Source organism: Chiloscyllium punctatum, chromosome 48 (genome assembly GCF_047496795.1).
Source record: "Chiloscyllium punctatum isolate Juve2018m chromosome 48, sChiPun1.3, whole genome shotgun sequence".
In the NCBI taxonomy this organism is placed as follows: Eukaryota; Metazoa; Chordata; class Chondrichthyes; order Orectolobiformes; family Hemiscylliidae; genus Chiloscyllium; species Chiloscyllium punctatum.
Window position 1 is genome coordinate 30,643,708 of NC_092786.1, and position 71,260 is coordinate 30,714,967.

General features: G+C 46.1%; 3 protein-coding genes and 1 pseudogene across 3 annotated transcripts; 3 read left to right on the plus strand and 1 right to left on the minus strand.

Annotated features, from left to right (window-relative positions):
• The first annotated feature begins 6,306 nt into the window (after positions 1 to 6,306).
• On the plus strand, positions 6,307 to 9,146 carry LOC140468808 (zona pellucida sperm-binding protein 3-like; annotated as a pseudogene).
• Positions 9,147 to 19,391: 10,245 nt separating this feature from the next.
• Positions 19,392 to 21,996, plus strand: LOC140468809 (zona pellucida sperm-binding protein 3-like). The gene is made up of 6 exons (XM_072564829.1): positions 19,392 to 19,577; positions 20,981 to 21,096; positions 21,186 to 21,289; positions 21,395 to 21,557; positions 21,641 to 21,767; positions 21,849 to 21,996. The coding sequence occupies exons 1-6, from the start codon at positions 19,392 to 19,394 to the stop codon at positions 21,939 to 21,941; spliced, it is 789 nt and encodes a 262-aa protein (XP_072420930.1). The 3' UTR covers positions 21,942 to 21,996.
• Positions 21,997 to 32,514: 10,518 nt separating this feature from the next.
• On the minus strand, positions 32,515 to 41,178 carry LOC140468810 (zona pellucida sperm-binding protein 3-like). The gene is made up of 8 exons (XM_072564830.1): positions 40,954 to 41,178; positions 39,794 to 39,909; positions 39,601 to 39,704; positions 39,332 to 39,509; positions 39,122 to 39,248; positions 38,952 to 39,040; positions 38,533 to 38,867; positions 32,515 to 32,645 (listed from the first exon to the last, which is right to left on the minus strand). The coding sequence occupies exons 1-8, from the start codon at positions 41,176 to 41,178 to the stop codon at positions 32,515 to 32,517; spliced, it is 1,305 nt and encodes a 434-aa protein (XP_072420931.1).
• An 11,877-nt stretch (positions 41,179 to 53,055) lies between these two features.
• On the plus strand, positions 53,056 to 55,183 carry LOC140468811 (zona pellucida sperm-binding protein 3-like). The gene is made up of 4 exons (XM_072564831.1): positions 53,056 to 53,457; positions 54,503 to 54,618; positions 54,708 to 54,811; positions 54,903 to 55,183. Exons 1-4 carry the CDS (start codon positions 53,056 to 53,058, stop codon positions 55,082 to 55,084), a joined length of 804 nt encoding a protein of 267 aa, XP_072420932.1. The 3' UTR covers positions 55,085 to 55,183.
• Positions 55,184 to 71,260: the final 16,077 nt, after the last annotated feature.

The window sequence follows — 71,260 nt, forward strand, 5'->3', positions numbered from 1 at the left end:
TTTCCAGGTAGATGCTGCAGTTGTAGATGTACTGGAACAGAATGGATAGGGAAACGGCACGTTCAGGATCACAGCTCTTTCACCTTATTCCCACAATGTTAGTCAGGGTGCATTGGCTTCACAGTATCCAATGTCTGCAGCTGTTTCTGGATGTCACATGGAGTCAATAGTACTGACTGAAGACAGGCATCGGTGATGCTGGGGACTACAATCGATTGTCCCTTTGGATCTTTCTGGCTGCAGGTTGTTGCAAATGCTTCAGCCTTATCCTTTGTGCTGGGCTCCCCCCTCATTGAGGGTGGGGAAATTTTGGAACCTCCTCCCCTCGGCAACTTGGGTCTCTGCCTATGAAAATGTCCATCCACACTAACCCCATTTCCCTGTACATGGCCCACAGCCTTCTAATCCTTTCCTATCCACAAATTTGTCCAAATGCATTTTGAACGTTGTTTATGTACCTGCCTCAACCACCTCTGCTGGCTTCTTATTCCATATGCGGACCTCTCTCTGTGTGAAATCATTGCCCCTCAATTCCCATTCATTCTTTCCCCTCTAACCTTAAACTGGTGCCCTCTGGTCCTTGACTCCTCAACCCTGGGAAAAAGACTGAGCACATTCATCCTATCCATGCCTTTCTTGACCTTTTACACTTCCATAAGATTCCCATCCCCCGCTCCTTTGCTCTAAAGGAAAACGTCCGAGCTTGTGCAACCTCTCCCTCCAACTCAGATCCTGACTCCTGGCAACATCCTTGTAAATTCCTTCTGCACTCTATCCTGTTTAATAACATCTTTCCTATAGCAAGGTGACCAAAACTGAACACAATACTCCAAGTGCAGGCCTCGTCACCATTCTGTTTAACTGAAACATAACTTCCCAACATCTCTACTCAATGCCCTGACTGATGAAGGCCAGTCTGCCAAAAGCCACCTTCACTGCCCTGTCTACACGTGAATCCACTTTCAGAGAACCATTCACCTGAACTCCAAGGTCCCTCTGTTCCACTCCACCCGTTAGGGCCCGAACATTCATCATGAAACTCCTACCTTGATGTGAAGTCCCAATCTGTAACACCTCATACAGATCTACATTGAACTCCATTTGCAATTTCTCAGTGCTCGTGCCCAGGTGGGACAAAGTGAGGACTGCAGTTGCTGGAGATCAGAGTCGGAAAGTGTGATGCTGGAAAAGCACAGCCGGTCAGGCAGCATCTGAGGAACAAGAGAGATGATACTTCAAGCACAAGCTCTTCATCAGGAATGAGGGGGTGCCCTCAAGATGCCTCAGTGATAAGTGGGATGCGGTGGGGCTGGGAGGAGGGGAAATGAGGAAACTGGTGAAATCGACATGGTCCAATCATATGGAATCATGGTAACCTCCTTCACTGTCCACTTCATCTCCAAGTTAGGTTTCATCTGCAAACTTACTAACAATACCTTGTATGTTCACATCCAAATCATTTATACAAATGACAAAAAACACCGATCCTTATGGCACACCACTCCTCACAGCCCTCCACTCTCAAAAGCAATCCTCTGCTACTAGGGAGGGTGGTAAAAAAGGAGGGGGGGTGGCATTGCTAATTAGAAATGGTATAACGGCTGCAGAAAGGAAGTTTGAGGGGGATCTGCCTCTGGAGGTAGTATGGGCTGAAGTCAGAAATAGTAAAGGTGCAGTCACCTTGTTGGGTGTTTATTATAGGCCCCCCAATAGCAGCAGAGATGTGGAGAAACAGATTGGGAAACAGATTTTGGAAAGGTGCAGAAGCCACAGGGTCGTAGTCATGGGCGACTTCAACTTCCCAAATATTGATTGGAAGCTCTTTAGATCAAGTAGATTGGATGGGGCGGTGTTTGTGCAGTGTGTCCAGGAAGCTTTTCTAACGCAGTATGTAGATTGTCCAACCAGAGGGGAGGCCATATTGGATTTGGTACTCGGTAACGAACCGGGACAAGTGGTGGGCTTGTTAGTGGGTGAACATTTTGGTGATGGCGACCACAATTCTGTGACTTTCACCTTGGTTATGGAGAGAGATAGGTGCGCACAACAAGGAAGTTTCTACAATTGGGGGAAGGGAAATTACGATGCTGTAAGACAGGATTTGAGGAGCATACGTTGGGAGCATAGGCTGTCAGGGAAGGATGTGGTGGAAATGTGGGACTTTTTCAAGGAGCAGATACGACGTGTCCTTGATATGTATGTACCGATCAGGCAGGAAAGAAATGGTCGTGTGAGGGAGCCTTGGTTGACGAGGGAGGTTGAATGTCTAGTAAAGAGGAAGAAGGAGGCTTACATAAGGTTGAGGAAACAAGGTTCAGACAGAGCAGTGGAGGGATACAGGATAGCCAGAAGGGACCTGAAGAAAGGGATTAGGAGAGCTAAGAGAGGGCATGAAAAATCCCTGGCGGATAGGATCAAGGATAACCCCAAGGCATTCTATGCGTATGTGAGAAACCTGAGAATGACGAGAACGAGGGTAGGTCCGATCAAGGACAGTGGTGGGAGACTGTGTATTGAGTCGGAAGAGATAGGAGAGGTCTTGAACAAGTACTTCTCTTCAGTATTTACGAACGAGAGGGACTGTATTGTTGAAGAGGAGAGTGTGAAACGGACTGATAAGCTAGAAGAGATATCTGTTAGGAAGGAAGATGTGTTGGACATTTTGAACAACTTGAGGATAGACAAGTCCCCCGGGCCTGACGGGATATATCCTAGGATTATGTGGGAAGCAAGAGAGGAAATTGCAGTACCGTTGGCAATGATCTTCTCGTCTTCACTGGCAACGGGGGTGGTACCAGGGGACTGGAGAGTAGCGAATGTTGTGCCCCTGTTCAAAAAAGGGAATAGGGATAACCCCGGGAATTACAGGCCAGTTAGTCTTACTTCTGTGGTAGGCAAAGTAATGGAAAGGGTACTGAGGGATAGGATTTACGAGTATCTGGAACGGCACTGCTTGATTAGGGACAGCCAGCACGGATTTGTGAAGGGTAGGTCTTGCCTTACAAGTCTTATTGAATTCTTCGAGGAGGTGACCAAGCATGTGGATGAGGGTAGAGCAGTGGATGTAGTGTACATGGATTTTAGTAAGGCATTTGATAAGGTTCCCCATGGTAGGCTTATGCGGAAAGTCAGGAGGCATGGGATAGAGGGAAATTTGGCCAATTGGATAGAAAACTGGCTAACCGGTCGAAGTCAGAGAGTGGTAGTAGATGGTAAATATTCAGCATGGAGTCCAGTTACAAGTGGAGTTCCGCAGGGATCAGTTCTGGGTCCTCTGCTGTTTGTAATTTTTATTAACGACTTAGATGAGGGAGTCGAAGGGTGGGTCAGTAAATTTGCAGATGATACAAAGATAGGTGGAGTTGTGGACAGTGAGGAGGGCTGTTGTCGGCTGCAGAGGGACTTAGATATGATGCAGAGCTGGGCTGAGGAGTGGCAGATGGAGTTCAACCCTGCCAAGTGTGAAGTTGTCCATTTTGGAAGAACAAATAAGAATGCGGAATACAGGGTTAATGGTAGGGTTCTTGGTCAGGTGGAGGAACAGAGGGATCTTGGGGTCTATGTACATAGATCTTTGAAGGTTGCCACTCAGGTGGATAGAGTTTGTAAGAAGGCCTATGGAGTATTATCGTTCATTAGCAGAGGGATTGAATTCAAGAGTCGTGAGGTGATGTTGCAGCTGTACAGGACTTTGGTTAGGCCACATTTGGAGTACTGTGTGCAGTTCTGGTCGCCTCACTTTAGGAAAGATGTGGAAGCTTTGGAGAGGGTGCAGAGAAGATTTACCAGGATGTTGCCTGGAATGGAGAGTAGGTTGTACGAGGATAGGTTGAGAGTTCTCGGCCTTTTCTCGTTGGAACGGCGAAGGATGAGGGGTGACTTGATAGAGGTTTATAAGATGATCAGAGGAATAGATAGAGTAGACAGTCAGAAACTTTTTCCCCGGGTACAACAGAGTGTTACAAGGGGACATAAATTTAAGGTGAAGGGTGGAAGGTATAGGGGAGATGTCAGGGGTGGGTTCTTCACCCAGAGAGTGGTGGGGGCATGGAATGCGCTGCCCGTGGGAGTGGTAGAGTCAGATTCATTGGCGACATTTAAGCGGCATTTGGATAGGTACATGGATGGGTGCTTAATCTAGGATAGAAGTTCGGCACAACATCGTGGGCCGAAGGGCCTGTTCTGTGCTGTATTGTTCTATGTTCTATATACCCTATGTCTTCTACCTTCCAGCCAGTTCTGTACCCACATCCCTGTATTCCATGAGATCTAACCTTGCTAACCAGTCACCCATGAGGAACTTTGTTGAATGCCTTGCTGAAGTCCATACAGATCACGTCCCCCACGCTGCTCTCATCAATCCTCTGTGTTACTTCTTCAACAAATTTAATCAATTTTATGAGAAATTATCTCTCACACACAAAGCTATGCTGACTATCCCTAATCAGTCTTTGGCTTACCAAATACATGTAAATCCTGTCCCTCAGGAATCCCTCCAACAACTTGCCCACCACCGATGCCAAACTCACTAGTCTGGAGTTCCCTGGCTTTTCCTTACCACCTTTCCTAAATAGTGACAACACATTAGCCAAACTCCAGTCTTCTGGTACCTCACCTGCAAATGTTGATGATACAAATTTCTCAGCAAGAGGCCCAGCCATCACTCCCCAAGCTTCCCACAGAGTTCCAGGGTACACCTGATCAGGCTGTAGGGATTTATACACATTTATGTTGAATCATAGAATCCCTACAGTGTGGAAACAGGCCATTTGGCCCAACAAGTCCACATTGACGCTTTGAAGAGTAACCCAGCCAAACCCATTCCCATACCCTATTACTCTACATGATCCCTGACTAATGCACCTACCTACACATCCCTGAACACGAACGGTAATTTACCACGGCGCATCCACCTAACCTGCACATCTTTGGATAGTGGGAGGAAACCAGAGCTCCCAGAGTAATCCCACACAGACACAAGGAGAACGTGCAAACTCCACACAGAGAGTTGCCCAAGACTGGAATCAAACCCATGTCCCAGGTGCTGTGAGGCAGCAGTGCTAACCACTGTGCCACCATGCTGCCCCATCTTCCCTTTTAGAATGAATGTAAAATTCTCTCAACACCCCACACGTGCATCTACCTATCGCCATCCCACCTCCCTTGCCCCCATTCCTAATCTCCGATTTATCTCTCAGCCCCCTTTCCCAATCCACAATCCTGATGAAGGGCTTATACCCAAAACCAACTCTCCTGCTCCTCGGATGCTGTGCTTTTCCAGGGCCACACACTTTGACTGTGATCTCCAGAATCTGCACTCCTCACTTTCTCCCTCAACACCATCCCCCAACAAACTCCGCCAGAGCAAGGTCAGTGTGGGACGCGATACATGAGCTTCCTCTGTTCATTTTCACTGAACAGAAAGTTGTCTCTATACTTTTAAACTAAATGTACAGCTACACTGTGTATATCAAACACTTTTAATCCAGGGACCTCACTGAGTTAGAAACAGAGTAAAAGATTGTACTCTTTCCAACTGAAACTAGAGCTTCTATTCTTGAAAACTGGAAGGAAAGCTGTCCCCATCAAAGGTTCCCCAGAGACAGAGACAGAGACAGCACATGGTGAAATACAGAGTAAAACTGCTTCTACTCTATAAATTAAAAATAAACTGAAAATAAAGCTCTCTCTGCATTCCAGAGAGAGGGGCATGATAAGTTTACAAGAATAAAGCTTCTTGCACATTGCCTACATCAAACACTTCCATGGGTCTCACTGTCAGTCTCCTCAGGTTAGGGTGGACAGGATCCAGCAGACACCCTCCCAGATCAATGAGCTACGTTTGATGATTGTATTCATGGGGCCTTCACCATGAGATCTTGTGGAGCTGAATTCAGTCAGGTGACAGCGCAGCAGCTCACAGCCACTCCTATTGGTCCAAATGAAATAGGCCCTCCTGGTAAGAACTCGATGAGTTCAGTCATTGGTGGAAATTGTAGAGATTGGGGCTGGTTGATTGGTTCAATGTTGCTGCTTCTGGTCACATTGGTGTCAGGTGAGAGCAGGTTGTGTGTATAAAAGGAGCTGGTTGGGGGTGTGTGGGGATGGTTGAGTTGTTTGTGATCATGGGTGATTTTGTAGTGAGGGGTTTGTTCCCTTTGTTGGTGTTAGTTAGTTGGTGCTGTTTATTGCTCTGAAACATGGCAACGGTTTCTGAGCCAGAGGTTTCCATGGACAATAGTGAGAGCCAGCCCTGTTCCTGAGAGTGTGCCTCCTCATGGGGATCCCATTGGTTCCAGTTTCCGAATGTCTGATGTTGGGAGTGTGTCCCCACTACAGACTGTGATGGTGCAGTGTGGAGAGCACAACCTGCTGGTCAGTGCCCAGCTGGATTTATTTGGAACCAGGCACCTGATTAAAGCTGCTGACCTGACCCTGGGGACAGCAGGTTGTCAGCCAACCAGGGTCTTCCCTGAGAACCAGACTGTCCTCTTTGACTATGGGCTGCATGAGTGTGGCAGCAGATTGCAGGTAATGGGGGTTGTCTACACTTGCTGGAAGTTTGGGCTGTAGATGATTCCTGACTAGAACCCTAAATGTGATGTTAATATGTAGGAACTGTCTCTCCTACATTCTCAAATCATCAGACTAAGTTCCTCGCCTGGATTGGACTGTGTGCCTGAACTGTTCTCCATCTCTAGCCTCGTGCTCCCATTCTTATTGGTTTAGAAGCTTCTGATTACAGGGGTTGCTCTGTTAGAATGTTTTCAGTATGAATTAAGTATCATGTGTTGACTTGTGGGTGGTGTTTTGATGCTGAGTGTTCTCCTGACTTGGTTTAGTGATCCACTATAGTGTGGATTTCTATTATACCTACTTTCTCCATAGTGAGGTCACAGGAGCACAACTCTTAGCAGCATGACTTGTGTTTAGTTGGATGGAAAGTAGCTCCATCACCATCAGGCACATTGTCTTGACTCCCTCCCACTGGGGGTGTTGGTCTATGAATAAATTGACTGCTCATATACTTGTGCTCCACGTTTGGCCTGTTGGTAAAACTAGTTTGATTTTATTATGGCTAATTAGTTTGTTCTTTCCCATCTCCTAAATACTGTTTTATTGCCTAACCTTCTGATTAATCTCCCAATTCTGCTCATCATATGAAGGTTTCATCATTACACAAGGAGATGATGGCCAAAAGATCCCTGCAGACTCTTCCCTGTGATAACAATCACCACGTCCCTGTTCCTCCAATACTATCTCTAATTTAGTCTGGGAACCTTACACACAACCTCCTTTCGACCAAGTTTTGGTTCGGAATTCCGATCCTGATCTTTGGAATGATGCCTTACATTGTTGAATTGATCGTAAGTGACTAACCCCTGACCTGTGAACTATTGCCCTTGAATACTAATCTCTCCAGCTCAGGGTGTGGGAAAGCAGATTCCTGGCCCTGAGACTGTTGGTCTCCCTAAAGAATTGTCACAACGGGACGGTGTCATTGTAAACACTGTGTAGATCCTTATCATTTCAGATCAGCCTCTCCATTCCTTAATCTGGTGTCTTTCAGATGACTGAAGATTTCCTGGTCTACACCACCCACCTGACCCACGTCCCAAACTATCCTGGATCTGTCATTGTGAGAACCAATGTTGCTGTTGTTCCCATTGAATGTCGTTATTCGAGGTGAGAATCATTACTCAATTGTCAGTATGAACGCCTGCTGCTGTTGTCTAACACTGTCCTAAAATGGCTGCCCTGTCTCCTTTCCACAGGAAGGGCAATGTGAGCAGCGATCTCATCAGGCCCACCTGGATCCCATTCAGCTCCACCAGGTCTGGAGAAGGGCATCTGTCATTCTCCCTGCGTCTAATGAATGGTATGTGATGGGTGGTTGGGGAGGGATCTCCTGGTGTCTCTCTGTGGGGGTTGTACCCATTGGCTCCAACCCTTGTCTTGCTGTACTTCAGGTGACTGGCTGACAGAGCGCACTTCCACTGTCTACTCCCTGGGAGATCTCATTCACATTGAGGCATCGGTTTCACTGGCCAACCATGTGCCCCTGAAGCTGTACATTGATCGCTGTGTAGCTACACTGAGCCCAGACAAGGACTCCACCCCGAGATACAACATCATTGACTACAATGGGTAAGGAGCTCTCTGCTTTCTCCAGCTGCTCCCATCTCAGTTGCTTCACTCCATTCACTTCATGGCCCCTTGTCCATCTGCAGTTGCCTCCTGGACAGCAAAGCTGAGGACTCCTTTTCAACCTTTGTGTCGCCCAGAGACGGGCGGGAGCCAGACAAGCTCCGGTTTGACCTGGATGCCTTCCGTTTCTATGGAGATGAGCGATCCTTGGTAAGAGGAAGCTGCTGATGTACTCTTGCACAATGGGGAGGGAGTCACTAAACACTGACTTGTTCTGACTGAGTCCCTCAGATGTTCATCACCTGACACCTGAGAGTTGCTGCAGTGGATCAGGGAGATTCCAGGAATAAAGCTTGTACTTTCCAGAAGCTGCAGAATATGTAAGTTCCCTCTCCCTGTCCCTCAGGGATGTTGTTGGGAGAGGTGATGCATCATGTGGTTGATGGGCTGTTCCTCTTGTTTAGTTGGATCCCATTGGAGGAGTCAGACAGTGACATTTGTGCCTGTTGCCATGTGGGGAATTGTGGGAGCACAAGGGAGATCGTGATCCCTTTCAGAGGAAGGAGAGACCTTGGCCCTGAAGCTGGTAGGACATTGCCCTCTAGATGCTGGGATCTCCCCTCACCCCCATCTTGTTCCCCTCCCTTGACTGTGATGTTTGATCTTGTAGAGAGTGAAGCTGGATTGGAGGGGGAGGCCTCACTTGGCCCCCTGATCATTCTGGATACTGAGCTGAGCGACGTGGTAACTCAGCCCCTGATTGAGGGTGACGGAAGGATGCAGGAGAGGTCTCCAAGCGGTGAGTTGGGTGCCTGCTAGTTTCCCTTTCTGTCCCTGTTTTTCCTCAGTAACCATTGGTTTCTCCTTGTTTTGTAGGTGTGGAGTCAGAGCTGGTTGTGATGGTGGTCCTGTCTGTGACAGCTGTCTGTCTGATCTCTGCTTCATTGCTGGCCTTGTTCCTGTGCAGGAGATACAAGAAAAAACCCATCAACTGGTGATTGGAATAGTCAATAAAGCAGTGATCCATGGTGTCTTCTGTCTGGAGCTGGTTTTGTTTCTGCATTCTTCCGTAATTTAAACTATTCCTGGGTACAATCTCTAGGTTTAGCCTCTCCAATCCATGCACTGAGTTTCCTACATGATTAATTGGGTTTTGGCAGATATTTGCTGCTTCCAGTGTGCAGATTAGACCACCTTGGATGTATCAGAAACACCACCCCTCCAACTTCTGTATTCCCAGCTACTTTTCACCCTGGTCCAAGCCCTTGCCCTTGGATACCCCTACCACTTTCCTGATGCCAAGCTTATGCTTGGAATTTTGACTCTCCTGTTCCTCAGATGCTGCCTGACCAGCTGTGCTCTTCCGGCACCATATTTTGACTGAGCTCCACATCTGCAGTCCTCCCCCTCCGCCTGGTCCAACAGTCAGTTCACATAAATACCCCCTTAATGAAAGGCAAACTCTCAAGGCATTGTCTCCTCCAACTCCAACTGTTTTTAAAGAACAGATGTTTAGTCTCCAGGGTTGGCAGTTCCGCTTTCGTTCCCAGATAGGACAGGCCACGCAATATCCCATAAGGGGACAGCCCCATATCTTTCCTTGGGGCTGTCCGCACTCGCAAAAGGGCTATAGGTAAACACTTAGTCCAAGAGAGTCTGGTTTCTACTACTAATTTCAATAACTACTTCTTGAGTGTCTGGTTCATTCTCTCAACCTTACCTGATGAAGGTGGGTGCCAAGGGGTGTGGAACTCCCAGAAGATACATAACCCTTCATTACTCCCTGGAGTACCCTGGAAGTAAAATGAATTCCCTAATCTGAATCTATGCATTCCATTATCCTGTCTCTTGGAATTATGTGTTCAAGTATTATCTTGGACTCCCCACTTGCAGTGGCAGTGGCTAAAGGGTACGCCTCCACCCATCCAGATCGGTGATCAACCACTACCAGGATATACCTTAGTCTTCCTACTCGGGGTAATTCGGTATAATCTACTTGAATGCTCTGAAATGCTCAGAGCCCAGGTTCTCTCCCTCCTGGGACTTGTTTCCTCAATAACTTCTTGTTGACTTTCTTGCATGTTATACAGCCCTCACATATCTGTTTGGCTATCGTATAGATCCCTTTGCATCCATATTTCCTTAAGACCAAATCATACATTGCTTGCACTCCCTGGTGTAAGTCAGCCATAATTTCTTTCATCCTCATTGTATTTAGCATCCCCCGGCCATCGGGGAGCATCCAGCGCCCTTCTACTGTCTGTGTAGCTCCCAGCTCTTCTAACTCTCTCTTTTCCTTAGCGCTAAATATCGGTCTTTCCCCTCCAGGGTCCTGCACCATCGGTACCAAAGTCTATATTGTAGCGGGTTGAGGGTTCACAGCTGCCTCCTTAGCGACTTCATCCACCAATCTATTTCCCTTTGCTATGGGATCATTTCCCTGCTGCTGTCCATTTATGTGGACCATTGCTATTTCCTTTGGCAATTAAAGGGATTCCAATACTTGCTTTACCAATTCCTCGAGCTAGTTCTTTACCCTACTGTTTATCAGTCCCCTCTCCTGCCACATCTTCCCAAATATGTGTGCCACCCCGAAGGCATACTTAGAATTTGTGGAGACAGTTCCTTCTTTGCCTTCCAAGGTCTTAAGGACCCTTCCTATTGCATAAAGTTTGCAAGTCTGTGCCGGCCAATCATTGGGTCGTCAACTAGCCTCAATAACACTCCCCTCTATTCCATCCATTACTGCATATCCATTGTGTCTTTTACCTTCAATCACTCTGGAGGACCTATCAATGAACAGCCTGGCCCCTGCACGTAGAGGGATATCACTAAGGTTCATTCTTACTTTTATCTGATATTCTATAATGCCGAGGCAGTCATGGTCTGGGTCTGAGGGAGCGTCATTCTCCCCTTTCCAGAGAAAGGTAGCTGGATTCAGACAAGTGTCTGTGATCAATATAAGGTCATCCCTCTCTATTAAAATTGCTTCATATTTTAGAATTCTCGAGTCCGTAAGGCACCGCCCCGCTTTCTGATTTAATATGGTCTGTACCTGATGTGGGGTGCTGACTTTTAAGGCTCCCCCAAAAGTAAGTTTCCGACTCTCCTCTACCAATAAGGTTTTTGCTGCCACTGCCTGCACACGCTCTGGCCAGTAATGTAACTTTCCATTCTTTAATTAACAATGAATTAATGCTGTCATGTTTTAAATTAGCTTTGAATCAATATGACCGGTCACTGAGAGAGTGTGAAGGAATCCTGTCAATTAATATTGATTCAGGCTAATACAATTGATACATTATAAATATTAATTATTAATTATACATAATATAAATAAAATAATCATTATCTGTAATCAGGGTGGAAACGCAACAAGTGGCTAAAACATTTTAGAAACTGTAATTGCGCAGTTCTGTTTGTTTACCAGTCACTTGTGACTTCTCGTTCTGTTTCTGTAATTGTTTTGCTCGAGAGCATTCATTTTTAAAAACCTCAACAGATTCCATCGCACCATTTGCAGTTAATTCAATCCCCAATTTGGTGGCATTATCTTGTCATGAGCTCAAAACTGATTCTTCGTGCCTCTCAGCACAAAACTGTCGCCATCGTCCAATTTCGTTTCCACTCCCCATGGTACGTTGACAGATCAATTGCTGAGCCGATTTAACCAATTGAACAGCTTTCGGGCCACCTAATGACTAATCTTCATCACCCAATGTTTTGTTTCAACCTTTATTTTTGTTTTAAGAAATATTGCAATATTTCTGGCTCCCTATAGCTTCAAATACCAATTTATCAATTTATGCTTGTCTAACTTTAAAGCCTGTTCCTAACTATACATTTTGGAATCTTACTTGTATATATATATTTATATATTATAAATTCATTTATTCAGTATTTAATATTTAAAATGCAAAATGCATACAGTTCCGAACTTTGAAATCCACTATTATTACCCGGTTTTAGTCCCTTAATTTAAATACAAAATTAGGTTTCTTAAGTAGTCCTGACCAGTCATTGCTCAATTACAATGCCGAAGGTCATGAAATAACCAGAGCTGTCTGAAAAGGATTTGTGTATTCAAGTTTAAAACAAACTTATAATGCATGAGTAATGGCCGAATCCAAGGTCACAGATATTAACCAAAGGATTGATTTATTACAATCTAATGTTGGACTGAAACTACAACTGTCGATGAGGGACAGAACTTTCTGAATAAAGCTATGGCTTAAAATTAAGTGAAAACAAATGAGTCTGACACACAAAAAAAGGTGATCACGTTGTTTCCCTCCATATTAAGCTGATTTGAAATCCCTTTTATGTAAGGATAAAAGAGATTAGTTAGAAACTGATAGTAAGGCAATCATGACCTGTAAAAAGAACAGGAGTTAACATTTTATTTCATAATCACTGTAAAATCCTTAACCTTAAAAAAAATCATGTTAAATTTCCATAATAGAAATCAGATTCAAAACAGTCCCGGATCTCAAGCTCCAGGGAACAAAGCACAAACATTCAATCACCAACAAACAAATGTGCATTTAAACCGAATCACAAAGAGTTAAACTTTCTATTAGCTGTACAGCTCTTTTCTCTCTCTCTCTCACACACACACACAGACACAGACACCGTATCTCACAGTCACTTTCTGAGTTTCCCGCAACAATAACTCGAGAGGCTTCTCGCTCCACCCCTCTGTCTTTTGAATTTTTTTCTGGATGTAACACCCTGCTTGTTGTGGTCTCCACCTCTGACCTTGTCCCTGTTGACTGGACCCTACGGAAGGTCCTCCTCATCCTCTACTCCTTCCTCTATGTTCTACGTGCTGCCACCTCCACTCCGGTTGCTCGTCACTGATTTGATTCTTTTCTTGACTACTTCGTCAACTGTGGCTACAATCATTTTTGCCTTCTGCTTTTTCTTCTCATCCTCTCTCTTTACAAACACTTTCTGTGCATCTCTTAACAATTCAAGTGATTTCTCACTCCACCCATCTATTTTCAGAGTTTATTTTTTGATGTCTAGCCATGATTTAGTTACAAAGTGTACCCTCAGTGGCCCTTCAGCTACTAGCCCTTCCAACACTAAGCATAATCTGATCCCTCCTGACTGAAAGGCTGTTTTCTGTTGAGATATAAATTCAAATATTTACAAACATAGTCTTCATCCAACCCATACTTTGGCCAGTAGACGGCAGGACAAAGAATGGATTCCTTAGTTCATACAAAGCAACAATATTTAATCATCTTTTTGCTATCTCTTCCCCTTGTGCAAGTATTATTTTTCCAATTCCACAACAGCCTGCCCAACGGACTTTCTGGAGGTGTGTTGTCAGGGACCCCGCCTCCATTTCCATTTATTTTTCGGAGGCTTATACTTTACCCTCGGCACAGCCCATATTGAGTTCTTTCTTTAGACACTTATTAACTACTAGAACTCAATCCCAGCCACCAAGGCAGTACTTAGAAGTCAATTGCCCTACCTTGGTCCATGCACGGAGTTGCCTGGCTCCCTGTGCCTACTCACTTTCACCTGGTTCAGATTGAGATCCGATGAGAGTCTATCAGTCAACCAGAAGGGGCAACCCACCGCCGAGGAACACGGGACCGTTCTAAAAGGAACGGGACGTGTCTTCCCAGCCGTCGACGGTGCCCACCCTGCTGGTGATGATGGATATCCTGGACACGAGCCCCCACATTGTGAGAAACACAAAGCACAAATTAATAAATTTCAATCAGAGTCAAATTCTGAAGCAGCAAATTTTATTGATACGTACTTGCAAGAACGGGTGCCTAATGAGTAAGCACCCCGATCTGGGGGTTACATTCTGATTTATGCTGTTCAGCTGCGTCTCTCGGTCCTACCCTTTCAACCCGTTGGTTACTTTTACTGTAGCGCGTAGCCTATCACAAGCTCTAGCTTCACTCCACCTTTGTCTAGTTTCTCTCCGCCTCTGTTTACTTCTCCCATTACTCGAACCCTGTCCCCTCTTACTCTTATTTATCTCGTTCCTTATATGTGACTATCCTGACATAGTTTACTGTCTTTGTGCGTTCATCCTGCCAAACTAAATTCCATCCGTTGGCCACATCCCTCCTGAGACTGGCACACTATTCTCCTGTTACTGGCACATCCTGGTACACGGTCGCTCTGCCCTATTAGTCAGAGATGATTCTATCTGTTTTCGCTTCTCACTGTTTAGTATTTGCATGTGCAGCCTAATTTTATAATGTAAGCTTTTGCAGAAGCAACACCTGTTCCCTTATTCTGCACAATTTGAACCCTATACCTTACAGTATCTTTCCCACCCCCCACCCACCCCACCCTGGATTTTGTGACTGGGGGGGGGGTGGAGAAAATAGTTGCCACTTCAAGGCCTAAGCAGCAACTGCTGAAAGGTGTTTACTGGTTTTCCACAGGTAGCTCCCTGCCTTTGCCTCAAAGACTCTCTCCAACCAACCCGGACAAAATATAATTCTTAAAACCATAGCATTGGCACATGCTGAAGACTTTGGAAGGAACCTACACTCAAGACTAAAAGCAAAATACTGCCCAGGCTGGAAATCTAAAACCACACAATGCTGGGAAAACTCAGGTGGTCAAGCAGTACCTGTGGACAGACACTGCTAACGTTTCAAGAGTCACAATCAACATAAAATATGAACTGGGTTTCCACTGCCTCTAAGATTTCTTCCCACATTCTCTCTGGCAGCATGGTGGCACAATGGTTAGTGATGGTTTTGATTCCAGCCTTGGGTGACTTGGGCGGTTGTGTAGAGTTCTCCCTGTCTCTGTGGGTTTTCTCCCACAATCTAAGGATGTGCAGTTGAGGTGAACTGGCTGTGCAAAATTGCCGATTGTATAAGAGTGTGTAGGTTAGATACACTAGTCAGGGGTAAATGTAGAGTAAGGGGGGTGGGTCTGGACGGCTTAATTTTCAGAGGTGAATGTGGACTTGTGGGACTGGAATGGCCTGTTTCCGCACTGCAGGGATTCTATGTGAATTAACCTCCTGATTCCTTGACAATAATGCCTATCACTGAGCTATCTGTCTGACGTTCAGGCTTCTGTCTACAGGTGGGTGGAACAAGTGGCATAATGGTATGTTACTGAGACAGGAATTCAGTGAGTCAGGTAAACATCTGAGGCTGGGGGCTCAAATGCGATTGTTGTCACTGATGGATTTTTGTGTTCTGTCTTTTTTTGAAAATATCTACTCAGTAATTGTGACTGTGAAACTAATCTTTTATAAAATCCCATCTCATTCACAATTCCCATGAGTGAAGGAAATCTACCATCTTGACCTGGTCCGGCCTAAATGTGTCTCCAGACCCACAGCAATGTCACTGATTCCGAAATAGCTGAGCAAACTAATCAAATCAAGGGCAATTAGGGACCGGCAACAAATCCCAGCCGAGACACAGAAGCCACAGGATGTTAATAGTGAGGGATTGAGCAATGGGAATGTCATGGAGACTGTCATGGTGTGATAGTGAGATTTTCCCTTGTTGCAGACCGTCATTGCCTGACAGTTGTGTGTTCTGAATGTGAATGTTGTTCAGGTCTTGCTGCATTTGAACAGGGACTGTTTCCGTATCTGTGACATTGTTGATGGGGCTGAACATTGGACAATCATGAGCAAACATCCCCACTTCTGACATTCTGATGGAGGAAAGGTCTTTGATGGAGCAGTTGACATGGTTGTGTCTAAGAGTATCTTGAGGAACACTGGCAGAGATGTCCTGGGAATGTGGTGATTGAACATTGATAACTAGAACTATCTTTCTTTGTGCTCATCATGACACCAACCAGCAAAGAGGTTTTTCTAATCACACTGAGTCCAATTTTCCTCTGACCCCTTGGGAAATTGCTCAGTCAAATTCTGCCTTGGTCTTAAAGCAGTCACCCTCACTTCCCCTCTTTACGTTCAGCTCTTTTACTCATACTTGGACTAAGCTGTACTGAGATCAGGAGCTGGGTAGCCCTGGTGGAACACAGCCTGAGCATCAGTGACCAGGTTAGTGTGGAGGACATGTGCCTTGATAACACTGTTGACAAAACCTTCCATCACTTCACTTGTGATTGTGAGTGGATTGGTGGGGGACGAATTGGTAAGGTTGGATTTATCCCAGTTTTTAGCAACAGGATGGTACTGGAAAATTATCGCCATTTCCAGGTAGATGCTGCAGCTGGATTGGAACAGAATAGACAGGAACACGGCATGTTCAGGATCACAGCTCTTTCACTTTATTCCCACAGTATTCGTCAGAGTGCATTGGCTTCACATTATCCAATATCTGCAGCTGTTTCTCTATTTCACTTGTAGTCACTAGTACTGAATGAAGACAGGCATCGGTGATGCTAGGGACTACAATGGATTGTCCCTTTGGATCTTTCTGGCTGCAGGTTGTTGTAAATGCTTCAGCCTTATCCTTTGTGTTGGTTGCCCCATTATTGAGGGTGGGGAAATTTGTGAAACCGCCTCCTCTTGGCAATTTTAAAATTCAGACTCTTACAGCACACAGAGGCCCTTCAGTCCAAACTGGTCTGTGCCGACCACAATGTCCATCCACACTAACCCCATTTCCCTGTACTGGGCCCATAGCCTTCTAATCCTTTCCTATCCATGTATTTCGCTAACTGCATTTTTGAACGTTGTTTACGTACCTGCCTCAAACACTTCCGCTGGCTTCTTATTCCATATGCGTACCCCTCCCCCCCCACCACCACCACCTCACTCTATGAAATCATTGCCCCGCCGGTTCCCTTTCATTCTTTCCCCTCTAACCATAAACTGATGCCCTCTGGTCCTTGACTCCTCCTCACTGGGAAAAAGTCTGAGTACATTCACCCCATCCATGCCTGTCATGATCTTATACACTTCCATAAAAAGCCACCATTTCCCCGCCTGCCCACTCCCCACCCCACCCCACCCCACCCACACCCCGCCCCTCCCCCTAGTCTTCTTTGCGAGCATGTGCAACCTCTCCCTCCAACTCAGACCCTGAGTCCAGCCAATATCCTTGTAAATTCCTTCTGCACTCTATCCTGTTTAACGGCATCTTTCCTATAGCAAGGTGACCAAAACTGAACACAATACTCCAAGTGCATCCTCAACAACATTCTGTACACCTGCAACATAACTTCCCAACGTCTGTACTCAGTGCCCTGACTGATGAAGGCCAAAAGTCTCCTTTACTGCCCTGCCTACCTGTGAGTCCACTTTCAGAGAACCATGCATTTGAACTTCGAGATCCCTCTGTTCCACTACACTCCTTAAGGTCCAACCATTCATCATGAAACTCCTACCTTGATGTGACTTTCCAAACTGTAACAGCTCATACTTATCTACATTGAACTCCATTTGCAATTTCTCGGTGCACATGCCCAGTTGGGAGAAAGTGAGGACTGCAGATGCTGGAGATCAGAGTCGAAAAGTGTGGTGCTGGAAAAGCACAGTCGGTCAGGGAGCGTCTGTGGAACAAGAGACATCGTTTCAAGCACAAGCTCTTCATCAGGAATGAGGGGGTTCCCCCAAGCGGGCTGAGAGATAAATGGGACGTGGATGGGGCTGGGAGGAGAGGAAATAAAGAAACTGGTGAAATCAACATGGTCCAATCTCATGGGGTCATGGTAACCTCCTTCACTGTAAACGACACCTTCAAGTTTGGTGTCATCTGCAAACTTACTAACGATACCTTGTATGTCCACATCCAAATCATTTATACAAATGACAAAAAGCAGTGCACCCAACACCGATCCTTATGGCACACCACTGGTCACAGTCCTCCACTGTGAAAAGAAACCCTCCACCACAACCCTGTGTCTTCTACCTTTGAGCCAGTTCTATATCCAAATTCCTTTATTCCATGAGATCTAACCTTGCTAACCTGTCACCCATGAGGAACCTTAATGAAGTTCGTAGAGATCACGTCCACTGCTCTGCCCTCATTAATCCACTTTGTTACTTCTTCAAAAAATCTAATCAAGTGTATGAGACATGATTTCACATACACAAAGCCATGTTGACTATCCCTAATCAGTCTTTGGCTTACTAAATTCATGTAAATCCTCTCACTCAGGATTCTCTTCAACAACTTGCCCACCACCAATGCCAGGCTCACCAGTCTATAGTTCCCTGACTTTTCCTTACCACCTTTCTTAAACAGTATCAACACATTCGCCAAACCCCAGTCTTTCAGCACCTCACCTGTGACTGTCGATGATACAAAATATCTCAGCAAGGGGCCCAGGAATCACTTCCGGAGCTTCCCACAGAGTTCTAGGGTACACCTGATCAGGTCTGATGGATGTTTCCACCTTTATGTTGAATCATAGAATCCCTGCAGTGTGGAAACCGGCCATTTGGCCACAAATAGTCCACACTGACCCTCTGAACATTAACCCATCCAGACCCATTCCCCTACCCTATTACTCTACATTCCCTTGAATGATGAAGCTAATCTACACATTCTGGAACGCTACAGGTCAATTCTCATTGCCAGCTCACTGAACCTGCACATCTTTGAACAGTGGGAGGAGACTGGAAAACCCAGAGTAATCCCACACAGACACGGGGAGAATGTGCACAGAGAGTCACCCGAGACTGGAATCGAACCCATGTCCCTGGCACTGTGAGGCAGCAGTGCTAACCACTGTGCCAGTGTGACACCCCATCTTCCCTTTCAAAATGAAATTTCAGTTCCCTCTAAACCCCACACCTGCATCTACCTATCGCCATCCCAGCTAACTTGCCACCACCCCTAACCTCCCGTTTATCTCTCAGCCCCCTTTCCCAATCCACAATCCTGAGGAACAGCTCCTACTGGAAAAGTGGACTCTCATCCTCCTCGGATGCTGCATGATCTGTTGTCCTTTTCCACTGCCACACGTTCCGAACTCTGGTCTCCAGCATCTGCACTCCTCACTCTCTTCCACAACACCTTGCTAGAGCAAGGTCAGCGTGGGACTCGATACATGAGCTTCCTCTGCTCATTTTCACTCAACAGAAAGCTGCCTCTACACTTTTAAACTTTGTAGTGAGGGGTTTGTTCCCTTTGTTGGTGTTAGCTGGAGCTGTTTGTTGCTCTGAAACATGGCAACAGTTTCTGAGCCAGAGGTTTCCATGGACAATAGTGAGAGCCAGCCCTGTTCCTGAGAGAGTGCCAACTCATGGGGATCCCATTGGTTCTAGTTTCCGAATATCTGATGTTGGGAGTGTGTCCCCACTACAGACTGTGATGGTGCAGTGTGGAGAGCACAACCTGCTGGTCTGGGCCCAGCTGGATTTATTTGGAACCAGGCACCTGATTCAAGCTGCTGACCTGACCCTGGGGACAGCAGGTTGTCAACCAACCAGGGTCTACCCTGAGAACCAGACTGTCCTCTTTGACTATGGGTTGCATGAGTGTGGCAGCAGATTGCAGGTAATGGGGATTGTCTACATTTGCTGGAAGTTTGGGCTGTAGATGTCTCCTGACTGAGATCTCATTGATATTGAGAAGGACCATTCTCCTGCTTTCTCAAATACTCAGACTTGGTTTCTATCCTTGATGGATTCTGCCTTAACTGTTCTCCTTCTCTAGTCTTGTGCTCTCCTTTTCACTGGTTTGGAAGCTTTTGTTTGTATACGTTGTTCTGTTACAATTATGTTTTGTCAGTATGAATTGGGTATCATGTGGTGATTTGTGGATTTTGTTTGGATACTGTGAACTTTTTCCTGAATTGATTTAGTGACCTTCCACAGTGCAGCATTCTGTTGTGCAGTTTTTCAATCGAGATGTTATAGGAATGCAACTGATTTAGCAGCATGGATTAGAGTGGTGCTGGAAAAGCACAGCAGGTCAGTCAGCATCTGAGGAGCAGGAACATCAATGTTTTGGGCAAAAACCCTTCATCAGAACAGCAGCATGATACAGCCACATGACCTGTGGTTAGTTTAAGGGAAAGTAGCTCCATTCCCATCAGGCAAATGGACTTTGATTTCATTCTGGTGAACTATTGTGGGCGGCACAGTGGCACAGTGGTTAGCACTGCTGCCTCACGGCGCCAGAGACCCGGGTTCAATTCCCGCCTCAGGCAACTGACTGTGCGGAGTTTGCACGTTCTCCCCATGTCTGCATGGGTTTCCTCCGGGTGCTCCGGTTTCTTCCCACAGTCCAAAGATGTGCAGGTCAGGTGAATTGGCCATGCTAAAATTGCCCGTAGTGTTAGGTTAGGGGTATGGGTGGGTTACGCTTCGGCGGGGCGGTGTGCACTTGTTGGGCCGAAAGGCCTGTTTCCACACTGTAAGTAATCTAATCTAATCTATTGTTTTCTCTATATTTCTCAACTCTTAGACAATGCCTTTATTGCCTTGGCTTGCTGGTTAATCTCTAGGCATTGTTAGTAATCTCTTCTCAAACCTGGAGGTTTCCTGATTACACTGGGAATTAGATGGCTAAAAGATCCTGGCAACCGCTTTCCTTTTATAACAATCGCCACGTTCCTGTTCCCTCAATATTTATCTCTAATTCTGTCTGGGAGTCCAACACAATCTCCCTTTAACCAACTTTTGCATCAGCAATTCTAATCTGATCTTTGGAATGATGTCATACATTGTTAAACTGATCCTAAATGACTAATCCTTGACCTGTGACCCAATACTCTTTAATAGTGGTGTCTCCAGCTTTGAGAATGGTGGGTAGGGTGGGTGGCTGTTGGTAGAAGCAGCCTCCTGAGCCTATCACACCCTGAAAGAATTGTCCCAATGTGATGGTGTCATTGTGAACCCTGTGTAGAACCTTCTCATTTCAGATCAGCCCTTCATTCCTTGACCTGTGTCTTTCAGATGATTGGAGATTTCCTGATCTACACCACCCACCTGACCCACGTCCCAAACTATCCTGGATCTGTCATTGTGAGAACCAATGGTGCTGTTGTTCCCATTGAATGTCATTATTTGAGGTGAGAATCATTACTCAATTGTCAGTATGATCCCCTGCTGCTGTTGTCTAACACTGTCCTAAAATGGCTGCCCTGTCTCCTTTCCCCAGGAAGGGCAATGTGAGCAGCAATCCCATCAGGCCCACCTGGATCCCATTCAGCTCCACCAGGTCTGGAGAAGGGCATCTGTCATTCTCCCTGCGTCTAATGAATGGTATGTGATGGGTGGCTGGGGAGGGATCTCCTGGTGTCTCTCTGTGGGAGTTGTACCCATTGGCTCCAACCCTTGTCTTGCTGTACTTCAGGTGACTGTCTGAAGAGCGCACGTCCACTGTCTACTCCCTGGGAGATCTCATTCACATTGAGGCATCTGTTTCCATGTCCAACCATGTGCCCCTGAAGCTGTACATTGATCGCTGTGTAGCTACACTGAGCCCAGACAAGGACTCCACCCCGAGATACAGCATCATTGACTACAATGGGTAAGGAGCTCTCTGCTTTCTCCAGCTGCTCCCATCTCAGTGGCTTCACTCCATTCACTTCATGGCCCTTTGTCCATCTGCAGTTGCCTCCTGGACAGCAAAGCTGAGGACTCCTTTTCAAACTTTGTGTTGCCAAGAGACGGGTGGGAGTCGGACAAGCTACAGTATGACCTGGATGCCTTCCGTTTCGATGGAGATGGGCGTTCCTTGGTAAGAGGAAGCTGCTGATGTACTCTTGCACAATGGGGAGGGAGTCACTAAACACTGACTTGTTCTGACTGTGTCCCTCAGATGTTCATCACCTGTCACCTGAGAGTTGCTGCAGTGGATCAGGGAGATTCCAGGAATAAAGCTTGTACTTTCCAGAAGCTGCAGAATATGTAAGTTCCCTCTCCCTGTCCCTCAGGGATGTTGTTGGGAGAGGTGATGCATCATGTGGTTGATGGGCTGTTCCTCTTGTTTAGTTGGACCCCATTGGAGGAGTCAGACAGTGACATTTGTGCCTGTCGCCATGTGGGGAACTGTGGGAGCACAAGGGAGATCATTTCTCCCTCCAGAGGAAGGAAAGACCTTGGCGCTGAATTTGGTAAGATATTGACCCTCTAGATGTTGGGGATCTCTCCTCACCCCCACTCCCCCTCTCTGATTGGGATGTTTCTTCTTGCAGAGAGTGAAGCTAGATTGAAGTGGGAAGGAGAGGCCTCACTTGGCCCCCTGATCATTCTGGATACTGCGCTGACCAACCTGGAAACTCAGCCCCTGACAGAGGGTGACAGAAGGATGCAGGAGAGGTATCCAAGGGGTGAGTTGGCTGGCTGCTAGTTTCCCTTTCTGTCCCTGTTTTCCCTCAGTAACCATTGGTTTCTCATTGTTTTGTAGGTGTGGAGTCAGAGCTGGTTGTGATGGTGGTCCTGACTGTGGCAGCTGTCTGTCTGATTTCTGCTTCATTGCTGGCCTTGTTCCTGTACAAGAGACACAAGCAAACACCCATCAACTGGTGATTGAAATAGTCAATAAAGCAGTGATTCATGGTGTCTTCTCTCTGGAGCTGGTTTGTTTCTGCATCATTTGTTTAAACAATTCCTGGGTCAATCCCTAGGTTTCGCATTTCCAATCCATGAATGGAGCTTCCTGAATGATTGGGTGATGGAAGGAATTGTTTGCTGCTTGCAGTGAGTACAAAGAATTGATGACCACCTTGGAAAGGGGCTTTCCATTCTGATTAAATCAGTTTGGAGAATGTGCTGGAAGAACTGCTCAGATGTGGCAGTGTCTAACGGAGAAACAGTTGGTGTTTCTAGTCTGTTCTGATTCTCTTCAGCAGTGTCCAGGTGCGTTCCCAATGTTACGATCTCCTGGTATGCGGGCAGTCCTGTTGTTTGTCCTGTTCTCTCTCAGAATACTGAAATCTACAATATTGGGTTTCCAAACCGATGGGCTGAATGTTATCCTGTCCCTAAACCATCAAACTAAATGTCCAGAAAGGTTTCTGCTCAGTCAAATGCTGAGAACTCCATTTGGAATATTGATTGCTCTTGTTCTATTCTTTGAGGTGAATTTGTTCGACTGTGCTCTCTCATCTAGAACAGGGGATGTGGTTTAAGCCATCTAGGACCACCTGCTCTGGAATATTGAAATTTCTCAAGATGTCACCATCTCGTTCCCCACTTTCCACCTTCCATATTGTCCTCCACAGTAAACACTGAACTGTTCTTGCTCCACATGGGAGTACAACATGTTAACAATAGTCATCACTGCAATGGAGGGCAAGGTGTGTAATGGTGACAGTGTAGCTGTGGAAGAGGAACTGTTCCATGTACCAGACAAAGAGACAGGCATAGCTGTGGTCTATGTAGTTGCCCATGGCTACCCCTTTGGTCTGACAGTTGGTTCCACCAACCAACCCTAACCCCCTGTGGCTGAACACTCCAATTGACCCTCCTATTCTAAGGACATGCAAGTCCTGGGCTGCTTCTGCCACCAAATTCTACCCACCCACAACTGGAGGAAGGACACCCCATCTTCCACCTTTAGGACCCTCCAACCTGATGAGATCAATGTGGTCTTTGCCAGTTCTGATCTCGTGTTCTTCCCCTCCCATCCCAGATCCAACTTTTTAACTCAGCACAGTCCTTTCTGAACTGTCCAACATGTCTATCATCTTTCCCACCTATCACCAGCAGCCCTCACCTTCATCTCCCTGTTGTATTCCCAGCTACCTTTCACCTAGCCCCACTCCCTCCCATTTATCTGTCTGTTGCTTTGGTGCATCCTCCCACATTCCTGATGCTGAGCTTATTCTTGAAATGTTGACTCCCCTGTTCCTCAGATGCTGCCTGACTGGCTGTGCTTTTCCAGCACCACATGTTCTGACTCTGGTCCAGTAATCATAGTTCCATAAACCCTGAGAGGGGGGTAAATAACTTCCATTTCAAGGCTCCAAAACAACCACTGAAAGCTAAATCTACTAATTCTGATTCGCAGAGCTGGACTGCACCCATTCAGGCTGCTTCTTTTATTCCAATTTCTTAAACAAACCCCAAGGCCTCATAAGCTGTTTACTTCACTGGTTTCTAATAGACAGTTAGCCTTTGCCTCCAAGTTTCTTTTCAGAAACCAGGACAAAATACAATTAAATTGACAGTACTGTCGCATGCTGAAGACTCTGGAAGGAATTTACCCTCAGGACCAAAAGCAAGATACTGCACAGCCTGGAAATATGAAACAAACCACAAAATCCTGGCGAAAAACCAACGTGGTCTGGTAGCATTTGAGGAGAGATTCTGCAAAACTTTCAAAAGTCACACCCAACACAAAACATGAACTGTGTTTCCACACACTCTGCTAAGATTTCTCTTGCATTCTCGCAGGCAGCATAGCAGAGTAGTTGACATGATTGATATGAACTTCAGTAAGGCATTCAACAAGGTTCCTCATGGATGACTGGTTAGCAAGGTTAGATCTTATAGAATACAGAGATTTGGATACAGAACTGGCTGGAAAGTAGAAGACATAGGGTGGTGGTGGACGGTTGCTTTCCAGAGTGGAGCTCTGTGACCAGTGGTGTGCCATAAGGATCGAAGCTGGGTCCACTACTTTTCATCATTTGTATCAATGATTTGAATGTGAACATAGGAGGTATCGTTAGTAAGTTTGCAGATAACACCAAAATTGACTATTTCAATCACCAGATCTGAAGTCAAGAAGCCAGCGGAAGTGTTTGAAGCAGGTACGTAAACAACGTTCAAAAATGCATTCAGAGAAAAACATGGATAGGAAAGGATTAGAAGGCTGTGGGCCCAGTACAGGGAAATGGGGTTAGTGTGGATGGACATTGTGGTCAGCCCAGACCAGTTTGGGCTGAAGGGCCTCTGTGTGCTGTAGGAGTCTGAATTTAAAAATTGCCAAGAGGAGGCGGTTCCACAAATTTCCCTACCCTCAATAATGGGGCAACTAACACAAAGGATAAGGCTGAAACATTTACAACAACCTGCAGCCAGAAAGATCCAAATTGACAATCGATTGTAGTCCCCAGCATCACCGATGCCTGTCTTCAGTCAGTACTATTGACTCCACGTGACATCGAGAAACAGCTGCAGACATTGGATACTGTGAAGCCAACGCACTCTGACTAACATTGTGGGAATAAGGTGAAAAAGCTGTGATCCTGAACGTGCCGTGTCCCTGTCTATTCTGTTCCAGTACAGCTACAGCTGCAGCATCTACCTGGAAATGGAGATAATTGTCCAGTAGCATCCTGTTGCTAAAAACTGGGATAAATCCAACCTTGCCAATTCCTCCCCCACCAATCCACTCTCAATCACAAGTGAAGTGATGGCAGGTTTTGTCAACAGTGTTATCAAGGCACATGTCCTCCACACTAACCTGGTCACTGATGCTCAGTCTGTGTTCCACCAGGGCTACCCAGCTCCTGATCTCAGTACAGCTTAGTCCAAGTATGAGTAAAAGAGCTGAACTAAAAGAGGGGAAGTGAGGGTGACTGCTTTAAGACCAAGGCAGAATTTGACTGAGCAATTTCCCAAGGGGTCAGAGGAAAATTGGACTCAGTGTGATTAGAAAAACCTCTTTGCTGGTTGGTATCATGACCAGCACAACGAAAGATGGTTCTAGTTATCAATGTTCAATTACCACATTCCTAGGACATCTCTGCCAGTGTTCCTCAAGTTACTCTCTTAGACACAACCATGTCAACTGCTCCATCAAAGACCTTCCCTCCATCAGAATGTCAGAAGTGGGGATGTTTGCTCATAATTGCCCAATGTTCAGCCCCACTGACAATGTCACAGATACTGAATCAGTCCCTGTTCAAATGCAGCAAGACCTGAACAACATTCCCATTCAGAACACACAACTGTCAGGAAATTACAGTCTGCAACAAGGGAAAATCTCACTATCACACCATGACAGTCTCCATGACATTCCCATTGCTCAATCCCTCACTATTAACATCCTTGGCCTCTCTGTGTCGGCTGGGATTTGTTGCCTGTCCCTAATTGCCCTTGATTTGATTGGTTTGCTCAGCTATTTCAGAATCAGCAACCTTGCTGTGGGTCTGGAGACACATTTAGGCCGGACCAGGTCACGATGGTAGATTTCGTTCCCTCATGGGAATTGTGAATGAGATGGGATTTTATAAAAGATTAGTTTCACAGTCACAATTACTGAGTAGATATTTTCAAAAAAAGACAGAACACAAAAATCCATCAGCGACAACAATCGCATTTGAGCCCCCAGCCTCAGATGTTTACCTGACTCACTGAATTCCTGTCTCAGTAACATACCATTATGCCACTTGTTCCACCCACCTGTAGACAGAAGCCTGAACGTCAGACAGATAGCTCAGTGATAGGCATTATTGTCAAGGAATCAGGAGGTTAATTCACATAGAATCCCTGCAGTGCGGAAACAGGCCATTCCAGTCTCAAAAGTCCGCATTCACCTCTGAAAATTAAGCCGACCAGACCCACCCCCATTACTCTACATTTACCCCTGACTAATGCACCGAACCTACACACTCTTATACAATAAGAGTACAGCCAGTTCACCTAACCTGCATATCCTTAGATTATGGGAGAAAACCCTCAGAGGCAGGGAGAACTCTAGACAACCGCCCAAGTCACCCAAGGCTGGAATCAAAACCATCACGAACCATTGTGCCACCATGCTGACAGAGAGAATGTGGGAAGAAATCTTAGAGGCAGAGGAAACCCAGTTCATATTTTATGTTGATTGTGACTCTTGAAACGTTAGCAGTGTCTGTCCACAGATACTGCTTGCCCACCTGAGTTTTCCCAGCATTCTGTGGTTTCAGATTTCCAGCCTGGGCTGTATTTTGCTTTTAGTCTTGAGTGTAGGTTCCTTCCAGAGTCTTCAACATGTGCCAATGCTATGGTTTTAAGAATTATATTTTGTCCTGGTTGGTTGGAGAGAATCCTTGAGGCAAAGGCAGGGAGCTACCTGTGGAAAACCAGTAAACACCTTTCAGCAGTTGCTGCTTAGGCCTTGAAGTGGCAACTATTTTCTCCACACTGCCCCCGCCGCCCCCCCCCCCCCCCCGCCACATCCCCCCCAGTCACAAAATCCAGGGTGGGGTGGGTGGGGGGTGCGAAAGATACTGTAAGGTATAGGGTTCAAATTGTGTAGAATAAGGGAACAGGTGTTGCTTCTGCAAAAGCTTACATTATAAAATTAGGCTGCGCATGCAAATACTAAACAGTGAGAAGCGAAAACAGGTAGAATTATCTCTGACTAATAGGGCAGAGTGACCGTGTACCAGGATGTGCCAGTAACAGGAGAATAGTGTGCCACTCTCAGGAGAGATGTGGCCAACGGATGGAATTTAGTTTGGCAGGATGAACGCACAAAGACAGTAAACTATGTCGGGATAGTCACATATAAGGAACGAGATAATTAAGAGTAAGAGGGGACAGGCTTCGAGTAATGGGAGAAGTAAACAGAGGCGGAGAGAAACTAGACAAAGGTGGAGTGAAGCTAGAGCTTGTGATAGGCTACGCGCTACAGGAAAAGTAACCAACGGGTTGAAAGGGGAGGACCGAGAGACGCAGCTGAACAGCATAAATCAGAATGTAACCCCCAGATCGGGGTGCTTACTCATTAGGCAGCTGTCCTTTCAAGTACGTATCAATAAAATTTGACTCTGCTTCAGAATTTGACTCTGATTGAAATTTATTAATTTGTGAGTTTTGTTTCTCACAATGTGGGGTCTCGTGTCCGGGATAACCATCATCACCAGCAGGGAGGGCACCGTCGACGGCTGGGAAGACACGTCCCGTTCCTTTTAGAACGGTCCCGTGTTCCTCGGCGGTGGGTTGCCCCTTCTGGTTGACTGATTGAGATCCGATGAGAGTCTAATCTGAACCAGGTGAAAGTGAGTAGGCACAGGGAGCCAGGCAACACCGTGCATGGACCAAGGTAGGGCAATTGACTTTTAAGTACTGCCTTGGTGGCTGGGATTGTGTCTAGTAGTTAATAAGTGTCTAAAGAAAGAACTCAATATGGGCTGTGCCGAGGGTAAAGTATAAGCCTCCGAAAAATAAATGGAAATGGAGGCGGGGTCCCTGACAACATACCTCCAGAAAGTCCGTTGGGCAGGCTGTTGTGGAATTGGAAAAATAATACTTGCACAAGGGGAAGAGATAGCAAAAAGATGATTAAATATTGTTGCTTTTTATGAACTAAGGAATCCATTCTTTGTCCTGCCATCTACTGGCCAAAGTATGGGTTGGATGAAGACTAAGTATGTAAATATTTGAATTTCTATCTCAACAGAAAACAGCCTTTCAGTCAGGAGGGATCAGATTATGCTTAGTGTTGGAAGGACTAGTAGCTGAAGGGCCACTGAGGGTACACTGTGTAACAAAATCTTGGCCAGACATCAAAAAATAAACTCTGAAAATAGATGGGTGGAGTGAGAAATCACTTGAATTGTTAAGAGATGCACAGAAAGTGTTTGTAAAGAGAGAGGATGAGAAGAAAAAGCAGAAGGCAAAAATGATGGTAGCCACAGTTGACGAAGTAGTCAAGAAAAGAATCAAATCAGTGACTCGCAACCGGAATGGAGGTGGCAGCACGTAGAACATAGAGGAAGGAGTAGAGGATGAGGAGGACCTTCCGTAGGGTCCAGTCAACAGGGACAAGGTCAGAGGTGGAGACCACAACAAGCAGGGTGTTACATCCAGAAAAAAAAATTCAAAAGACAGAGGGGTGGAGCGAGAAGCCTCTCGAGTTATTGTTGCGTGAAGCTCAAAAAGTGTCTGTGAGATACGGTGTCTGTGTGTGTGTGTGTGTGAGAGAGAGAGAGAGAGAGAGAGAAAAGAGCTGAACAGCTCATAGAAAGTTTAACCCTTTGTGATTCGGTTTGAATGCACATTTGTTTATTGGTGATTGAATGGTTGTGCTTTGTTCCCTGGAGCTTGAGATCTGGGACTGTTTTGAATCTGATTTCTATTATGGAAATTTAACATGATTTCTTTTAAGGTTAAGGATTTTACAGTGATTATGAAATAAAATGTTAACTCCTGTTCTTTTTACAGGTCATGATTGCCTTCCTATCAGTTTCTAACTAATCTCTTTTATCCTTACATAAAAGCGATTTCAAATCAGCTTAATATGGAGGGAAACAACATGATCACCTTTTTTTGTGTGTCAGACTCACTTGTTTTCACTTAATTTTAAGCCGTAGCTTTATTCAGAAAGTTCCCTCCCTCATCGTCAGTTGAAGTTTCAGTTCAACATTAGATTGTAATAAATCAATCCTATGGTTAATATCTGTGACCTTGGATTCGGCCATTATTCATGCATTATAAGTTTTTTTTAACTTGAAAAGACAAATCCTTTTAAGACAGCTCTGGTGATTTCACGACCTTTGGCATTGTAATTGAGCAATGACTGGTCAGGACTACTTAAGAAACCTAATTTTGTATTTAAATTAAGGGGCTTAAACCGGGTAATAATAGTAGATTTCAAAGTTCGGAACTGTATGCATTTTGCATTTTAAATATTAAATACTGAATAAATGAATTTATAACATATAAATATATATTTACAAGTAAGATTCCAAAATGTATAGTTAGGAACAGGCTTTAAAGTTAGACAAGCATAAATTGATAAATTGGTATTTGAAGCTATAGGGAGCCAGAAATATTGCAGTATTTCTTAAAACAAAAATAAAGGTTTAAACAAAACATTGGGTGATGAAGAATGGTCATTAGGTGGCCCGAAAGCTGTTCAATTGGTTAAATCGGTTCAGCAATTGATCTGGCAACGTATCAAGGGAGTGGGAACGAAAGAGTTAATTGGACTATAGCGACAGTTTTGTGATGAGAGGCACGAAGAATCAGTTTTGAGCTCATGACAAGATACTGCCACCAAATTGGGGATTGAATTAACTGCAAGTGGTGCGATGCAATCTGTTGAGGTTTTTAAAAATGAATGCACTCGAGCAAAGCAATTACAGAAACAGAACGAGAAGTCACAAGTGACTGGTAAACAAACAGAACTGCGCAATTACAGTTTCTACAATGTTTTAGCCACTTGTTGCGTTTCCACCCTGAATTACAGATAATTATTATTTTATTTATATAATATATATAATTAATAATTAATATTTATAATATATCAATTATATTAGCCTGAATCAATATTAATTAAAAGGATTCCTTCACACTCTCTCAGACACCTGTCATATTGATTCATAGATAATTTAAAACATGACAGCATTAATTCATTGTTAATTAAAGAATGGAAAGTTACATTACTGACCAGAGCGTGTGCAGGCAGTGGCAGCAACAACCTTATTGGTAGAGGAGAGTCGGAAACTTACTTTTGGGGGAGCCTTAAAAGTCAGCACCCCACATCAGGTACAGACCATATTAAATCAGAAAGTGGGGCGGGGGCTTACGGACTCTAGAATTCTAAAATATGAAGCAATTTTAATAGAGAGGGATGACCTTATATTGATCACAGACACTTGTCTGAATCCAGCTACCTTTCTCTGGAAAGGGGAGGATGACGCTCCCTCAGACCCAGACCATGACTGCCTCGGCATTATAGAATATCAGACTAAAGTAAGAATGAACCTCAGTGATATCCCTCTACGTGCAGGGGCCAGGCTGTTCATTGATAGGTCCTCCAGAGTGATTGAAGGTAAAAGACACAATGGATATGCAGTAGTGGATGGAATAGAGGGGAGTGTTATTGAGGCGAGTTGACTACCCAATGATTGGCCGGCACAGACTTGTGAACTTTATGCACTAGGAAGGGCCCTTAAGATCTTGGAAGGCAAAGAAGGAACTGTGTCCACAAATTCTGAGTATGCCTTCGGGGTGGCACACACATTTGGGAAGATGTGGCAGGAGAGGGGACTGATAAACAGTAGGGTAAAGAACTAGCTCGAGGAATTGGTAAAGCAAGTATTGGAATCCCTTTAATTGCCAAAGGAATTAGCAATGGTCCACATAAATGGACAGCAGCAGGGAAATGATCCCGTAGCAAAGGGAAATAGATTGGTGGATGAAGTCGCTAAGGAGGCAGCTCTGAACTCTCAACCTGCTACAATATAGATTTTGGTACCGATGGTGCAGGAACCTGGGTGGGGGGGGGGGAAAGACCGATATTTAGCGCGAAGGAAAAGAGAGAGTTAGAAGAGCTGGGAGCTACGCAGACAGGAGAAGGGCGCTGGATGCTACCCGATGGCTGGGAGATGCTAAATACAATGATGAAGCAAGAAATTATGGCTGTCTTACACCAGGGAGTGCAAGCAATGTGTGATTTGGTCTTAAGGAAATATGGATGCAAAGGGATCTATACGATAGCCAAACAGATATGTGAGGGATGTATAACATGCAAGAAGGTCAACAAGAAGTTATTGAGGAAACAAGTCCCAGGAGGGAGAGAACCTGGGCTCTGAGCATTTCAGAGCATTCAAGTAGATTATACCGAATTCCCCCTGAGTAGGAAGACTGAGGTATATGCTGGTAGTGGTTGATCACCGATCTGGATGGGTGGAGGCGTACCCTTTAGCCACTGCCACTGCAAGTGGGGAGTCCAAGATAATACTTGAACACATAATTCCCAGAGACGGGATAATGGAATGCATAGATTCAGATCAGGGAATTCATTTTAAATCCAGGGTACTCCAGGGAGTACTGAAGGGTTATGTATCTCCTGGGAGTTCCACACCCCTTGGCACCCACCTTCATCAGGTAAGGTTGAGAGAATGAACCAGACACTCAAGAAGTAGTTATCGAAATTAGTAGTAGAAACCAGACTCTCTTGGACTAAGTGTTTACCTATAGCCCTTTTGTGAGTGCGGACAGCCCCAAGGAAAGATATGGGGCTGTCCCCTTATGGGATATTGCGTGGCCTGTCCTATCTGGGAACGAAAGCGGAACTGCCAACCCTGGAGACTAAACATCTGTTCTTTAAAAACAGTTGGAGTTGCAGGAGACAATGCCTTGAGAGTTTGCCTTTCATCAAGGGGGTATTTATGTGAACTGACTGTTGGACCAGGCAGAGAGGGAGGACTGCAGATGTGGAGATCAGTCAAAATGTGGTGCTGGAAGAGCACAGCTGGTCAGGCAGCATCTGAGGAACAGGAGAGTCAACATTCCAAGCATATGCTTGGCATCAGGAATGTGGTAGGGGTATCCAAGGGCAAGGGCTTGGACCAGGGTGAAAAGTAGCTGGGAATACAGAAGTTGGAGGGGTGGTGTTACTGATACATCCAAGGTGGTCTAATCTGCACACTGGAAGCAGCAAATATCTGCCATAACCCAATTAATCATTCAGGAAACTCAGTTCATGGATTGGAGAGGCGAAACCTAGAGATTGTACCCAGGAATAGTTTAAATTAAGGAAGGATGCAGAAATAAAACCAGCTCCTGACAGAAGGCACCATGAATCACTGCTTTATTGACTATTCCAATCTCCAGTTGATGGGTGTTTTCTTGTGTCTCCTGTACAGGAACAAGGCCAGCAATGAAGCAGAGATCAGACAGACAGCTGCCACAGTCAGGACCACCATCACAACCAGCTCTGACTCCACACCTACAAAACAAGGAGAAACCAATGGTTACTGGGGAAAAACAGGGACAGAAAGGGAAACTAGCAGGCAGCCAACTCACCGCTGGAGACCTCTCCTGCATCCTTCCGTCACCCTCAGTCAGGGACTGAGTTGCCAGGTTGGTCAGCGCAGTATCCGGAATGATCAGGGGGCCAAGTGAGGCCTCTCCTTCCCACTTCAATCCAGCTTCACACTCTACAAGATCAACATCCCACTCAGGGAGGGGGAGTGGGAGTGACGAGAGAGCCCCAACATCTCGAGGGTCAACATCCTACCAGCTTCAGTGCCAAGGCCTCTCCTTCCTCTGGAGGGAGACAGGATCTCCCTTGTGCTCCCACAATTCCCCACAGGCACAAATGTCCTCCAATGGGGTCCAGCTAAACAGAAGCAACCCATCAACCACATGGTGCATCATCTCTCCCAACAACAACATCCCGGAGGGACAGGGAGAGGGAACTTACATATTCTGCAGCTTCTGGAAAGTACAAGCTTTCAAAGTCTGAGAAGATTTGTAGCTCGGGTACTCGTTGTGGTTCTGTTTGCCAAGCTGGGAATTTGTGTTGCAGACATTTCGTCCCCTGTCTAGGTGACATCCGCAGTGCTAGGGAGCCTCCTGTGAAGCGCTTCTGTGATCTTCCTCCAGCATTTGTATTGGTTTGAATCTGCCACTTCCGGTTGTCAGTTCCAGCTGTCCACTGCAGTGGTCGGTATATTGGGTCCAGGTCAATGTGTTTGTTGATTGAATCTGTGGATGAGCACAGGTTGACCTGGACCCAATATACCGACCACTGCAGCGGACAGCTGGAACTGACAACTGGAAGCGGCACATTCAAACCACTACAAATGCTGGAGGAAGATCACAGGAGGCTCCCTAGCACTGAGGATGTCACCTAGACAGGGGACGAAACGTTTGCAACACAAATTCCCAGCTTGGCAAACAGAACCACAAGCTTTGTTCCTGCAATCTCCCTGATCCACTGCAACAACTCTCAGGAGACAGGTGATGAACGTCTGAGGGACAGTCAGGGACACAGTCACAAAAGTCAGTGTTTAGTGACTCCCTCCCCATTGTGGAGGAGCACATCAGCAGTTTCCTCTTACCAAGGATCGCTCATCGCCATAGAAACGCAAGGCGTCCAGATCAAACCGAAGCTTGTCCGGCTCACACCCGTCTCTTGGCAACACAAACCGAGGCCCACCCTCACCTGAGGAGACTGACAGTGAGACCCATGAAGTGTTTGATGCAGGCAACGTGGGAGAAGCTTTATTCTGTACCTAAACATGTTATGTCCCTGTCTGGGGAGTGTTTGATCGGGACAATGCAGGGAGAGTTCAACTTTCTGTTTATTTTTAGTTCACAGAGTAGAGGTACTTTTACTCTGTATTTCACCAGGTGCTGTCTGTGTCCTGGGAGCCTTTGACGGGGACAGCTTTCCTTCCAGTTTTTAAGAGGGGAAGTTTTGGTTTCAGTTGCAGAGAATAGAATCTTTTACTCTGTTTCTAACTCAGTGATGCCCCTGAATTGAAAGTGTTTGATGTAGACAGTGTAGCTGTACAATTAGTTTAAAAGTGTCGAGACCGCTTTCTGTTCAGTGACAATGAGCTGAGGAGGCTCATGTATCGAGTCCCACACTGACCTTGCTCTGGTGGAGTTTCATGAGGATGGTGTTGTGGAAGAAAGTGAGGAGTGCAGATGCTGGAGACCAGAGTTCGGAACGTGTGGCAGTGGAAAAGCACAACAGGTCATGCAGCATCCGAGGAGTATGAGAGGCCACTTTTCCAGTAGGAGCTGTTCATCAGGATTGTGGATCGGGAAAGGGGGCTGAGAGATAAACAGGAGGTTAGGGGTGGGGCAAGTTAGCTGGGATGGCGATAGGTAGATGCAGGTGTGGGGTTTTGAGGGAACTGAAATTTCATTTTGAAAGGGAAGATGTACTGGCACGTTGGCACAGTGGTTAGCACTGCTGCCTCACAGCACCAGGGACATGGGTTCGATTCCAGTCTCAGGTAACTCTTTGTGTGGACTTTGCACATTCTCCCCGTCTCTGTGTGATGACTCTGGGTTTTCAGATTCAGTGGGCTGGCAATGGGAATTTACCCACAGTGTTCTAGGATGTGTAGGTTAGGTTCAGCATTCAAGGGTAGGGGAATGGGTCTGGGTGGTTACCGTTCAGCGGGTCAGTGTGGCCTTTTTGGGGCCAAATGGCTGGTTTCCACACTGCAGGGGTTCTATGATTCAACATAAAGGTGGAAACATCCATCGGACCTGATCAGGTGTACCCGAGAACTCTGTGGGAAGCTCCGGAAGTGATTGCTGGGCCCTTGCAGAAATTTTTTGTATCATCGACAGTCACAGGTGAGGTGCTGGAAGACTGAGGTTTGGTGAATGTGTTGCAACTGTTTTAGAAAGGTGGTAAGGAAAAGCCAGGGAACTATAGACTGGTGAGCCTGACATCGGTGGTGGGTACGTTGTTGGAGAGAATCCAGAGTGTGAGAATTGACATGAATTTGGTAAGCCAAAGACTGATTAGGGATAGTCAACATGGCTTTGTGTATGTGAAATCATGTCTCATGAACTTGATTGGGTTTTTTGAAGAAGTAACAAAGAGGATTGATGAGGGCAGAGCAGTGGACGTGATCTATATGAACTTCATTAAGGCGTTCAACAAGGTTCCTCATGGGGGCCTGGTTAGCAAGGTTAGATCTCATGGAATACAGGGATACAGAACTTGCTGGAAGGTAGAAGACACAGGGTAGTGGTGAAGGATTGCTTTTCACAGTGGAGCCCTGTGACCAGTGGTGTGCCATAAGGATCGGTGCTGGGTCCACTGCTTTTTGTCATTTGTTTAAATGATTTGGATGTGGACATACAAGGTATTGTTAGTAAGTTTGCACATGACACCAAAATTGGAGGTGTAGTGCACAGTGAAGGAGGTTACCATGATCCCATGAGATTGGACCATGTTGATTTCACCAGTTTCCTGATTTCCTCTCCTCCCTGCCCCATCCACGTCCCATTTATCTCTCAGCCCCCTTGGGGGAATCCCCCTCGTTCCTGATGAAGAGCTTGTATTTGAAATGTTATCTCTCTTGTTCACCAGATGCTGCCTGACCCGGCTGTGTTTTTACAGCATCACACTTTCCAACTCTGATCTCCAGTATCCGCAGTCCTCACTGTCTCCCAACTGGGCACGAGCACCGAGAAATTGCAAATGGAGTTCAATGTAGATCAGTATGAGGTGTTACAGTTTGGGACTCCACATCAAGGTAGGAGTTTCATGATGAATGGTTGGGCCTTAAGGAGTGTAGTGGAACAGAGGGACCGTGGGGTTCAGGTGGATGGTTCTCTGAACGTGGAGTCACAGGTAAACAGGGCAGTGAAGGTGGCTTTTGACACACTGTCCTTCATCAGTCAGGGAATTGTGTCGAGATGTTGGGAGGTTATGTTGCTGAAACTGTATGTGGAGTATTGTATTCAGTTTTCGTCACCTTGTTCCAGGAAGGATGCTATTAAATGGGATAGAATGCAGAAGAAATTTACAAGGATACTGCCAGAACTCAGGGTCTTGGGGGATGGGGTTATTATGGAAATGTATAAGATCATGAGAGGCATGGATGAGGTGAACGTACTCAGTTGTTTTCCCAGAGTTGGGAAATCAGGGATGAGAGGGCACCAGGTTAAGGTTTAAGGGTAAAGAAAAGGCTGAAGCATTTGCAACAACCTGCAGCCAGAAATCTCCAAAGGGACAATCCATTGTAGTCCCCTGCATCACCGATGCCTGTCTTCAGTCAGTCCTATTGACTCCAGGTGACATCGAGAAACAGCTGCAGACATTGGATACTGTGAAGCCAATGCACCCTGACTAACATTGTGGGAATAAAGGTGAAAGAGCTGTGATCCTGAACGTGTCGTGTCCCTATCTATTCTGTTCCAGTACAGCTACAAATCCAGCATCTACCTGGAAATGGAGAAAATAGCCCAGTAGTGTCCTGTTGAGGAAAGGTGGGACAAATCCAACCTTGCCAAATACTCCCCCCCCAATCCACTCAATCACAAGCAAACTGTTATCAAGGCACATGTCCTCCACACGAACCTGGTCACTGATGCTCAGTCTGTGTTCTGTCGGGGTTACTCAGCTCCTGATCTCAGTACAGCTTGGTCCAAGTATGACTAAAAGAGCCGAACTTAAAGAGGGGAAGTGAGGGTGACTGCTTTAAGACCAAGGCACAATTCGATTGGTAAATTGTTCAAGGAATCCTAAGGAAAATTGGGCTCAATGGGATTAGAAAAACCTCGTTGCTGGTTGGTGTCATGATCAGCACAAAGAAAGATAGTTCTAGTTATCAATGTTCAATCACCACTTTCCCAGGTCATCTCTGCCAGAGTTCCTCAAGGTACTCTCTTAGACACAACCATGTCAACTGCTCCATCAAAGACCTTCCCTCCATCAGAATGTCAGAAAAGTGGGGATGTTTGCTCATGATTGCCCAGTGTTCAGCCCCATTGACAACGTCACAGATACTGAAACAGTCCCTGTTCAAATGCAGCAAGACCTGAACAACATTCACATTCAGAACACACAACTGTCAGGGCAATGACTGTCGGCAACAAGGGAAAATCTCACTATCACACCATGACAGTCCCATTGCTCAATCCCTCACTATTAACATCCTGTGGTTTCTGTGTCTCGGCTGTGAGTTGTTGCCTGTCCCTAATTGCCCTTGATTTGCTCAGCCATTTCAGAATCAGTGACATTGCTGTGGGTGTGGAGTCACATTTAGGCCGGACCAGATCAAGATGGTAGATTTCCTTCCCTAATGGGAATTATGAATGACATGGGATCTTCGAAAAGATTAGTTTCACAGTCACAGTTACCAGGAGTAGATATTTTCAAACAAAAAAGATAGATTTTCATGTTTTATCAGCAACGACAATAAAATTGTAGCCCCCAGCCTCAGATGATTAACCCAACTCACTGAATTCCTGTCTCAGTAAACACTACCATTATGCCACTTGTTCCACCCACCTGTAGACAGAAGCCTGAGCCAAAGACAGATGGCTCAGTGATAGCCATTAGTGTCAAAGAATCCTGAGTTTAATTCACATTGAATCTCCGCGGTGTGGAAACAGGCCATTCAGTCCCAACAAGGCCACACTGACCCTCTGAAAGGTCAGCCACCCAGACCTTTACCCTACATTGACCACTGACGATCCATCTAACCTCCACATCGCAAAAAACTATGGTCAATTTAGAATAGCCACCTATTTGGATTGTGGGAGGAAACCCACACAGACAGGGAGAACTCCACGTAGAGAAGTTGCCCAAGGAGATGGTAACATTAGGAATCCACCAGGACACTTGTCCAGAGACTCTCAACTGACTAGAAACACCAACTGTTTCTCCCTCAGACACTGCCACAGAGCCATTCCTCTAGCACATTCTGCAAACAGTGATTTAATCAGAATGGAAAGCCCCTTTCCAAGGTGGTCATCATTCCCTGTACTCCCTGGAAGGAGCAAACAAGATCTTCCATAACCCATTCATTCAGGAAGCTCACTTCATGGATTGGAGAAGCTTAACCCAGGGATAGTTTAAACTAAGAAAGGATGCGGAAACAAGCCAGGTCTAGACAGAAGACACCATGAATCACTGCTTTATTGACTCTCCCAATCACCAGTTGATGGGTGTTTGCTTGTGTCTCCTGTACAGGAACAAGGCCAGCAATGAAGCAGAGATCAGACAGACAGCTGCCACAGTCAGGACCACCATCACAACCAGCTCTGACTCCACACCTACGAAACAAGGAGAAACCAATGGTTACTGAGGGAAAACAGGGACAGAAAGGGAAACTAGCAGGCAGCCAACTCACCCCTGGGATACTTCTCCTGCATCCTTCTGTCACCCTCAGCCAGGGGCTGAGTTGCCACGTCGGTCAGCTCAGTATCCAGAATGATCAGGGGGCCAAGTGAGGCCTCCCCCTCCAATCCAGCTTCACTCTCTACAAGATCAAACATCACAGTCAAGGGAGGGGAACAAGATGGGGGTGAGGGGAGATCCCAGCATCTAGAGGGCAATGTCCTACCAGCTTCAGGGCCAAGGTCTCTCCTTCCTCTGAAAGGGATCACGATCTCCCTTGTGCTCCCACAATTCCCCACATGGCAACAGGCACAAATGTCACTGTCTGACTCCTCCAATGGGGTCCAACTAAACAAGAGGAACAGCCCATCAACCACATGATGCATCACCTCTCCCAACAACATCCCTGAGGGACAGGGAGAGGGAACTTACATATTCTGCAGCTTCTGGAAAGTACAAGCTTTATTCCTGGAATCTCCCTGATCCACTGCAGCAACTCTCAGGTGACAGGTGATGAACATCTGAGGGACACAGTCAGAACAAGTCAGTGTTTAGTGACTCCCTCCCCATTGTGCAAGAGTACATCAGCAGCTTCCTCTTACCAAGGATCGCTCATCTCCATAGAAACGGAAGGCATCCAGGTCAAACCGGAGCTTGTCTGGCTCCCGCCCGTCTATGGGCGACACAAAGGTCGAAAAGGAATCCTCAGCTTTGCTGTCCAGGAGGCAACTGCAGATGGACAAAGGGCCATGAAGTGAATGGAGTGAAGCCACTGAGATGGGAGCAGCTGGAGAAAGCAGAGAGCTCCTTACCCATTGTAGTCAATGATGCTGTATCTCGGGGTGGAGTCCTTGTCTGGGCTCAGTGTAGCTACACAGCGATCAATGTACAGTTTCAGGGGCACATGGTTGGCCAGTGAAACCGATGCCTCAATGTGAATGAGATCTCCCAGGGAGTAGACAGTGGAAGTGCGCTCTGTCAGCCAGTCACCTGAAGTACAGCAAGACAAGGGTTGGAGCCAATGGGTACAACTCCCACAGAGAGACACCAGGAGATCCCTCCACAGCCAGCCATCACATACCATTCATTAGACGCAGGGAGAATGACAGATGCCCTTCTCCAGACCTGGTGGAGCTGAATGGGATCCAGGTGGGCCTGATGGGATTGCTGCTCACATTGCCCTTCCTGGGGAAAGGAGACAGGGCAGCCATTTTAGGACAGTGTTAGACAACAGCAGCAGGGGATCATACTGACAATAGAGTAATGATTCTCACCTCAAATAACGACATTCAATGGGAACAACAGCACCATTGGTTCTCACAATGACAGATCCAGGATAGTTTGGGACGTGGGTCAGGTGGGTGGTGTAGACCAGGAAATCTTCAGTCATCTGAAAGACACCAGATTAAGGAATGAGAGGCTGATCTGAAATGATAAGGATCTACACAGTGTTTACAATGACACCGTCCCATTGTGACAATTCTTTAGTGAGACCAACAGTCTCAGGGCCAGGAATCTGCTTTCCCACACCATGAGCTGGAGAGACCAGTATTCAAGGGCAATAGTTCACAGGTCAGGGGTTAGTCATTTAGGATCAATTCAACAACGCAAGGCATCATTCCAGAGATCAGGATCGGAATTCCAAACCAAAACTTGGTCGAAAGGAGGTTGTGTGTTAGGTTCCCAGACTAAATTAGAGATAGTATTGAGGGAACAGGGACGTGGTGATTGTTATCACAGGGAAGAGGCTGCAGGGATCTTTTGGCCATCATCTCCTTGTGTAATCATGAAACCTTCGTATTATGAGCAGAATTGGGAGATTATTCAGAAGGTTAGGCAATAAAACAGTATTTAGGAGATGGGAAAGAACAGAAACTAATTAGCCATAATAAAATCAAACTAGTTTTACCAACAGGCCAAACGTGGAGCTCAAGTACATGAGCAGTTAATTTAATCATAGACCAACACCCCCAGTGGGAGGGAGTCAAGACAATGTGCCTGATGGTGATGGAGCTACTTTCCATCCAACTAAACACAAGTCATGCTGCTAAGAGTTGTGCTCCTGTGACCTCACTATGGAGAAAGTAGGTATAATAGAAATCCACACTATAGTGGATCACTAAAGCAAGTCAGGAGAACACTCAGCATCAAACCACCACCCACAAGTCAACACATGATACTTAATTCATACTGAAAACATTCTAACAGAGCAACCCCTGTAATCAGGAGCTTCTAATCCAATAAGAATGGGAGCACAAGGCTAGAGATGGAGAACAGTTCAGGCACACAGTCCAATCCAGGCGAGGAATGTTTTCAGTCTGATGATTTGAGAATGTAGGAGAGACAGTTCCTACATATTAACATCACATTTAGGGTTCTAGTCAGGAATCATCTACAGCCCAAACTTCCAGCAAGTGTAGACAACCCCCATTACCTGCAATCTGCTGCCACACTCATGCAGCCCATAGTCAAAGAGCACAGTCTGGTTCTCAAGGAACACCCTGGTTGGCTGACAACCTGCTGTCCCCAGGGTCAGGTCAGCAGCTTTAATCAGGTGCCTGGTTCCAAATAAATCCAGCTGGGCCCTGACCAGCAGGTTGTGCTCACCACACTGCACCATCACAGTCTGCAGTGGGGACACATTCCCAACATCAGACATTCGGAAACTGGAACCAAAGGGATCCCCTTGAGGAGGCACTCTCTCAGGAACAGGGCTGGCTCTCACTATTGTCAATGGAAACCTCTGGCTCAGAAACTGTTGCCATGTTTCAGAGCAATAAACAGCACAAACTAACACCAACAAAGGGAACAAACCCCTCACTACAAAATCACCCATGATCACAAACAACTCAACCACCCCCACACACCCCCAACCAGCTCCTTTTATACACACAACCTGCTCTCACCTGACACCAATGTGACCAGAAGCAGCAACATTGAACCAATCAACCAGCCCCAATCTCTACAATTTCCACCAATGACTGAACTCATCGAGTTCTTACCAGGAGGGCCTATTTCATTTGGACCAATAGGAGTGGCTGTGAGCTGCTGTGCTGTCACCTGACTGAATTCAGCTCCACAAGGTCTCATGGTGAAGGCCCCATGAATACAATCATCAAACGTAGCTCAGTGATCTGGGAGGGTGTCTGCTGGGTCCTGCCCACCCTCACCCGAGGAGACTGACGGTGAGACCCACGGACAGATTGTCTGAGGATGAGGTTTGGGTACAACAAAGGGATTGACCTTATACTACACCTCCCCCTTGAAGTGTTTGATGGAGTCAATATGGAAGAAGCGTTATTCTGTACCTAAACTTGTCATGTCCCTGTCTGGGGAGTGTTTGATCAGGACACTGCAGGGAGAGTTCAACTTTCTGTTCATTTTTAATTCACAGAGTAGAGCTAGTTTTACTCTGTATTTCACCACGTGCTGTCTGTGTCCTGGGAGCCTTTGATGGGGACAGCTTTCCTTCCAGTTTTTAAGAGGGGAAGTTTTGGTTTCAGTTGCAGAGAATAGAATCTTTTACTCTGTTTCTAACTCAGTGATGCCCCTGGATTGAAAGTGTTTGATGTAGACAGTGTAGCTGTACAATTAGTTTAAAAGTGTAGAGACCGCTTTCTGTTCAGTGACAATGAGCTGAGGAGGCTCATGTATCGAGTCCCACACTGACCTTGCTCTGGTGGAGTTTCATGAGGATGGTGTTGTGGAAGAAAGTGAGGAGTGCAGATGCTGGAGACCAGAGTTCGGAACGTGTGGCAGTGGAAAAGCACAACAGGTCATGCAGCATCCGAGGAGTATGAGAGGCCACTTTTCCAGTAGGAGCTGTTCCTCAGGATTGTGGATTGGGAAAGGGGGCTGAGAGATAAACAGGAGGTTAGGGGTGGGGGCAAGTTAGCTGGGATGGCGATAGGTAGATGCAGGTGTGGGGTTTTGAGGGAACTGAAATTTCATTGTGAAAGGGTAGATGTATTGGCACGTTGGCACAGTGGTTAGCACTGCTGCCTCACAGCGACAGGGACATGGGTTCGATTCCAATCTCAGGTGACTCTTTGTGTGGACTTTGCACTTCTCCCCGTGTCTGTGTGGGATTACTCTGGGTTTTCCGGTCTCCTCCCACTGTTCAAAGATGTGCAGGTTCAGTGGGCTGGCAATGGGAATGTACCCACAGTGTTCTCGGATGCGTAGGTTAGGTTCATCATTCAAGGGAATGTAGAGTAACAGGATAGGGGAATGGGTCTGGGTGGGTTACCGTTCAGCGGGTCAGTGTGGACTTTTTTGGGGCCAAATGGCTGGTTTCCACACTGCAGGGATTCTATGATTCAACATAAAGGTGGAAACATCCATCGCACCTGATCAGGTGTGCCAGAGAACTCTGTGGGAAGCTCCGGAAGTGATTGCTGGGCCCTTGCAGAGATATTTTGTATCATCGACAGTCACAGGTGAGGTGCTGGAAGACTGGGGTTTGGCGAATGTGTTGCTACTGTTTAAGAAAGGTGGTAAGGAAAAGCCAGGGAACTATAGACTGGTGAGCCTGACATCGGTGGTGGGTACGTTGTTGGAGAGAATCCAGAGTGTGAGAATTGACATGAATTTGGTAAGCCAAAGACTGATTAGGGATAGTCAACATGGCTTTGTGCATGTGAAATCATGTCTCATGAACTTGATTGGGTTTTTTGAAGAAGTAACAAAGAGGATTGATGAAGGCAGAGCAGTGGACGTGATCTATATGAACTTCATTAAGGCGTTCAACAAGGTTCCTCATGGGGGCCTGGTTAGCAAGGTTAGATCTCATGGAATACAGGGATACAGAACTTGCTGGAAGGTAGAAGACACAGGGTAGTGGTGAAGGATTGCTTTTCAGAGTGGAGTCCTGTGACCAGTGGTGTGCCATAGGGATCGGTGCTGAGTCATTTGTCATTTGTTTAAATGATTTGGATGTGGACATACAAGGTACTGTTAGTAAGTTTGCACATGACACCAAAATTGGAGGTGTAGTGCACAGTGAAGGAGGTTACCATGATCCCATGAGATTGGATCATGTTGATTTCACCAGTTTCCTGATTTCCTCTCCTCCCAGCTCCATCCACGTCCCATTTATCTCTCAGCCCCCTTGGGGGATCCCTCTCGTTCCTGATGAAGAGCTTGTATTTGAAATGTTATCTCTCTTGTTCCTCTGATGCTGCCTGACCCGGCTGTGTTTTTACAGCATCACACTTTCCAACTCTGATCTCCAGTATTCGCAGTCCTCACTTTCTCCCAACTGGGCACGAGCACCGAGAAATTGCAAATGGAGTTCAATGTAGATCAGTATGAGGTGTTACAGTTTGGGACTTCACATCAAGGTAGGAGTTTCATGATGAATGGTTGGGCCTGAAGGAGTGTAGTGGAACAGAGGGACCTTGGAGTTCAGGTGGATGGTTCTCTGAACGTGGAGTTACAGGTAAACAGGGCAGTGAAGGTGGCTTTTGACACACTGTCCTTCATCAGTCAGGGAATTGAGTAGAGATGTTGGGAAGTTATGTTGCTGAGACTGTATGTGGAGTATTGTATTCAGTTTTGGTCACCTTGTTCCAGGAAGGATGCTATTAAACGGGATAGAATGCAGAAGAAATTTACAAGGATACTGCCAGAACTCAGGGTCTTGGGGGGATGGGGCCCTTATGGAAATGGAGAAGATCATGAGAGGCATGGATGAGGTGAATGTACTCAGTTGTTTTCCCAGGGATGGGAAATCAGGGACGAGAGAGCACCAGGTTAAGGTTTGAGGATAAAGAAAAAAAAGATAAGGCTGAAGCATTTGCAACAACCTGCAGCCAGAAATCTCCAAAGGGACAATCTATTGTAGTCCCCTGCATCACCGATGCCTGTCTTCAGTCAGTCCTATTGACTCCACGTGACATCGAGAAACAGCTGCAGACATTGGATACTGTGAAGCCAATGCACCCTGACTAACATTGTGGGAATAAGGTGAAAGAGCTGTGATCCTGAACGTGTCGTGTCCCTATCTATTCTGTTCCAGTACAGCTACAAATACAGCATCTACCTGGAAATGGAGAAAATTGGCCAGTAGTGTCCTGTTGTGAAAAAGTGGGACAAATCCAACCTTGCCAATTACTCCCCCACCAATCCACTCTCAATTACAAGCAAACTGTTATCAAGGAACAAGTCCTCTACACTAACCTGGTCACTGATGCTCAGTCTGTGTTCTGGCGGGGTTACTCAGCTCCTGATCTCAGTACAGCTTGGTCCAAGTATGACTAAAAGAGCCGAACTTAAAGAGGGGAAGTGAGGATGACTGCTTTAAGACCAAGGCACAATTTGATTGAACAATTTACCAAAGAATCCCAAGGAAAATTGGACTCAATGGGATTAGAAAAACCTCTTTGCTGGTTGGTGTCATGTTCAGCACATAGAAAGATGGTTTCAATCACCAATGTTCAATCACCACATTCCCAGGACATCTCTGCCAGTGTTCCTCAAGATACTCTTAGACACAACCATGACAACTGCTCCATCAAAGACTTTCCCTCCATCAGAATGTCAGAAGTGGGGATATTTGCTCATGATTGCCCAATGTTCAGCCCTATTGACAATGTCACAGATACTGAAACAGTCCCTGTTCAAATGCAGCAAGACGTGAACAGCATTCACATTCAGAACACACAACTGTCAGGCAATGACTGTCTGCAACAAGGGAAAATCTCACTATCACACCATGACAGTCTCCATGACATTCCCATTGCTCAATCCCTCACTATTAACATCCTGTGGCTTCTGTGTCTCGGCTGGGATTTGTTGCCTGTCCCGAATTGCCCTTGATTTGATTGGTTTGCTCATCTATTTCAGAATCAGCGACATTGCTGTGGGTCTGGAGTCACGTTTATGCCAGATCAGGTCAAGATGGTAGATTCCCTTCCCTAATGGGAATTGTGAACGATAAAAGATTAGTTTGACGGTCACTATTACTAAGATTAGATATTTGCAAAAAAGATAGAACACAAAAATCCATCAGCGACCACAATGAGATTTGAGATCCCAGCCTCAGATGATTAACCCGACTCACTGAATTCCTGTCTCAGTAACACTCCCATTATGCCACTTATTCCACCCACCTGTAGACAGAAGCCTGAGCCAAAGACAGATGGCTCAGTGATAGGCATTAGTGTCAAGGAATCAGGAGTTTAAATAACATAGAATCCCTGCAGTGTGAAAACAGGCCGTTCATTCCAACAAGTCCATACTGACCCTCTGAAAAGTAAGTCACCCAGACCCATCCCCTTCCTTTACATTTACCCCAGACTAATGCACCTAATCTAATCATCCCTGAACACAATGGTCCATTTCGCATAGCCAGTTAACTTAACCTGCACATAGAATCATAGACATGTACAGCATGGAAACAGACCACTCCGTCCAACTCATCCATGCTGACCAGATATCCCAACCCAATCTAGTCCCACCTGCCAGCACCTAGGCCATATCCCTCCAAGCATAGGCTGTCAGGGAAGGATGTGGTGGAAATGTGGAACTTCTTCAAGGAGCAGATACGACGTGTCCTTGATATGTATGTACCTATCAGGCAGGAAAGAAATGGTCGTGTGAGGGAGCCTTGGTTGACGAGGGAGGTTGAATGTCTCGTAAAGAGGAAGAAGGATGCTTACATAAGGTTGAGGAAACAGGGTTCAGACAGAGCAGTGGAGGGATACAGGATAGCCAGAAGGGACCTGAAGAAAGGGATTAGGAGAGCTAAGAGAGGGCATGAAAAATCCTTGGCGGATAGGATCAAGGATAACCCCAAGGAATTTTATGCGTATGTGAGAAACCTGAGAATGACGAGAACGAGGGTAGGTCCGATCAAGGACAGTAGTGGAAGACTGTGTATTGAGTCGGAGGAGATAGGAGAGGTCTTGAACAAGTACTTCGCTTCAGTATTTACGAACGAGAGGGACCGTATTGTTGAAGAGGAGAGTGTGAAACGGACTGTTAAGCTAGAAGAGATACCTGTTAGGAAGGAAGATGTGTTGGACATTTTGAACAACTTGAGGATAGACAAGTCCCCCGGGCCTGACGGGATATATCCTAGGATTATGTGGGAAGCAAGAGAGGAAATTGCAGTACCGTTGGCAATGATCTTCTCGTCTTCACTGGCAACGGGGGTGGTACCAGGGGACTGGAGAGTAGCGAATGTTGTGCCCCTGTTCAAAAAAGGGAATAGGGATAACCCCGGGAATTACAGGCCAGTTAGTCTAACTTCTGTGGTAGGCAAAGTAATGGAAAGGGTACTGACGGATAGGATTTATGAGTATCTGGAAAGACACTGCTTGATTAGGGACAGCCAGCATGGATTTGTGAAGGGTCGGTCTTGCCTTACAAGTCTTATTGAATTCTTCGAGGAGGTGACCAAGCATGTGGATGAGGGTAGAGCAGTGGATGTAGTGTACATGGATTTTAGTAAGGCATTTGATAAGGTTCCCCACGGTAGGCTTATGCGGAAAGTCAGGAGGCATGGGATAGAGGGAAATTTGGCCAATTGGATAGAAAACTGGCTAACCGGTCGAAGGCAGAGAGTGGTGGTAGATGGTAAATATTCAGCCTGGAGCCCGGCTACAAGTGGAGTTCCGCAGGGATCAGTTCTGGGTCCTCTGCTGTTTGTAATTTTTATTAATGACTTAGATGAGGGAGTCGAAGGGTGGGTCAGTAAGTTTGCAGATGATACGAAGATAGGTGGAGTTGTGGACAGTGAGGAGGGCATTTGTCGTTTGCAAAGGGACTTAGATATGTTGCAGAGCTGGGCTGAGGAGTGGCAGTTGGAGTTCAACCCTGATAAGTGTGAGGTTGTCCATTTTGGAAGAACAAATAAGAATGCGGAATACAGGGTTAATGGTAGGGTTCTTAGTCAGGTGGAGGAACAGAGGGATCTTGGGGTCTATGTACATAGATCTTTGAAGGTTGCCACTCAGGTGGATTGAGTTTGTAAGAAGGCCTATGGAGTATTATCGTTCATTAGCAGAGGGATTGAATTCAAGAGTCGTGAGGTGATGTTGCAGTTGTACAGGACTTTGGTTAGGCCACAGTTGGAGTACTGTGTGCAGTTCTGGTCGCCTCACTTTAGGAAAGATGTGGAAGCTTTGGAGAGGGTGCAGAGAAGATTTACCAGGATGTTGCCTGGAATGGAGAATAGGTCGTATGAGAATAGGTTGAGAGTTCTCGGCCTTTTCTCGTTGGAACAGCGAAGAATGAGGGGTGACTTGATAGAGGTTTATAAGATGATCAGAGGAATAGATAGAGTAGACAGTCAGAAACTTTTTCCCCGGGTACAACAGAGTGTTATAAGGGGACATAAATTTAAGGTGAAGGGTGGAAGGTATAGGGGAGATGTCAGGGGTGGGTTCTTTACCCAGAGAGTGGTGGGGGCATGGAATGCACTGCCCGTGGGAGTGGTAGAGTCAGCATCATTGGCGACCTTTAAGCGGCATTTGGATGGGTACATGGATGGGTGCTTAATCTAGGTTAGAAGTTCGGCACAACATCGTGGGACGAAGGGCCTGTTCTGTGCTGTATTGTTCTATGTTCTATGTTCTATGTTCTATGTTCAAACCCTTCCTATTCATATACACATCCAAATGCCTCTTAAATGTTGTAATTGTACCAGTCTCCACCACTTCCTCTGGCTGCTAATTCCATACATGTACCACCCTCTGCGTGGAAACGTTGTCGCTAGGGTCTCCTTTATATCTTTCCCATCTCACCCTAAACCTATGCCTTCTAGTTCTGGACTCCCCCACCCCAGGGAAAAGACTTTGTGTATTTCCCCTATCCATGCCCCTCATGATTTTATAAACCTCTATAAGGTCGCCCCTCAGCCTTTGACGCTCCAGGGAAAACAGCCCAAGCCGGTTCAACCACTCCGTATCACTCAAATCCACCAAACCTGGCAACGTTCTTGTAAATCTTTTCTGAAACCTTTCAAGTTTCACAACATCTTCGCGATAGGAAGGAGACCAGAATTGCACGCAATATTCCAACAGTGGCCTAACCAATGTCCTGTACAGCTGCAACATGACCTCCCAACACCTGTACTCTGACCAATAAAGGTAAGCATACCAAACGCCTTCTTCACTATCCTATCTACCTGCGACTATGAACCTGCACTCCAAGGTCTCTGTTCAGCAACACTCCCTCGGACCTTACCATTAAGTGTCTAAATCCTGTTAAAATTTGCTTTGCCAAAATGCATCACCTCACGTTTATCGAAATTCAATTAAATTCCATCTGTCACTTCTCAGCCCATTGGCCCATCCAATCAAGATCCTGTTGTAATCTGGGGTAACCTTCTTCGCTGTCCACTACACCTCCAATTTTGGTGTCATCTGCAAACTTACTAACTATACCTCGGATGCTCACATCTTTATCATTTATATAAATGACAAAAAGTGGAGGACCCACCACTGATCCTTGTGGCACTCCACTGGTCACAGGCCTCCAGTCTGAAAAACAACACTCCACCACCCTCTGTCTTCTATCTTTGAGCCAGTTCTGTATCCAAATGGCGAGTTCTCCCTGTATTCCATGAGATCTAACTTTGCTAACCAGTCTCCCATGGGGAATCTTGTCGAACACCTCACTGAAGTCCATCTCAATCACATCTACTGCTCTGCCCTCATCAATCCTCTTAGTTACTTCTTCAAAAAACTCAATCAAGTTGGTGAGACATGATTTCCCATGCACAAAGCCATGTTGACTATATCTAATCAGTCCTTGCCTTTCCAAATACATGTACATCCTGTCCTTTAGGATTCCCTCCAACAACTTGCCCACGGCCAATGTCAGGCTCACTGTTCTATAGTTCCTTGGCTTGTCCTTACCACCCTTCTTAAACAGTGGCACCACGTTAACCAACCTCCAGTCTTCTGGCAACTCACCTGTGACTATTGAGGTTACAAGGTGTCCAGCAATCACTTCCCTAGCTTCCCACAAAATTCTGGGGAACACCTGATCAGATCCTGGTGATTTATCCATTTCAAGACATCCAGCACTTCTTCCTCTGTAATTTGGACATTTTTCAGGATGTCACCATCTAATTCCCTACATTCTATATCATCCAAGTCCTTTTCCGTAGTAAATACTGATGCAAAGTATTTGTTTAGTATCTCCCCCATCTCCTGCGGCTCCACACAAAGGTCGCCTTGCTGTACTTTGAGGGGCCCAGTTCTCTCCCTAGTTACCCTTTTGTCCTTTATGTAAAAACCATTTGGATTCTCCTTAATTCTATTTGCTAAAGCTAGCTCATGTCCCCTTTTTGCCCTCCTGATTTCTCTCTTAAGTATATTTCTACTGCCTTTATACTCTTCTATGGATTCATTGATCTATCCTGTCTATTCCTGGCATGTGCTTCCTTCATTTTCTTTAACCAAACCCTCAATTTCTTTAGTCATCCAGCATTCCGTACACCTACCAGCCTTCCCTTTCACCCTGACAGGAATATATTTTCTCTGGATTCTCGTTATCTCATTTCTGAAGGCTTCCCATTTTCCAGCCGTCCCTTTACCTGCGAACATCTGCCCCCAGTCGGCTTTCGACAGTTCTTGCCTAATACTGTCAAAATTGGCCTTTCTCCAATTCAGAACTTCAACATTTAGATATGGTCTATCCTTTTCCATCTCTATTAAAAAATTATTAGAATTATGGTCGCTGGCCCCAAAATGCTCCCCCACTGACACCCACTGAGACCCGGGTTCAGTTCCCGCCTCAGGCGACTGACTGTGTGGAGTTTGCACGTTCTCCCCGTGTCTGCGTGGGTTTGCTCTGGGGGCTCCGGTTTCCTCCCACAGTCCAAAGATGTGCAGGTCAGGTGAATTGGCCATGCTAAATTGCCCGTAGTGTTAGGTAAGGGGTAGATGTAGGGGTATGGGTGGGTTGTGCTTCGGCGGGGCGGTGTGGACTTGTTGGGCCGAAGGGCCTGTTTCCACACTAAGTAATCTCATCTGATCTAATCAGTCACCTGCCCTGCCTTTTTTCCCCAAGGGTCATCAAGTTTTGCAACTTCTCTAGTAGGTTCATCGACATAATAAATCAACAAATTTTCCTGTACACACTTCACAAATTCCTCTCCATCTAAACCCTTAACACTATGACAGTCTCAGTCTATGTTTGCCAAGTTAAAATAGGGTACCATAGCTACCCTATTATTCTCACAGATAACTCAGATCTCCTTACAAGTTTGTTTCTCAATTTCCCTCTGTCTATTGGGGGGGTCGATAATACAATCTCAATAAGGTGATCATCCTTTTCTTATTTCTCAGTTCAACCCAAACAACTTCCCTGGATGTATTTCCAAGAATATCCTCCCACAGTACAGCTGCAATGATATCCCTCGTCAAAAACATCCCTCCCCCTCCTCTCTTGCCTCCCTTCCTGTCACATTTGTATTCTGGAACTTCAAGCTGCCAGTCCGGTCTATCACTGAGCCATGCTTCTGTAATTGCTTTGGTATCCCAGTCCCATGTTCCGAACCACACCCTGAGTTCATCTGCCTTCCTGTTAGTTGTTGTATTATGGGAGGAACCCCACACAGATCATTGGCCAATGCTGGATTCGAACCCAGGTCCCTGGTGCGATCATGCAGCAATGCTAACCACTGCATGCCCTCATCAATCCTCTTTGTTACTTCTTCAAAAAACTCAATCAAGTACATGAGACATTATTTCCCACAAACAAAGCCGTGCTAACTATCCCGAATCAGTCTTTGGCTTACCAAATACATGTGAATCCTGTCCCTCAGGATTCCCTTCAACAACTTGCTCACCACTGATGTCAGGCTCACTGGTGTATATTCCCTGGCTTTTCCTTCGCAACTTTCTTAAATCATGACAACGTGTTAGCCAACCTCCAATTTTCCGGGACCTCACCTGCAACTATCAATGATAGACATATCTCAGTGAGGGGCCCAGCAATCATTTCCCGAGCTGCTCCAAGGTCGAGGGTACACCTGATTAACTCCTCGGGATTTATCCACCTTTATCTAGAATCATACAATCCCTACAGAATGGAAACAGGCCATTTGGCCCAACAAGTCCACACTGACCCTCCGAAAGATAACCCACCCAGACTCATTCCCCTCCCCTACTCCCCTATTACTCGACATGTCCCCTCACTAATGCATCTAACTTACACATCCCTGAGGAAAGTTTGCATGGCCAATCCACCGAACCGCACATCTTTAGGCAGTGGTCGGACCAGAGCATCCAGAGTAATCCCACACAGACACAAGGAGAGTGTGCATACTCCACACAGATAGGTGCCCGAGACTGGGATCGAACCCATGTCCCTGGCGTAGTGCTAACCAATGTGCCACCATGCTGCCCCATCTTCCCTTTTAGAATGAATGTAAAATTCTCTGAATACCCCGCACCTGCATCTAACTATCACCAACCCAGCTGCCTTGCCCCCATCTCCAAGGCATCGATCTATCGCAATCCGAGCTACCTTGTCCCCACCCATAACCTTCAATTTATCTCGAAGTCCCCTTTCCCAATCCACAATCCTGATCAAGGGCTTATACCCGAAACCGACTCTCCTGCTCCTCAGATGCTGCATGACCTGCTGTGTTTTTCCAGGGCCACATACTTTGACTGTGATCTCCAGAATCTGCACTGCTCACTTTCTCCCTCAACACCAACCCCCAACAAACTCCACCAGAGCAAGGTCAGTGTGGGACGCGATACATGAGCTTCCTCTGCTCATTGTCACTGAACAGAAAGCTGTCTCAACACTTTTAAACTAAATGTCCACTGTCTACATCAAACACTTTCAATACAGGGACATCCCCGAGTTAGAAATAGAGTAAAAGATTTCTACGCTTTCCGACTGAAACAAAATCTTCCTCTTTTCCTGAAAACTGGAAGGAAAGCTGTCCCCATCAAAGGCTCCCAGGACAGAGACAGCACGCGGTGAAATACAGAGTAAAACTGCCTCGAGTCGATAAATTCAAAGGAAAGTGAGAGTAAACCTCTCCCTGCATTGTCCCGATCAAACACTCCCCAGACAGGGACATGACAAGTTTAGATACAGAATAAAGCTTCTTCCATTTTGACTCCATCAAACACTTCAAGGGGGAGGTGTAGTATAAGGTCAATCCCTTTGTTGTACCCAAACCTCATCCTCAGACAATCTGTCCGTGGGTCTCACTGTCAGTCTTCTCAGGTGAGGGTGGACAGGATCCAGCAGACACCCTCCTGGCTCAATGAGCAACGTTTGATGATTGTATCCATGGGGCCTTCACCATGAGACCTTGTGGAGCTGAATTCAGTCAGGTGACAGCGCAGCAGCTCACAGCCACTCCTATTGGTCCAAATGAAATAGGCCCTCCTGGTAAGAACTCGATACGTTCAGTCATTGGTGGAAATTGTCGAGATTGGGGCTGGTTGATTGGTTCAATGTTGCTGCTTCTGGTCACATTGGTGTCAGGTGAGAGCAGGTTGTGTGTATAAAAGGAGCTGGTTGGGGGTGTGTGGGGATGGTTCAGTTGTTTGTGATCATGGGTGATTTTGTAGTGAGGGGTTTGTTCCCTTTGTTGGTGTTAGTTGGTGCTGTTTATTGCTCTGAAACATGGCAACAGTTTCTGAGCCAGAGGTTTCCATTGACAATAGTGAAAGCCAGCCTTGTTCCTGAGAGAGTGCCTCCTCATAGGGATCCCATTGGTTCCAGTTTCCGAATGTCTGATGTTGGGAGTGTGTCCCCACTACAGACTGTGATGGTGCAGTGTGGAGAGCACAACCTGCTGGTCAGGGCCCAGCTGGATTTATTTGGAACCAGGCACCTGATTAAAGCTGCTGACCTGACCCTGGGGACAGCAGGTTGTCAGCCAACCAGGGTCTTCCCTGAGAACCAGACTGTGCTCTTTGACTATGGGCTGCATGAGTGTGGCAGCAGATTGCAGGTAATGGGGATTGTCTACACTTGCTGGAAGTTTGGGCTGTAGATGATTCCTGACTAGAACCCTAAATGTGATGTTAATATGTAGGAACTGTCTCTCCTACAGTCTCAAATCATCAGACTGAAAACATTCCTAGCCTGGATTGGACTGTGTGCCTGAACTGTTCTCCATCTCTAGCCTTGTGCTCCCATTCTTATTGGTTTAGAAGCTTCTGATTACAGGGGTTGCTCTGTTAGAATGTTTTCAGTATGAATTAAGTATCATGTGTTGACTTGTGGGTGGTGTTTTGATGCTGAGTGTTCTCCTGACTTGGTTTAGTGATCCACTATAGTGTGGATTTCTATTATCACTACTTTCTCCATAGTGAGGTCACAGGAGCACAACTCTTAGCAGCATGACTTGTGTTTAGTTGGATGGAAAGTAGCTCCATCACGATCAGGCACATTGTCTTGACTCCCTCCCACTGGGGGTGTTGGTCTATGAATAAATTAACTGCTCTTGTACTTGTGCGCCACGTTTGGCCTGTTGGTAAAACTAGTTTGATTTTATTATGGCTAATTAGTTTCTGTTCTTTCCCATCTCCTAAATACTGTTTTATTGCCTAACCTTCTGATTAATCTCCCAATTCTGCTCATAATACGAAGGTTTCATGATTACACAAGGAGATGATGGCCAAAAGATCCATGCAGCCTCTTCCCTGTGATAACAATCACCACGTCCCTGTTCCCTCAATACTATCTCTAATTTAGTCTGGGAACCTAACACACAACCTCCTTTCGACCAAGTTTTGGTTCGGATTTCCGATCCTGATCTTTGGAATGATGCCTTACACTGTTGAATTGATCCTAAATGACTAACCCCTGACCTGTGAACTATTGCCCTTGAATACTGGTCTCTCCAGCTCAGGGTGTGGGAAAGCAGATTCCTGGCCCTGAGACTGTTGGTCTCCCTAAAGAATTGTCACAATGGGACGGTGTCATTGTAAACACTGTGTAGATCCTTATCATTTCAGATCAGCCTCTCCATTCCTTAATCTGGTGTCTTTCAGATGACTGAAGATTTCCTGGTCTACACCACCCACCTGACCCACGTCCCAAACTATCCTGGATCTGTCATTGTGAGAACCAATGGTGCTGTTGTTCCCATTGAATGTCGTTATTTGAGGTGAGAATCATTACTCAATTGTCAGTATGATCCCCTGCTGCTGTTGTCTAACACTGTCCTAAAATGGCTGCCCTGTCTCCTTTCCCCAGGAAGGGCAATGTGAGCAGCGATCCCATCAGGCCCACCTGGATCCCATTCAGCTCCACCAGGTCTGGAGAAGGGCATCTGTCATTCTCCCTGCGTCTAATGAATGGTATGTGATGGGTGGCTGGGGAGGGATCTCCTGGTGTCTCTCTGTGGGAGTTGTACCCATTGGCTCCAACCCTTGTCTTGCTGTACTTCAGGTGACTGGCTGACAGAGCGCACTTCCACTGTCTACTCCCTGGGAGATCTCATTCACATTGAGGCATCGGTTTCACTGGCCAACCATGTGCCCCTGAAGCTGTACCTTGATCGCTGTGTAGCTACACTGAGCCCAGACAAGGACTCCACCCCGAGATACAGCATCATTGACTACAATGGGTAAGGAGCTCTCTGCTTTCTCCAGCTGCTCCCATCTCAGTGGCTTCACTCCATTCACTTCATGGCCCTTTGTCCATCTGCAGTTGCCTCCTGGACAGCAAAGCTGAGGATTCCTTTTCAACCTTTGTGTCGCCCAGAGACGGGCGGGAGCCGGACAAGCTCCGGTTTGACCTGGATGCCTTCCGTTTCTATGGAGATAGGCGATCCTTGGTAAGAGGAAGCTGCTGATGTACTCTTGCACAATGGGGAGGGAGTCACTAAACACTGACTTGTTCTGACTGTGTCCCTCAGATGTTCATCACCTGTCACCTGAGAGTTGCTGCAGTGGATCAGGGAGATTCCAGGAATAAAGCTTGTACTTTCCAGAAGCTGCAGAATATGTAAGTTCCCTCTCCCTGTCCCTCAGGGATGTTGTTGGGAGAGGTGATGCGTCATGTGGTTGATGGGCTGTTCCTCTTGTTTAGTTGGACCCCATTGGAGGAGTCAGACAGTGACATTTGTGCCTGTTGCCATGTGGGGAATTGTGGGAGCACAAGGGAGATCGTGATCCCTTTCAGAGGAAGGAGAGACCTTGGCCCTGAAGCTGGTAGGATATTGCCCTCTAGATGCTGGGATCTCCCCTCACCCCCATCTTGTTCCCCTCCCTTGACTGTGATGTTTGGTCTTGTAGAGAGTGAAGCTGGATTGGAGGGGGAGGCCTCACTTGGCCCCCTGATCATTCTGGATACTGAGCTGACCGACGTGGCAACTCAGCCCCTGACTGAGGGTGACAGAAGGATGCAGGAGAAGTATCCCAGGGGTGAGTTGGCTGCCTGCTAGTTTCCCTTTCTGTCCCTGTTTTCCCTCAGTAACCATTGGTTTCTCCTTGTTTCGTAGGTGTGGAGTCAGAGCTGGTTGTGATGGTGGTCCTGACTGTGGCAGCTGTCTGTCTGATCTCTGCTTCATTGCTGGCCTTGTTCCTGTGCAGGAGACACAAGCAAACACCCATCAACTGGTGATTGGGAGAGTCAATAAAGCAGTGATTCATGGTGTCTTCTGTCTAGACCTGGCTTCTTTCTGCATCCTTTCTTAGTTTAAACTATCCCTGGGTTAACCTTCTCCAATCTATGATGTGAGCTTCCGGAATGATTGGATTATGGAAGATCTTGTTTGCTCCTTCCAGGGAGTACAGGGAATGATGACCACCTTGGAAAGGGGCTTTCCATTCTGATTAAATCACTGTTTGCAGAATGTGCTAGAGGAATGGCTCTGTGGCAGTGTCTGAGGGAGAAACAGTTGGTGTTTCTAGTCAGTTGAGAGTCTCTGGACAAGTGTCCAGGTGGATTCCTAATGTTACCATCTCCTTGGGCAACTTCTCTACGTGGAGTTCTCCCTGTCTGTGTGGGTTTCCTCCCACAATCCAAATAGGTGGATATTCTAAATTGACCATAGTTTTTTGCGATGTGGAGGTTAGATGGATCGTCAGTGGTCAATGTAGGGTAAAGGTCTGGGTGGCTGACCTTTCAGCGGGTCAGTGTGGCCTTGTTGGGGCTGAATGGCCTGTTTCCACACTGCGGAGATTCAATGTGAATTAAACTCAGGATCCTTTGACACTAATGGCTATCACTGAGCCATCTGTCTTTGGCTCAGGCTTCTGTCTACAGGTGGGTGGAACAAGTGGCATAATGGTAGTGTTACTGAGACAGGAATTCAGTGAGTCGGGTTAATCATCTGAGGCTGGGGGCTAAAATTTTATTGTCGTTGCTGATAAAACATGAAAATCAATCTTTTGTTTGACAATATCTACTCCTGGTAATTGTGACTGTGAAACTAATCTTTTCGAAGATCCCATGTCATTCGTAATTCCCATTAGGGAAGGAAATCTACCATCTTGACCTAGTCTAGCCTAAATGTGACTCCACACCCACAGCAATGTCGCTGATTCTGAAATAGCTGAGCAAACCAATCTAATCAAGGGCAATTAGGGACAGGCAACAAATCCCAGCTGAGACACAGAAACCACAGGATGTTAATAGTGAGGAATTGAGCAATGGGCATGTCATGGAGACTGTCATGGTGTGATAGTGAGATTTTTTCCCTTGTTGCAGACAGTCATTGCCTGACAGTTGTGTGTTCTGAATGTGAATGTTGTTCAGGTCTTGCTGCATTTGAAGAGGGACTGTTTCCGTATCTGTGACGTTGTCAATGGGGCTGAACATTGGGCAATCATGAGCAAATATCCCCACTTGTGACCTTCTGATGGAGGGAAGGTCTTTGGAGCAGTTGACATGGTTGTGTCTAGGAGTATCTTGAGGAACACTGGCAGAGATGTCCTGGCAATGTGGTGATTGAACATTGGTGACTGAAACCATCTTTCTTTGTGCTGGACATGACTCCAACCAGCAAAGAGGTTTTTCTAATCCCATTGAGTCCAATTTTCCTTGGGGTTCTTTGGTAAATTGTTCAATCAAATTGTGCCTTGGTCTTAAAGCAGTCACCCTCACTTCCCCTCTTCAAGTTCAGCTCTTTTAGTCATACTTGGACCAAGCTGTACTGAGATCAAGAGCTGAGTAACCCTGACAGAACACAGACTGAGCATCAGTGACCAGGTTAGTGTGGAGGACATGTGCCTTGATAACAGTTTGCTTGTGATTGAGTGGATTGGTGGGGGAGTGATTGGCAAGGTTGGATTTGTACCACTTTTTCTCAACAGGACACTACTGGGCAATTTTCTCCATTTCCAGGTAGATGCTGGATTTGTAGCTGTAGTGGAACAGAATAGATAGGGACACGACACGTTCAGGATCACAGCTCTTTCACCTTATTCCCACAATGTTAGTCAGGGTGCATTGGCTTCACAGTATCCAATGTCTGCAGCTGTTTCTCGATGTCACGTGGAGTCAATAGTACTGACTGAAGACTGGCATCGGTGATGCAGGGGACTACAATGGATTGTCCCTTTGGAGATTTCTGGCTGCAGGTTGTTGCAAATACTTCAGCCTTTCCTTTTTTTCTTTATCCTCAAACCTTAACCTGGTGCCCTCTCGTCCCTAATTTCCGAACCCTGGGAAAACCACTGAGTACATTCACCTCATCTATGCCTCTCATGATCTTATACATTTCCATAAGAACCCCCTTCCCCTAAGACCCTGAGTTCTGGCAGTATCCTTGTCAATTTCTTCTGCATTCTATCCCATTTAATAGCATCCTTCCTGGAACAAGGTGACCGAAACTGAATACAATACTCCACATACAGTCTCAGCAACATAACCTCCCAACATCTCGACACAATTCCCTGGCTGATGAAGGACAGTGTGTCAAAAGCTGCCTTCACTGCCCTGTTTACCTGTGACGCCACGTTCAGAGAACCATCCACCTTAACTCCAAGGTCCCTCTGTTCCACTACACTCCTTAAGGCCCAACCATTCATCATGAAACTCCTACCTTGATGTGAAGTCCCACACTGTAACACCTCATACTGATCTATATTGAACTCCATTTGCAGTTTCTCTGTGCTCGTGGCCAGTTGGGAGACAGTGAGGACTGCAGATGCTGGAGATCAAAGTTGGAAAGTGTGATGCTGTAAAAACACAGCCGGGTCAGGCAGCATCTGGGGAACAAGAGAGATAACATTTCAAATACAAGCTTTTCAGCAGGAACGAGGGGGATTCCCCCAAGGGGGCTGAGAGATAAATGGGACGTGGATGGGGCTGGAGGAGAGAAAATAAGGAAACTGGTGAAATTAACATGGTCCAATCTCATGGGATCATGGTAACCTCCTTCACTGTCCACTACACCTCCAAGTTTGGTGTCATGTGCAAACTTACGAACAATACCTTGTATGTCCACATCCAAATCATTTAAACAAATGACAAAAAGCAGTGGACCCAGCAACGATCCCTATGGCACACCACTGGTCACAGGACTCCACTGTGAAAAGCAATCCTTCACCACTACCCTGTGTCTTCTACCTTCCAGCAAGTTCTGTATCCCTGTAATCCATGAGATCTAACCTTGCGAACCAGGCCCCCATGAGGAACCTTGTTGAACGCCTTAATGAAGTTCATATAGATCACGTCCACTGCTCTGCCCTCATCAATCCTCTTTGTTACTTCTTCAAAAAACCCAATCAAGTTCATGAGACATGATTTCACATGCACAAAGCCATGTTGACTATCCCTAATCAGTCTTTGGCTTACCAAATTCATGTCAATTCTCACACTCTGGATTCTCTCCAACAACGTACCCACCGCTGATGTCAGGCTCACCAGTCTATAGTTCCCTGGCTTTTCCTTACCACCTTTCTTAAACAGTAGCAACACATTCGCCAAACCCCAGTCTTCCAGCACCTCACCTGTGACTGTCGATGATACAAAATATCTCTGCAAGGGCCCAGCAATCACTTCCGGAGCTTCCCACAGAGTTCTAGGGTACACCTGATCAGGTCTGATGGATGTTTCCACCTTTATGTTGAATCATAGAATCCCTGCAGTGTGGAAACCGGCCATTTGGCCCCAAAAAGTCCACACTGACCCGCTGAACGGTAACCCGCCCAGACCCATTTCCCTACCCTGTTACTCTACATTCCCTTGAATGAGGAACCTAACCTACACATCCTAGAACACTGTGGGTAAATTCCCATTACCAGCCCACTGAACCTGCACATCTTTGAACAGTGGGAGGAGACCGGAAAACCCAGAGTAATCCCACACAGACACGGGGAGAATGTGCAAACTCCACACAAAGAGTCACCTAAGACTGGAATCGAACCCATGTCCCTGTCGCTGTGAGGCAGCAGTGCTAACCACGATGATTAGATTAGATTACTTACAGTGTGCAAACAGGCCCTTCGGCCCAACAAGTCCACACCGCCCCGCCGAAGCGCAACCCACCCATACCCCTACATCTACCCCTTTCCTAACACTACGGCAATTTAGCATAGCCAGTTCACCTGACCTGCACATCTTTGGACTGTGGGAGGAAACCGGAGCACCCGGAGGAAACCCACACAGACACGGGGAGAACGTGTAAACACCACACTCAGTCAGTCGCCTGAGGCGGGAATTCAACCCATGTCCCTGTCGCTGTGAGGCAGCAGTGCTAACCACTGTGCCAACGTGCCAGGACATCTTCCCTTTCAAAGTGAAATTTCAGTTCCCTCAGAACCCCACACCTGCATCTACCTATCGCCATCCCAGCTAACTTGCCCCCACCCCTAACCTCCCGTTTATCTCTCAGCCTCCTTTCCCAATCCACAATCCTGATGAACAGCTCCTACTGGAAAAGTGGCCTCTCATACTCCTCGGATGCTGCATGACCTGTTGTCCTTTTCCACTGCCACACGTTCCGAACTCTGGTCTCCAGCATCTGCACTCCTCACTTTCTTCCACAACACCATCCTCATGAAACTCCACCAGAGCAAGGTCAGTGTGGGACTCGATACATGAGCCTCCTCTGCTCATTGTCACTGAACAGAAAGCGGTCTCTACACTTTTAAACTAATTGTACAGCTACACTGTCTACATCAAACACTTTCAATCCAGGGGCATCACTGAGTTAGAAACAGAGTAAAAGATTCTATTCTCTGCAACTGAAACCAAAACTTCCCCTCTTAAAAACTGGAAGGAAAGCTGTCCCCATCAAAGGCTCCCAGGACACAGACAGCACGTGGTGAAATACAGAGTAAAACTACCTCTACTCTGTGAATTAAAAATAAACAGAAAGATGAACTCTCCCTGCATTGTCCCAATCAAACACTCCCCAGACAGGGACATAACATGTTTAGGTTCAGAATAAAGCTTCTTCCATGGGTCTCACTGTCAGTCTCCTCAGGTGAGGGTGGGCAGGACCCAGCAGACACCCTCCTGTATCAATGAGCTACGTTTGATGATTGTATCCATGGGGCCTTCACCATGAGACCTTGTGGAGCTGAATTCAGTCAGGTGACAGCACAGCAGCTCACAGCCGCTCCTATTGGTCCAAATGAAATAGGCCCTCCTGGTAATAACTCGATACGTTCAGTCATTGGTGGAAATTGTAGAGATTGGGGCTGGTTGATTGGTTCAATGTTGCTGCTTCTGGTCACATTGGTGTCAGGTGAGAGCAGGTTGTGTGTAAGATCATGGGTGATTTTGTAGTGAGGGATTTGTACCTTTTTTCGGTGTTAGCTGGAGCTGTTTGTTGCTCTGAAACATGGCAGCAGTTTCTGAGCCAGTTTTCCATACACAATAGTGAGAGCCAGCCCTGTTCCTCAGAGAATGCCTCTTCATGGGAGTCCTATTGGTTCCTGTTTCCAAATGTCTGATGTTGGGAGTGTGTCTCCACTGCAGACTGTGATGGTTCAGTGTGGAGAACACAACCTGCTGGTCAGGGCCCAGCTGGATTTATTTGGAAGCAGGCACCTGATTAAAGCTGCTGACCTGACCCTGGGGACAGCAGGTTATTGGCCAACCAGACTGTCTTCTTTGACTGTGGGCTGCATGAGTGTAATAGCAGATTGCAGGTAATGGGGGTTGTCTAAACTTTCCAGAAGTTTGGGCTGTCAATTATTCCTGGTTGACGTCATTGATATTGGGAAGGACCATTCTCCTGCTTTCTCAAATACTCAGACTAGGTTCATATCCTGGATTGGACTCTGCCTTAACTGTTCTCCTTCTCTAGTCCTGTGCTGCCATTTTCTCTGGTTTGGAAGCTTCTGGTTATATACATTGTTCTGTTACAATGTATGTTTTCAGTCTGAATTGGGTATCATGTGGTGATTTGTGGATGTTTTGGATACTGTGAATTTCCACAGTGCATCATTCTGTTTAGTTTTTCAATAGACATTATAGGAATGCAAATAATATAGCAGCATGGATTAGTGTGATGCTGCAAAAGCACAGCAGGTCAGTCAGTATACGAGGAGCAGGAAAATTGACACTTTGGGCAGAAGCCCCTACATCAGGATAGCAGCATGATGTGTTTAGTTTGAGGGAAGGTATCTTCCATTTCATCAGGTAAATGGACTTGACCTCCTTCCCACTGGGGAGTTATTGTATGAATAAACTGACTGCTGTGTCCTTGAGGGGTTCCACACTTGGCCTGTCAGTAAAACTGTTTGATTTCATCCTGGTGACCTATTGCCTTCTCTACTTTTCTCAGCTCTTAGACACTGCTTTTATTGCCTCAGTTTGCTGCTAAACTCAAGGTGTTACATCAGTAATCTCTCCGCAAACCCAAAGGTTTCCTGATTACATTGGGAATTAGATGGCCAAAAGATCCTGGCATCCTCTTTCTGTAATAACAATCACCACCTCCCTGTTCCCTCAATATTTATTGCAAATACTGTCTGGGAACCCAACACCCATCCTCCTTTAAAACCACCTTTTGCATCAGGAAATCAAATCTGATCTTTTGGTATGATGTCAATCTTATGAAACTGATCCTAAATGACTAATCCTTGACGTGTGACCCATTGCTCTTGAACAGTGGTCTCTCCAGCTCTGGGAATGTGGAGTGTGGGGTCGGTGGTTGTTGGGCTCAGGAGGCTGCTTCTCTCACACCCTGAAAGAATTGTCCCAATGGGATGGTATCATTGTGAGCCCTGTGTAGAACCGTCGCATTTCACATTAGCTCCTCATTCCTTAACCTGGTGTCTTCCAGATGACTGGAGATTTCCTTATCTACACCACCCACATCCCAAACTATCCTGGATCTGTCATTGTGAGAACCAATGGTGCTATTGTTCCCATTGAATGTTGTTATTTGAGCTGAGAAACTTTACTTGATTGTCTAAATGGCTGCCCTGTCTCCTTCTCTTCTCCCTCCCTCTTTTTTTCCCCTTCTTCCCCCCCCCCACCCCCGAAGGGCAACGTGGGCATCTGTCATTCTCCCTGCATCTAATGAATGGTAAGTGATAGGTGGCTGGGGAGGGATCTCGTGGTGACTCTCTGTTGTACCCATTGGCTCCAACCCTTGTCTTGCTGTACTTCAGGTGACTGGCTGACAGAGCGCACTTCCACTGTCTACTCCCTGGGAGATCTCATTCACATTGAGGCATCGGTTTCACTGGCCAACCATGTGCCCCTGAAACTGTACATTGATCGCTGTGTAGCTACACTGAGCCCAGACAAGGACTCCACCCCGAGATACAGCATCATTGACTACAATGGGTAAGGAGCTCTCTGCTTTCTCCAGCTGCTCCCATCTCAGTGGCTTCACTCCATTCACTTCATGGCCCTTTGTCCATCTGCAGTTGCCTCCTGGACAGCAAAGCTGAGGATTCCTTTTCAACCTTTGTGTTGCCGAGAGACGGGCGGGAGCCGGACAAGCTTCGGTTTGATCTGGACGCCTTGCGTTTCTATGGCGATGAGCGATCCTTGGTAAGAGGAAACTGCTGATGTGCTCCTCCACAATGGGGAGGGAGTCACTAAACACTGACTTTTGTGACTCTGTCCCTGACTGTCCCTCAGATGTTCATCACCTGTCACCTGAGAGTTGTTGCAGTGGATCAGGGAGATTCCAGGAAGAAAGCTTGTACTGTTGTGGTTCTGTTTGCCAAGCTGGGAATTTGTGTTGCAAATGTTTCGTCCCCTGTCTAGGTGACATCCTCAGTGCTTGGGAGCATCCTGTGATCTTCCTCCAGCATTGGTAGTGGTTTGAATCTGCCGCTTCCAGTTGTCAGTTCCAGCTGTCTGCTGCAGTGGTCGGTATATTGGGTCCAGGTCAACCTGTGCTCATCCACAGATTCAATCAACAAACACATTGACCTGGACCCAATATACCGACCACTGCAGTGGACAGCTGGAACTGACAACTGGGAGCGGCAGATTCAAACCACTACAAATGCTGGAGGAAGATCACAGAATCGCTTCACAGGAGGCTCCCTAGCACTGCGGATGTCACCTAGACAGGGGACGAAATGTCTGCAACACAAATTCCCAGCTTGGCAAACAGAACCACAACGTGTACCCGAGCTACAAATCTTCCAAGACTTTGAAAGCTTGTACTTTCCAGAAGCTGCAGAATATGTAAGTTTCCTCTCCCTGTCCCTCAGGGATGTTGTTGTGGGGAGAGATGATGCACCATGTGGTTGATGGGCTGTTTCTGTTTAGCTGGACCCAATTGGAAGACATTTGTGCCTGTGGGGAATTGTGGGAGCACAAGGGAGATCCTGTCTCCCTCCAGAGGAAGGAGAGGCCTTGGCACTGAAGCTGGTAGGATGTTGACCCTCGAGATGTTGGGGCTCTCTCGTCACTCCCACTCCCCCTCCCTGAGTGGGATGTTGATCTTGTAGAGTGTGAAGCTGGATTGAAGTGGGAAGGAGAGGCCTCACTTGGCCCCTTGATCATTCTGGATACTGCGCTGACCAACCTGGCAACTCAGTCCCTGACTGAGGGTGACGGAAGGATGCAGGAGAGGACTCCAAGTGGTGAGTTGGCTGCCTGCTAGTTTCCCTTTCTGTCCCTGTTTTTCCTCAGTAACCATTGGTTTCTCCTTGTTTTGTAGGTGTGGAGTCAGAGCTGGTTGTGATGGTGGTCCTGTCTGTGACAGCTGTCTGTCTGATCTCTGCTTCATTGCTGGCCTTGTTCCTGTACAGGAGACACAAGAAAACACCCATCAACTGGTGATTGGAATAGTCAATAAAGCAGTGATTCATGGTGTCTTCTGTCTGGAGCTGGTTTTATTTCTGCATCCTTCCTTAATTTAAACTATTCCTGGGTACAATCTCTAGGTTTAGCCTCTCCAATCCATGAACTGAGTTTCCTGAATGATTAATTGGGTTATGGCAGATATTTACTGCTTCCAGTGTGCAGATTAGACCACCTTGGATGTATCAGTAACACCACCCCTCCAACTTCTGTATTCCCAGCTACTTTTCACCCTGGTCCAAGCCCTTGCCCTTGGATACCCCTACCACATTCCTGATGCCAAGCTTATGCTTGGAATGTTGACTCTCCTGTTCCTCAGATGCTGCCTGACCAGCTGTGCTCTTCCAGCACCACATTTTGACTGATCTCCACATCTGCAGTCCTCCCTCTCTGCCTGGTCCAACAGTCAGTTCCCATAAATACCCCCTTGATGAAAGGCAAACTCTCAAGGCATTGTCTCCTGCAACTCCAACTGTTTTTAAAGAACAGATGTTTAGTCTCCAGGGTTGGCAGTTCCGCTTTCGTTCCCAGATAGGACAGGCCAAGCAATATCCCATAAGGGGACAGCCCCATATCTTTCCTTGGGGCTGTCAGCACTCGCAAAAGGGCTATAGGTAAACACTTAGTCCAAGAGAGTCTGGTTTCTACTACTAATTTCGATAACTACTTCTTGAGTGTCTGGTTCATTCTCTCAACCTTACCTGATGAAGGTGGGTGCCAAGGGGTGTGGAACTCCCAGGAGATACATAACCCTTCAGTACTCTCTGGAGTACCCTGGAAGTAAAATGAATTCTCTGATCTGAATCTATGCATTCCATTATCCCGTCTCTGGGAATTATGTGTTCAAGTATTATCTTGGACTCCCCACTTGCAGTGGCAGTGGCTAAAGGGTATGCCTCCACCCATCCAGATCGGTGATCACCCACTACCAGCATATACCTCAGTCTTCCTACTCGGGGGAATTTGGTATAATCTACTTGAATGCTCTGAAATGCTCAGAGCCCAGGTTCTCTCCCTCCTGGGACTTGTTTCCTCAATAACTTCTTGTTGACTTTCTTGCATGTTATACATCCCTCACATATCTGTTTGGCTATCGTATAGATCCCTTTGCATCCATATTTCCTTAAGACCAAATCACACATTGCTTGCACTCCCTGGTTTAAGACAGCCATAATTTCTTGCATCATCATTGTATTTAGCATCTCCCGGCCATCGGGTAGCATCCAGTGCCCTTCTACTGCCTGCGTAGCCCCCAGCTCTTCTCACTCTCTCTTTTCCTAAGCGCTAAATATCGGTCTTTCCCCCCCCCCCCCCCTCCCAGGTTCCTGCATCATCGGTACCAAAATCTAAATTGTAGCGGGTTGAGGGTTCAGAGCTGCCTCCTTAGCGACTTCATCCACCAATCTATTTCCCTTTGCTACGGGATCATTTCCCTGCTGCTGTCCATTTATGTGGACCATTGCTATTTCCTTTGGCAATTAAAGGGATTCCAATACTTGCTTTACCAATTCCTCGAGCTAGTTCTTTACCCTACTGTTTATCAGTCCCCTCTCCTGCCACATCTTCCCAAATGTGTGTGCCACCCCGAAGGCATACTTAGAATTTGTGGACACAGTTCCTTTTTTGCCTTCCAAGATCTTAAGGGCCCTTCCTAGTGCATAAAGTTCACAAGTCTGTGCCGGCCAATCATTGGGTAGTCAACTAGCCTCAATAACACTCCCCTCTATTCCATCCACTACTGCATATCCATTGTGTCTTTTACCTTCAATCACTCTGGAGGACCTATCAGTGAACAGCCTGGCCCCTGCACGTAGAGGGATATCACTAAGGTTCATTCTTACTTTTATCTGATATTCTATAATGCCGAGGCAGTCTGGGTCTGGGTCTGAGGGAGCGTCATCCTCCCCTTTCCAGAGAAAGGTAGCTGGATTCAGACAAGTGTCTGTGATCAATATAAGGTCATCCCTCTCTATTAAAATTGCTTCATATTTTAGAATTCTAGAGTCCGTAAGCCACCGTCCCGCTTTCTGATTTAATATGGTCTGTACCTGATGTGGGGTGCTGACTTTTAAGGCTCCCCCAAAAGTAAGTTTCCGACTCTCCTCTACCAATAAGGTTGTTGCTGCCACTGCCTGCACACGCTCTGGCCAGTAATGTAACTTTCCATTCTTTAATTAACAATGAATTAATGCTGTCATGTTTTAAATTAGCTATGAATCAATATGACAGGTGACTGAGAGAGTGTGAAGGAATCCTGTCAATTAATATTGATTCAGGCTAATACAATTGATATATTATAAATGTTAATTATTAATTATATATATTATATAAATAAAATAATCATTATCTGTAATTCAGGGTGGAAACGCAACAAGTGGCTAAAACATTTTAGAAACTGTAATTGCGCAGTTCTGTTTGTTTACCAGTCACTTGTGACTTCTCGTTCTGTTTCTGTAATTGTTTTGCTCGAGCGCATTCATTTTTAAAAACCTCAACAGATTCTTTCGCACCATTTGCAGTTAATTCAATCCCCAATTTGGTGGCAGTATCTTGTCATGAGCTCAAAACTGATTCTTCGTGCCTCTCATCGCAAAACTGTCGCCATAGTCCAATTAACTCTTTCGTTCCCACTCCCATGGTACGTTGCCAGATCGATTGCTGAGCCGATTTAACCAATTGAACTGCTTTCGGGCCACCTAATGACCATTCTTCATCACCCAATGTTTTGTTTCAACCTTTATTTTTGTTTTAAGAAATATTGCAATATTTCTTGCTCCCTGTAGCTTCAAATACCAATTTATCAATTTATGCTTGTCTAACTTTAAAGCCTGTTCCTAACTATACATTTTGGAATCTTACTTGTAAATATATATTTATATATTATAAATTCATTTATTCAGTATTTAATATTTAAAATGCAAAATGCATACAGTTCTAAACTTTGAAATCCACTATTATTACCCGGCTTTAGTCCCTTAATTTAAATAAAAAATTAGGTTTCTTAAGTAGTCCTGACCAGTCATTGCTCAATTACAATGCCAAAGGTCATGAAATAACGAGAGCTGTCTTAAAAGGATTTGTCTATTCAAGTTAAAAAAAACTTATCATGCATGAATAATGGCCGAATCCAAGGTCACAGATATTAACCATAGGATTGATTTATTACAATCTAATGTTGAACTGAAACTTCAACTGACGATGAGGGAGGGAACTTTCTGAATAAAGCTACGGCTTAAAATTAAGTGAAAACATATGAGTCTGACACACAAAAAAAGGTGATCATGTTGTTTTCCTCCGTCTTAAGCTGATTTGAAATCGCTTTTATGTAAGGATGAAAGAGATTAGTTAGAAACTGATAGTAAGGCAATCTTGACCTGTAAAAAGAACAGGAGTTAACATTTTATTTCATAATCACTGTAAAATCCTTTACCTAAAAAGAAATCATGTTAAATTTCCATAATACAAATCAGATTCAAAACAGTCCCGGATCTCAAGCTCCAGGGAACAAAGCACAAACATTCAATCACCAACAAACAAATGTGCATTCAAACCGAATCACAAAGGGTTAAACTTTCTATGAGCTGTACAGCTCTTTTCTCTCTCTCTCTCTCTCTCTCTCTCTCACTCACAGAGACACAGACACCGTATCTCACAGACACTTTTTGAGCTTCCCACAACAATAACTCGAGAGGCTTCTCACTCCACCCCTCTGTCTTTTGAATTTTTTTTCTGGATGTAACACCCTGCTTGTTGTGGTCTCCACCTCTGACCTTGTCCCTGTTGACTGGACCCTACGGAAGGTCCTCCTCATCCTCTACTCCTTCCTCTATGTTCTACAAAGCAACAATATTTAATCATCTTTTTGCTATCTCTTCCCCTTGTGCAAGTATTATTTTTCCAATTCCACAACAGCCTGCCCAACGGACTTTCTGGAGGTATGTTGTCAGGGACCCCGCCTCCATTTCCATTTATTTTTCGGAGGCTTATACTTTACCCTCGGCACAGCCCATATTGAGTTCTTTCTTTAGACCCTTATTAACTACTAGAACTCAATCCCAGACACCAAGGCAGTACTTAAAAGTCAATTGTCCTACCTTGGTCCATGCACGGAGTTGCCTGGCTCCCTGTGCCTACTCACTTTCACCTGGTTCAGATAGACTCTCATCGGATCTCAATCAGTCAACCAGAAGGGGCAACCCACCGCCGAGGAACACGGGACCGTTCTAAAAGGAATGGGACGTGTCTTCCCAGCCGTCGACAGTGCCCACCCTGCTGGTGATGATGGATATCCTGGACACGAGCCCCCAAATTGTGAGAAACAAAACTCACAAATTAATAAATTTCAATCAGAGTCAAATTCTGAAGCAGAGTCAAATTTTATTGATACGTACTTGCAAGAACGGGTGCCTAATGAGTAAGCACCCCGATCTGGGGGTTACATTCTGATTTATGCTGTTCAGCTGCGTCTCTCGGTCCTCCCCTTTCAACCCGTTGGTTACTTTTACTGTAGCGCGTAGCCTATCACAAGCTCTAGCTTCACTCCACCTTTGTCTAGTTTCTCTCCGCCTCTGTTTACTTCTCCCATTACTCGAAGCCTGTCCCCTCTTTCTCTTTTTTATCTCGTTCCTTATATGTGACTATCCTGACATAGTTTACTGTCTTTGTGCGTTCATCCTGCCAAACTAAATTCCATTCGTTGGCCACATCCCTCCTGAGACTGGCACACTATTCTCCTGTTACTGGCACATCCCGGTACACGGTCGCTCTGCCCTATTCGTCAGAGATAATTCGATCTGTTTTCGCTTTTCACTGTTTAGTATTTGCATGCGCAGCCTAATTTTATAATGTAAGCTTTTGCAGAAGCAACACCTGTTCCCTTATTCTGCACAATTTGAACCCGATACCTTACAGTATCTTCCCCCCTCCCACCCCACCCTGGATTTTGTGACTGGGGGGGTGGGGGTGTGGAGAAAATAGTTGCCACTTCAAGGCCTAAGCAGCAACTGCTGAAAGGTGTTTACTGGTTTTCCACAGGTAGCTCCCTGCCTTTGCCTCAAAGACTCTCTCCAACGAACCCGGACAAAATATAATTCTTAAAACCATAGCATTGGCACATGCTGAAGACTCTGGAAGGAACCTACACTCAAGACTAAAAGCAAAATACTGCCCAGGCTGGAAATCTGAAACCACAGAATGCTGGGAAAAGTCAGGTGGTCAAGCAGTATTTGTGGACAGACACTGCTAACGTTTCAAGAGTCTCAATCAACATAAAATATGAACTGGGTTTCCACTGCCTCTAAGATTTCTTCCCACATTCTCTCTGGCAGCATGGTGGCACAATGGTTAGTGATGGTTTTGATTCCAGCCTTGGGTGACTTGGGCGGTTGTGTAGAGTTCTCCCTGTCTCTGTGGGTTTTCTCCCACAATCTAAGGATGTGCAGTTGAGGTGAACTGGCTGTGCAAAATTGCCGATTGTATAAGAGTGTGTAGGTTAGATACATTAGTCAGGGGTAAATGTAGATTAAGGGGGGTGGGTCTGGACGGCTTAATTTTCAGAGGTGAATGTGGACTTGTGGGACTGGAATGGCCTGTTTCCGCACTGCAGGGATTCTATGTGAATTAACCTCCTGATTCCTTGACAATAATGCCTATCACTGAGCTATCTGTCTGACGTTCAGGCTTCTGTCTACAGGTGGGTGGAACAAGTGGCATAATGGTATGTTACTGAGACAGGAATTCAGTGAGTCAGGTAAACATCTGAGGCTGGGGGCTCAAATGCGATTGTTGTCGCTGATGGATTTTTGTGTTCTGTCTTTTTTTGAAAATATCTACTCAGTAATTGTGACTGTCAAACTGATCTTTTATACAATCCCATCTCATTCACAATTCCCATGAGGGAAGGAAATCTACCATCGTGACCTGGTCCAGCCTAAGTGTGACTCCAGACCCACAGCAATGTCGCTGATTCTGAAATAGATGAGCAAACCAATCAAATCAAGGGCAATTAGGGACAGGCAACAAATCCCAGCCGACACAGAGAGGCCAAGGATGTTAATAGTGAGGGATTGAGCAATGGGAATGTCATGGAGACTGTCACGGTGTGATAGTGAGATTTTCCCTTGTTGCAGACAGTCATTGCCTGACAGTTGTGTGTTCTGAATGTGAATATTGTTCAGGTCTTGCTGCATTTGAACAGGGACTGTTTCAGTATCTGTGACATTGTCGATGGGGCTGAACATTGGGCAATCATGAGCAAACATCCCCACTTCTGTCATTCTGATGGAGGGAAGGTCTTTGATGGAGAAGTTGTTTGTCCTGTTATCTCTCAGAATATTGAAATCTACAGTGTTGGGTTTTCAAACCGATGGGCTGAATGTTATCCTGTCCCTAAACCATCAAACTAAATGTCCAGAAAGGTTTCTGCTCAGTCAAATGCTGAGAACTCCATTTGGAATATTGATTGCTCTTGTTCTATTCTTTGAGGTGAATTTGTTCGACTGTGCTCTCTCATCTAGAACAGGGGATGTGGTTTAAGCCATCTAGGACCACCTGCTCTGGAATATTGAAATTTC

Excerpts from the sequence above, each read along its gene's own strand:
- LOC140468809 (XM_072564829.1), top strand. The coding sequence starts at position 19,392 with ATGGTGCAGTGTGGAGAGCACAACCTGCTGGTCTGGGCCCAGCTGGAT. Across the intron at positions 19,578-20,980 it reads AGTGTGGCAGCAGATTGCAG|ATGATTGGAGATTTCCTGAT; the intron begins GTAATGGGGATT and ends TGTGTCTTTCAG. Across the intron at positions 21,290-21,394 it reads CTCCCTGCGTCTAATGAATG|AGCGCACGTCCACTGTCTAC; the intron begins GTATGTGATGGG and ends GACTGTCTGAAG.
- LOC140468810 (XM_072564830.1), bottom strand. The coding sequence starts at position 41,178 with ATGTCTGATGTTGGGAATGTGTCCCCACTGCAGACTGTGATGGTGCAG. Across the intron at positions 39,910-40,953 it reads AGTGTGGCAGCAGATTGCAG|ATGACTGAAGATTTCCTGGT; the intron begins GTAATGGGGGTT and ends GGTGTCTTTCAG. Across the intron at positions 39,705-39,793 it reads ATTGAATGTCGTTATTTGAG|GAAGGGCAATGTGAGCAGCA; the intron begins GTGAGAATCATT and ends TCCTTTCCCCAG.
- LOC140468811 (XM_072564831.1), top strand. The coding sequence starts at position 53,056 with ATGGGTGATTTTGTAGTGAGGGGTTTGTTCCCTTTGTTGGTGTTAGTT. Across the intron at positions 54,619-54,707 it reads ATTGAATGTCGTTATTTGAG|GAAGGGCAATGTGAGCAGCG; the intron begins GTGAGAATCATT and ends TCCTTTCCCCAG. Across the intron at positions 54,812-54,902 it reads CTCCCTGCGTCTAATGAATG|GTGACTGGCTGACAGAGCGC; the intron begins GTATGTGATGGG and ends GCTGTACTTCAG.